General features: G+C 48.0%; 1 long non-coding RNA gene across 1 annotated transcript; it reads right to left on the bottom strand.

Moving 5' to 3' along the window:
* Positions 1-30,697: 30,697 nt before the first annotated feature.
* Positions 30,698-67,927, bottom strand: LOC119968664. The gene is made up of 3 exons (XR_005461170.1): positions 67,580-67,927; positions 48,991-49,100; positions 30,698-30,880 (listed from the first exon to the last, which is right to left on the bottom strand). It is a non-coding gene; the product is annotated as an uncharacterized LOC119968664 (long non-coding RNA).
* Between the last annotated feature and the right edge of the window lie 4,162 nt (positions 67,928-72,089).

The raw sequence follows: 72,089 nt of genomic DNA, 5'->3' as shown, positions 1-72,089 counted from the left end.
TAATAATAATATTTTTATTGTCACAAGTAGTCTTACATTAACACTGCATTGAAGTTACTGTGAAAAGCCCCTAGTCGCCACGTTCCGGCGCCAGTTCGGGTACACAGAGGGAGAATTCAGAATTCTCAACTGGTATGCATCTTGCTGTTCTTCAGTAAGTTTGAATAGTTGCTGCTTTAATAGTATTGCATCCTTTAGAAGTTGACATGCTTGTTCTACAGAAACGGTTGTACTAAACTTGACATCTATGATCTTCTGCAAAGCTATAATTGTTATATTAATTGTAAGCTGACTCAGCCGTTATCGTTTTCAAATGTTGTTTAAAACTTTTCTGCAATGCTGTTTATCAAACTTCTTACAGTGGAAGAAGCATACAGCTTTAGAGGTGGTGGCGTGATTAAAATCAACAATACGCAAGAATCCCGAATTGGAGGACACCAGATAACTTGGAGGGCTGCCGCGTTCAGGGAGGTTGCAGAGATAGAGATGGTTGAGGACATGGAGTGATCGGAAAATGAGGATGAGAATTTTAAAATTGAGGTCTTGTTTATAATGGGAGGCGGCATAAGTCAGTGAATACATGGCTGATTGGCGAATGAGATTTGATATGTAGCAGGAGCATTTTGAAACTAATATTTGGACGGTTACCTTTTTTGTAGGGTTGGCAAGTTCTTGGTGGCTGTACTGTGAGAAGTGTTGCACGTTTTACTTGAGTGTAATTCGCGTTTATTGGAGTGTATTAACACGCCTCCGTTTAAAGGCCGTGAGCTTAACACTGCTAGGCTCTGTATGTGTAAATTTCAGCTCGGGAGTCGCCAGGTGTCGTATAAACACCTCACAAATATTCCAAGGTCAGGTTCAAAGTAATAAAACTATACACCGATTAGTAAGTTCCAACGATCAATATTTATTATACAAATATAATAAATACGCATGCACACGCTAAAGACTAATACCTATTTCTACTATTAAACGACTAAATACTTATCTAAGTGGGAACCAGCAAGGTCAGGGGACAAGGCCTTTGGTCCTTTCTTAGCTGCACCTTCTGTTCGTTCTTAGAAGAGTACTGTATAAGTTCACGTAGCGAGCGTCGTTTTGGGACTTACTGAACGATGGCTGGTGCTCAACGGCTGGTGATGGAAGGCAGGATCTGGAGACTGGAGTCGAAGTCGAAACAGCAAGCTGGAGCAACAAAACAGACAGGACCATGTGTGGGGGTCTACCTTTATAGTGGTCCCCAATGTCCGTGCCTTTTCGGGGCGGGCTTTACCTTCCATGCATTGATTGGATCAATTCCCAATCGATGTTTCACTAATTCCCCAATCTGAGGGTCCCTTCTCGATGTGTGGGGCGGTCTCTAGGGTCTTTTGAGATGGATACTTCTGGTGCCGTTTTGTCTGGGCCTTCACTTAAAGTATCTATTCAAAACCAAATGTTGCTATTGTGTGTGCCCAGATCTGGATCGCCTCATTAATATGCAAAGCGTTTTGCTATTAACACCTTTGGTTGAGATCTTCCACCTGGCCAGAAACTAGTTTTGCTGCGTGCAAAATGCTAATCAGTCTTTGCAGACTGCTTGTCTTGGCTAAACTGCTTTCTCCCTGCAGTCTTAGCAGTTCTCCATTTTGTTAGCCCAGTGTCCATCTTAGGTGGCTACAGAAGCAATATGTGCTTACAAAAGGAATGAAGTCTTATGCATGTGTTTGCACATCTGTAATAATTATCAGGTAGAAATGACAGTCCCATTGCATGTTGGGTTATTAGGCAATCGGATGATTTTGCCAGATGTTAGGTTGGTGTATCATGCCACCACCTTGGTTAGCGGGCACAGTTGTAAATTCTTCTTGCTGATGTTTCTATAGGGAAAACTTTACATGCTATTCTACACGTTGATATAAATGTGGATTGAGAAAGTATCACCTAACATACTCACTCAATGCTGCAAGTGTTAACTCAGACATGAGAGCGATTTTACGCTCACGTCCGCCGTCAGTGGGAACGGCAACGCGGGCACAAAATCACGCGGCAATCGGGAAACAAAATTCTCACTGGTGAGATTTTCCCTGCCCCTCACCGGTCATGTAATGAGGTTCATGCCCACAAAGGCCGAGAACCTAATTTTAATGCTTTTTACAAACATTTTAATATCATTAACGGCCCTTCCCCTCCCACTACATGATTTCCCTCCCCCTCACTGAATATTCAAACCTCGCCAATGTGATGTCACATCGGCAAGGTTTACAACAGCTATATAAAAAGTGAACCAATCAAGGGGATTCCCCAAAGTATAGCTCCCATAGGAGAGTGGCATAGGTTGACACTGCCAGGTTGGGGCAGGGTACCCGTTCTGTTTTTTAAAATTGTCTTTGTGGAGGGAGGGGTAGCTCTGATGCTGATGTTGTGGCGATGGTGGGGCGGGGGCGGGGGCGGGGGCGGGGTGGTTGCTGAGCTGGAGAACCCCACTGCTTAATGGGGGTGGGTGTCCCCTATGTTCGAGCAGTTAGGATAGAGGTGCGTTTCTTTCTGTGCTCATCTGGTACCCTGTTTAAAAGGCACCCTGTTCTCTTTGGAGCCAGACTTGCCAACTCTATCAGGTTCTGCCCCTCCATAGTGACAGCGTAAAACACGCCCCTCTTTTTTTCTTCAGAGAGGCTCAAGATCTGGACTAAAGTCTTGGCTGTACAGCTGGAGAGCTAGCACCGGCTTTCAGTCAGAGCCTGGCACTCGGAGCAAAAATATGGGAAAATTCCGCATGGAAACTTGGGCTTTGTTTGAGAAATCTTCAGCTGCCTAGATACAATTAGGGTTAATGCGTGGTATGTGAATCATTGTATCCACCTTTCAGTATTGTGCAATGTGCTTTTCAACATGATAAAGATTTCAAATAAAGAACATTTATTTCTGCACATCCTTCAATCACACTGAGTGACGTTGAAGTTATAGAGTAATTGAAATAGAATAAACAACACAGTTTAGTGTAATCAATTCTATAGATATGTGTAACATGCTTGCATAGATTTGCTTTGAGCATTTCATTCAGGAAAGAGAATTAAATCTGAGAAAATGTCATCAATCACTTTAATAAGAAACATTCACTTTTGGCAAGTTATCCTCTGAGCTAGTGAACTTAGCTGTGCTGTTTTAAGCAGAGATGTGCATTATTCATTACCCGACTGAAGGACTTTAAGATCTTTGTTTCGATGAGAGATGTGCTGAACAAGTGTGGATTATTGTCATGTTAAAAGTCTTAACGTTAGGAGAAATGGAATTTCAACTTTGTGATAATAAAAATCACATTTTGAAATCTGCAGTGGAATGAATATGTACAATTCATACAAGCTTACCGCCTGAACAAGGATCTTCACCCCTCTCCTGCTCACCCTGGTCCCGCTTTGTCCTTCTGCCCCCTTCCCCCCCCCCCACCCTCCCCTCATCTATTACTCTACCTCCCTTTGCCATCCCAGTATTTCCCAGTTCTGTCCATCTGCTCCCCTTCCTTCATCGCTATGATCCCCTTCCACTGTCCCTGTGCTCCATACTTCTGTTTCCCTCCCACGTCCCTGTGCTGCCCCCCCCCCCCCCATCGTCATCCCTGTGAACTCCTTTCTCCATGCCTGTGTTTAATCCTCCTCCATCCCTGTGATTTTCCCCCTCCTCCTCTATTCCTGTGTCGCCCCTTCCCACCCAGCACTTCTCACTCTCCCACGGTGCCATCATGATCTGACATGCGTACTGAAAGAAGGACCTCAGACTGGGTGAATGTTGTTGCTGCCTCAGTAGCTAAATAACCTGGATGATTGTAACTGCCCACCGATAGGCAGGGAGAGAAGAGAAGGGGTTAGAAATTGCTCTCATGTTGCAGTGAAGGCGGACAGCAGTGAAGTGCAGTTTAAAGTGAGTGAAGGCCATGACAGGTTGTTAATGGTTCTACTATCTTTACCCCTCTGCAAGGAAAATCTACTCCCTTAAACATATTGTCAGCTTAGAACCTCAACTGAAAGAAAAGTCAAACCATTAAAGGAACTTAGTCCTTTATCAGCCATAGGCAGGGTCCTGAAATAAAAGGGCCTTTCCCCCAGGTGTTTCCAACCCAGCAAAGTCATCTTAGGATAGAATATATTTAAAGGCATTGTATAACTGTTATGCATCTGTGATGTATCGGTTTTACATCACGTGATGTGTAAGAACGTCAGCAGAGTGTTTGCTTAGGCTTTGGGCAGTTTTCCATCTTTGATAGTATTGAGTGAAACCTCTCATCGTGTTTTACAAGAATCCAGAGTGTGGGAACCTCCATACTTTTTCTTTTTATGTCAACAAAGAAATATACCAAGAGCAGAATAAACAATTGTTGAGTTTATCAATATCAGCTCTTAGAATTCTAATTTAGAATTCTAGTATATTTTTACAATATATGGATTTGCGAGGCTGTCAGTATGAGATGGCATGTTTTTAGCAGCTGAAGGAAGAGCAGTCAGAGAGGGAATGGGTGACCACCAGTCAGAAGAAGAGAGACAGCCAGGTAGTTAGAAAAGCCCTCAGAGTGCATCTCACTCGAGGACCGTTTTTCTGTGTTGGATAATGGTGGGAGTTATGGTTCCTCAGTGGAGCAGTGAGATCCAGGCTAACGGCACTGTGGGTGCCTCCGCTGAACAAGGGTTGGAGGAGTAAGAGTGCAAGAGCAATACTGGTAGGAGACTCGACAGTGAGGGCTACAGACAGGCGTTTCTGTGGTTGCAGATGTGACTCCAAGATGCCGTGTTGCCTCCCTGGTGGCAGGGTCAGTGATGTCACTGAACGGCTGCAAGACATTCTGAAGGGGGAGGGTGAATAGGTTTGCATTGGTACTGATGACATTTGGAGAAAGAGTGATGGGGTCCTGCAATAAGAATTTAGCGAGCTAGGCAGAGGATTGAAAATCAGGACCTCAAAGGTTGTAATCTCTGGATTACTCCCAGGGCCACATGCCAGTGAGTTTATAAATAGAAGGATATATCAGATCAATGCATAGCTGAAGAGATGGTGTAGGATGGAGGGCATTAGATTCCTGGATCACTGTGTCCATTTCTGGGGAAGGTGTGTGATGAATGTAGGAATTTCATATATATTCTATTACGTATATTTGCTGCAGTAAGAGGAAAAAGCCTGGGTATGTCTGCTGCCATAGTGTTTTTAAAAATCCTGGTTTGCAAAACAGCTAGGGCGCGATTCTCCCAAAACGGGAGAAATCGTAAGGCTGGCGTCAAACCCGTGCGGGTTTGACGCCAGCGCGCCCCTTCCCGACCGGGAACCGATTCTGGTCCCCGGTCGGGGCTAGCAGCCCGACGCCGCAAGCTCCGGCATCACGGGCTTAACGAATTTCGTTAAGCCCGCTTGCCGGAGTTAGCGCCGGCTGACGCGTCATATGACGTCAGCCGCGCATGCGCGGATTGGAAGACTTCAACCCGCGCATGCGCGTATGACGTCATCGCGTATTTGCGCGAAACCCGTGCATGCGCGGGCCGGGATGCCCCTCAGCCGCCCCGCGAATGGATACTGCGGGGCGGCGGAAGGAGAAATAGTGCGCGGGCATCGGGCCCGCTGCCCGCGATCGGTGCCCACCGATCACGGGCCCATGGCACCCTTGGCACGGCCGTGGTACTGCCGTGCCAATCGGTGCCATGGTTATAAAAAGCGAGTTGTTCCCGCCGTTTTTACGAACGGCCAGACCAGGTCTGTTTGCCGTTCGTAAAAACAGCGTAAAGGGCTGGGACTTCGGCCCATCGAACAGCTGTGAATCGCTGCCGGCCGTAAAAAAACGGCGGCAGCGATTCATGTCGGGAGTTGGGCGGGGGAGGGTGGAGAATAGCGGGAGGGCGGGAAAAATGTCGGGAAGGCCCTCCCGCTATTCTCCGACCCGTCGTGGGGGTCGGAGAATTTCGCCCCTAGTCTTTTTGTGAGCCGGAGATGCAATTAAAGCATCATAAAAGTTTGGGCAAATAGATTATTGTTTATATTAAGAGGTTTCCAAGCAAAGTAGTTAATTAGAGACATTGGGCGGAATTCCCCGACCCCCCGCAGGGTCAGGGAATCGCCCGGGGCCGGCGTAAATCCCGCCTCCGCCACCCGGGAATTGGCGGGATGGGAATCGTGCCCCACTGGTCGGCGGGCCCCCCGCGGCGATTCTCCGGCTCGCGATGGGCCGAAGTCCCGCCGCTGTCAGGCCTCTCCCGCCGATGTGGTTTAAGCCACCTCTTTGCTGGCGGGAGCAGGCGGCGTGAGCGGGTTTTGGGGGGGAGCCTGCCGATCGGATCCTGGGGGGTGCCCCCACGGTGACCTGGCCCGCGATCGGGGCCCACCGATCAGCGAGCGGGCCTGTGCCGTGGGGGCACTCTTTTTCTTCCCCCGCCGCCATGGCCTCCACCATGGCAGAGGCGGAAGAGACCACCTCCACCGCGCATGCACCGGTGGTGACGTCAGCGGCCGCTGATGCTCGGCGCATGCACGGACTCACGCCGACCGGCGAAAAGGCCTTCGACGCTGGGCAGCGTGGCGCCAAAGGCCGTTGGCACCAGTTGGCGGAGCGGGAGCCACTCCGGCGCAGGCCTAGCCCCTAAAGGTGCGGAGAATTCCGCACCTTTGGGGAGGCCCAACGCCGGAGTAGTTGGCACCACTCCGCTACGCCGGGACCCCCCGCCCCGCTGGGTAGGGCAGAATTTCGCCCATTGTGTTCAGTTAGTAAAATATTGTGGTTAATGGGAGGAGCCAGGGGCTTAAGCAGTCAGGTGTTAAGATTCAGACGCAAGCTGAGAGGCTTCTGAAGAAATACAGCCAGAGATTATGTAATGTTCTGACAGGGTTCAGATCTATCTTTTCAAACAGTCTCAAAAGTAATCTCTCTACAGTAAGTATTCCTGAATGCTAACTGTATTTAAAAGGGGATTGGGAGCTGAGATAATTTTGTTGCTTGATTGGAAACAAAGATAGCAGTTAAGGGTTATTATGTTAGCATTGTTTAAGGGGTAATTATAGGCTTGTGTTGTTAAATATATTTTAATACGGTTAGTAATGAAGTTTGTTTTAATAAACCATAATCTTTATTTTGCGTACAATCACTCCGTGGAGCGAGGTATGCTCTCCTCACAGTTGTACAAAATTACAATAAAATATTGAGGTTTCATTCCAGTATTCTAGCCACTGTTGGGGGTCTGTCCGGGATCGTAATAGATGGGACCTGGACAAAATAAAAGCAAATTTCTGCGGATGTTGGAATCTGAAACCAAAGAGAAAATGGAAAATCTCAACTAGTCTGTCAGCATCTGTAGGGAGAAAAAAGAGGTAATGCAAAGGGTTATCTGGACTTGAAACATTAGCTCTTTTCTCTCCCTGCAGATACTGCCAGGCCTGCTGAGATTTTCCAACATTTTCTCTTTGGAACCTGTACAAGTTGGACAGGTTAAATCCGGAGGTGAGTGGGAACATTTTGGGTTCTCAAACCAATGCCATAGTTTGGGTCTTTAACCCCCTGCCTGCATCTGAACTCACCTCGCCTTGGCAGTTAAAATTCGGTACGTTAACTCTGTTTCTCCCTCCACTTGCTGATTATTTACAGCTTTTTCTGCTTTTATTTTAAACTTTTCAAATGTTGTTTCTTAGGGTCTGATGAGCCACAGGACTTTGGACTAAATAGGTTTTTGTCAGGCAAAACGTTTACTTTTGGCTCCTAGTACATTCAAAGCTGCAAGAAAATCCTGAGTCTAAGAATCTCCAAAGATTGTGGCATCAATCACCCATGATCAGAGTCAAAAGTCACTTCCACAAGAATGCTAATGAGCATTTTCTCACTATCGTCTGAGTATCAAATAGCTGCTAAGGCACTAACAATATCTAATTAAATTTGCCTTTTGAATAAAGTCTCTGTAACCTGACTAATTTACAGATTAATCAGCCTGACCTGGTTCTCACAGACCATCCATCTCCTAATCTCCATTTTGAAACTGAAGGAGTCCAGCTTTCATTCAGATCGGAGCTATTTTAAACTAATGAAACCTTCTCAGTATCAAGCGCTTGCAAATCATTTTGCAGCTTTTGGGACAAAACAGATTTAAAAGAATTTTGAATTTCTGTTTCCTCTGAGCCATTGGATGTCTGCAATAGTGTAATGTAATTAAAATGGATTGCAGCCATTACAGGTGCCAAGAATGACAAACGCAATCAGCCATTGAAGAGTGATTGTATGCAAGAACACAGCCAATTACACTAATTAAAATGATGGCTTTATAGGCCTTTCCAAAGCAATACGAAACCACCAGAATTCAAAGATTTCATTCTGCAATTTAATTGTACAGTACCAGCCAGTTATGGAAGCCTCACAAAGAAATTTTAAAATGTTGAATAAACCCATGGGACAGAATGATGCTAAAGTTCACACTTATTTACCTGAATGTGTTTTCTATTATTCATTGTTCAATTCGTTCTCCAACGTAAACCACAAAAACAGAAACATAATACTGCAAAAATTAAAATTTGGTATTCAACATAAAAATCACGGTGGCCACAATATGCATATTTTTAATTATTGACTTTTCAAATGTACAAAGCCACAGTTTCCCTGCATAGTGATTTTTATAGCCAATGCCACCTGGTAACCTTCCAATTATTTTCTGGATGGCTTTTCATCGCTTGGAGCAGATAATTAGCTCTCCTAAATGTCGTCAACAATGTTGTTTCCGTGACAATTAATTTCTGAAATTTCCATCTATTCTACATATCTTTGCTAAAGGGGTGTTGAACACATTGAGATCTGTTTGTGTGTTTCTTTACAGTATGCTATTAATCAAAGTGGAGCGACACCAGCAGCAAGGGTTCAATTCCCGTACCAGCTGAGGTAATTCATGAAGCCCCCAAAGTTCTCAACATTGCCCTTTGCTTGAGGTGAACCGACCCTCAGGTTAAATCACCACCAGTCAGCTCTTAAAGGGGAGAGCAGCCTACGGTCCGCTAGGACTGTGGCAACATTTACATTTGCTATTAATCTGCATAAAAAGAAAAATGAGCCATGGGCACAAATGCCGATTATTGATCAAGAACAAGAACTTGCCTGAAAAAAAAATCAAAGTTTTTCTAAGAGGTATGAGGAAAATTGACATTGATGCAATGATGTAAGATTTTAAACAACTTATGTACCCAATATATATTCACAACAATGGAAAAATCTGAGCAACACAGATTTTTTTTTTACATGGTGGATTTGGAAAGGGGAACATGAGCACCTAAGACACATAATTAGTTTGATTGTAGAATAGAGGACTGCTCCCTTCCCTGAAATCTTTCATCTTTTGACCCTTCTTGATGCATTTTGTTCACATTTTAGAGCTAACGGGCATTGTTCTCCTCAGAGCAGCGAGGGTTAAGGGGTGATTGATTAGAGATGTTCGAAGTCATGAAGGTTTGAGTTAAAAAGGAGAAAGCCTTTACACTGGCAGGAGCTCCTGGACATTAAAAAAAATGGCAAATGAGCCAGGGTGAGTTGAGGAGAACCTTTACAAACAGCAAACTAATTATGATCTAGAATGCACTGCCTGAAAGGTGGATAAGCACATTCCAAAGTAACTTCATGCTGATACAACACACACAATCCCCAATCTCTGTGCTTATGCATTAATGTTTTCTCTTTCCATATGTGTGCAGTCTGACTATTTACTCAATTTCACAAATTCCTGAAAGTATGCAGGAGATGTCCATGGCATTCCATCAGCAAACCCTGACAGTGCTCGGCAAATAAAACCTGTCAGCATGAATGACTGGTGCTTGGAAAGTGCACAATTCTGTTAGCCACATCCTTCTGCTTTCTTCCCCTACCTGTTCATAAAACTTTCTTTTCAAGCAAATATCTAACTCATCATTAAAAGGTTTTATGGACTCAGATTCAATAAAGGCTTCAACTGTACATCCTGTGATTTCTGTTATCTCCATGCTTTAATATGCATGCATTCATGCTTCTAATGAAAATGTATTTGAAGTAACTGCAGTTGACATTGAATTTTTAAAAACTGCTTGCTAAATGAAATAAGAAGAATGAATTTTCATTTATGTCACAAGTTTCATGAACTCGGGTAGATCCTCCAAACGCTTGCTAGCTAATTAAATACTTCCAAAGTTTAGGCACTCTTGTGATAGAAGATGAGCAACCACTTTGCGCACAGTTAGATCCAACAATTAGCAATGAGATAATAACCAGGTAATTTATTTTTTGAATGATATTGATTGAGGGGAAAAATATTTGCCAAATGGATGCCAAGGAGAATCTGCTGCGGCAAGTTGAGGCATGGGGCAAGTTGAGGCCTTGGTTCATTGTTTACCCTGAAAGACAGTGGGCAGGACTCTCCACCACCTGCAGGCTGGTAGTAGAGCTCCCAATGCGGCAGATAATTCAGCATCGTGAAGAAAATGGGCTCGGCGCTGGCTGATCCGTTTCTGATGCTCCAGCTCCTTGCTGGAGTCGGGATCGAGGTACGCGCCCATGCGACCCATTTAAGACCTATTTGCAGCCACTTAGCAGGTCTGGCACCATATTCTCCAGGCCCATGTGATTCTTTGGGCCCTGAATCATGTGGGCGGGATTCACTACAAGTATTTCCCAGCGTAGCCCTGACATGGTGGATCTCATAGTGGACCAAGGGGGTAACCCCCTCAAGGGAGTTGCCCCGAACGTCCATCCAAGGGCCACCCTGCCCCCCCCACAATGCAAGACCTGCCCACCCCACCCCCACCAGAATGCCCAACCATCCCTCAGCGATTTCCTTAAGGAAACCCCCCCCCCCCCCAGATACCCCCAAAATTAAGAGACCCCCAGAGACCTTCTAAATAAAGAGATCCCCAACAGACACCAAAGAAAAGAGATACCTGTCAGGAAGCCCCACAGAAAAGAGACACTTGAAGTGCTCTAACCACAATGTCACCCTCTCCTCACTCTGAGGAGAATACCTTGGAGGAGAGCTTCGAGGATGCAACCTCGCGGTTATAGTCGCGGTACAGCTGTCATTCCCACCCTCCACCATTGCAGATGCACACACCTTGTTGGGAAATTTCAGTGGACAGGCTTCTGGGGCACAATTGAGTGAACACCACACAGATGATGATGCACATCAGGTGGAGGCAGGAACCCCCAGGAGAGACAGCAGTCAGAGGGCTGCTAGATCCCAGGATCCAGCTTGGTCCCAGCCAGGTGTTGAGCCTGTAAAAGAGAGATACTTTGAGCTGACTGAGATGTTAGGGTGCAGACGGAACATTCAGAGGGAGATATCCGTGTCACTCCAGCAGATCCATAGTCGCTTGGAGAGTCCCAGATGCTAGTGGTGCAGGAGATGGCGCTGGCAATGCATGGCACTGAGGGAACACTGCTAAGGTGGCGACCGCAGTGGAAAGCCTGGTGCACGATGTCAGCACCATAAGTGAAGGTGTCCAAGGCTTCACTCGTCAGTGATAGCCATGGCTGAGGGTCTCAGCAGAATGTCCAACTCGCTGGGGGATGTCACCAAGTACCAGGATGACTTTGGTGAGGTTCCACGGGATATGTCTTGCTCTCAGATGGGAATGGCCAAGGCACTGCAGAGCTTGTCCCAGTCGCAGGTGGGCATTGCCGAGGTGCTGCAGAGCATGTCGCAGTCTCTGAGGAGCGTCACCGATGGCATTGACATGATGGTGCAGGCATCGAGGAGCAGCCATGGCTGGCAGAGTCAGATAATGCAGGGGTAGCCGGGGCTCAAACCAGCTGCCCCTTTGTCTCAAGGTGAACACGAGGGCGCTATGGGCAGCGACCGGGGGGAGGGGGCACTGGGTGCCAACCAGAACCCATCCCATGGAGTGGCAATGGTGGCCACCAGCTCCCCCGATGAGGCTATGTCTTAAAGTCAGCACACGGGCAGGGCTGCCGACAACTGAGCCGGGGCCTTCCAGCCTCTGAGCCCCCAGAGGAAGCCCGCCAGTGGCATCAAAGGCCACAGGACGAGGTAAGCAGCTGGCTGCCTCCACCTCAAATGTGCATCCTGGGGACACACCGAGGGATCATTGAAGGCACGGGGGGAGGACTGCGAGTAGGTAGGGAGTGGGAAGGGGGAGGGGGAGTGGCACCATTGACAGATTGGGGGATTGTAAAACACATTAAACGCCTTTGTGCCCAACCATTATGATGCCTCTATCGCTTTCTTCCGCAATGTGGGCTGACCTCCGAACTCTTGGCTCATCTCTGCAGGCAACCCCCCCCCCCCCCCCCCCCCCTCCCGCTGGCACCCACCCTCTGGCTGTGGACATGTCCTCGGAGCTGTGTCCCATCACCTGGGTGTTCAGATGTTAGCTGCTGCGTGTGTGTTTCTCCGGCAGTGTTCAGGCATCAAGGTATGATTGGGTTTCTAGGCAAAGGCTCCCCCATGTTACATGCCCCGCCCACCCACGGGAATCCACTTGGCATGTGTGATGCTCACTTAACCACGATTGCCAAATCCCTATTAATAACAGCCTTCAGCTGCTCGGCCAGAGGTCTCGGCAGTCGGTGGGGGTTATGGGTGGTCATTGGGGGAGATGGGTAGGGACATGGATTAACCCAGAATGGGTGAAATGATCCAGGGGTTGGCATGGTGGTGCCACGAGCGGTTGCCCCTGGTTGCCCACCAGCGACCCCACCCGCCACCCTCCCATGCTGGCCCACCCCTGCGGAGGGTCCCCCACCCCCAGCCGAGGTAGCAGAGGGTCCCTCCCCACCGAACACTGGGGTGGCAGGCCAAGCATCCCCGGGCTCTTTGCCTGCGAACAAAGATGGCTACTCTCCTCCTCGGCTCCCCAGAGAAACCTTTCCGCCAGGTTCACCTTTTTCACAAGGAGTACTAATCGGCGCCAGTGTGAGCGCTTGCGGGGGAGGCTGCTGAATGACAGGAGGTCATTGGATATGGGGTAGCCCCCATTATTTGTACGGAAATTAGGCTAAAGTGGTGATAATTGGTTTCTCACCACGCTACGGCGGGATCACAATTTCGGTTGCATCGCAAACTGGCACCTGGAACATTTCTCATTTTTGGCCTCTCCCGCTATTCACTGGCCTTGTTTCACTTGAGCAAGAGCGAAACAAGGCTGGAAGATCGCGCCCATGGTTTCCCAAACAGAGAATCCCACCATTAACCTTGCATCCAGGTACAAATGCAAATTAACGATTCCAACTCTTTTAACATCTCAGAAATCATAAAGGTCCTCCTTGTTGATTCTCTTCGTTTCTATTTCTTTTGCTTTTCTTTGTCCCTTTGGTCCATGGATTGTTAATTGAGACATGCCCTTAAGTCAAGCAGAGGAAGTAAGGAACTCAAAGTGTCAAAATAGTGTTATAAAGTTGTGTATTTTGGGCAGAATCACCCAGATTTGAGCATGTCAGAGATCTCAAAACTCGTGACTGCCTTTATTTCATGAGTAGCCCATCATGTTGGCAAGTGACAGTTAAGTGGATGTATTCTGGGAAGTATTAAGTTGAAGAGATGGTACTAGAGTGCAATGATAGTAAACGACACTCAAAAGTGGAATTTGGTGAATCAAAGTCTCTAACAGAACTGCAGGATACAAATGTAGCTGAAACAAATTTATCATGGCCAATCCACCTAACCTGCTTATCTTTGGACTGTGGAAGGAAACCGGAGCACCCGGAGGAAACCTACGCGGACACGGGGAGAAAATGCAAACTCCACATAGACAGTCACCTGAGGCCGGAATTGAACCTGGGTCCCTGGTGCTGTGAGACGGCAATGCTTGCCACTGTGCCACCATGCCTGCTCCTTCCCTGGTCCTTCAGGAAGCAATTCTGCTATCTCAACCTCAGTGAGGAACAGTGTGTGGGGCTGTTTCACTAATGAGGTGATCACAGAAATTCCCCATTAGTTCTCGGCAGCCCTGCAGCCTCAGAGCAGAGCAAGAACCGCTTCTTCATGTTGGGCTTCTTCCAGGCGTGAGCAAACAACAGTTCCAACATCCCGCAGTTCACCACCCTGTTTTATCAGGAAGGTCACTGATGTTAGCAGAATATATTACATTTATTCATGTCTGAGTGAGCATGTGGTTGCGCTAGGATGGCAGGCTTCTTCATGGTGCAGGGTGCTATTGATTGTGTACACATCACTTTGTGAGTGCAGCAGATAAATTCTGAGATACGCCACAACATTCACTCCCTCAACGGTCAGCTGGTAATTGACCATCAGTGCATCATGCTGGTCAATGCCCAGTATCCTGACAACAGTCACGATGCCTCCATTTTGAACCAATCCACAGTACCATCGGAATTTAAGTCACCATATGAAACTAACAGGTGGCTACTGAGTGACAAAGGCTCAAAGATCCACAGGTGCATGACTCCAGTGCGCAACACAAGTATGTGTGGGCAGCTGTGAAGGAGGAAGAAAGCAAGCCAATCAAGAAATCCTCCTTCCGGCCAGGCTGTCCATGTTCATCCAACTGTGCTACCTGTAAACACAACTTTAGTTCTCCATTTAACAACAGTACCACACCTTACTTTCCCTGTACTGCCCATTATAGTGTCTGGACACTTTGCTGAAATAAAAGTCACCAGGAAACAAGCATTCTGTGGTAGCATGGCCCTTTTAGGGATGTGCACTCATGATCCATGTGACTGATTTGGGGCCTATCCTACGAGAATGCACAAACCCCAACCAGGTACCGGGGAGCGGAGTTCTTGTCAGAGTGAACCCAGGAGCCAGAGTGTTAACATGTGTATTAGAGACTCTGTGCTTCTACATTTGTTACCTTTGTTAGTTGCTTTGTTTTTCATTACTACTGTCTACCTGGTATGGTCTCAAAGTACCACATTGGCAATGAGTATATTGTGGGTAGATTGGAAGCCGCAGCCGTCAAATTCAAGGGGGAAGTAAAGCCTCCAGGATGAACACAGTCAGAAAACGTTGATGCTGCCAGAGAACAGTGAGTGAAAAATGCCAATGATTGGGAAGGTGGACCCATTTGGTCAGGGGGCTGAAGACTGGAGCCAGTATATTGAGCGGCTCTATTAAACAGAACGTTGTCCTACTAACAGTTTGTGGGCCAACAACCTACAACCTTATAAGAAATGTGATGTCCCCGGAGGCTCCTGACATAAAGTCATTTGACCAGTTGTTGAAGCTGGTCAGGGAGCATTTCAACCCCAGACCCTCGATCATACCACAGCGATACAAGTTCAGCTGTAAGGGACCGAGGAGAGACTATCTCCGATGTTGCCCATTCAGGCAAATGGATGAGCATTGTGAGTTTGGTGCAGCACTGTGTGACATGCTGCGTGACCGTTTAATAAATGGTACAAACATAGGAACAGCTTCTTATATGAACAATATAAGCAAAAGAAGCTTCTGGCTGAAATGAAGATTACCCTAGATTGGGCGATTGAGATCACCCAGGTAACTGAGTGCACTGAGAGGGGAGGGCCAGAGCTTCAAAGCATGCAAGGGGGTGAGGTGAAACAGTTCTGGGGTGGTATGGCTTTAAGTTTTTACTGCACCGCTTTAGAATGTACAGCAGCTGTCTGGACTGACGAGATAATAAGTAACTGCAGATGAACCAGCAGAATGGCAATGATAGGAGGATAAATATTGTCATCCTGGGCTGCGTGTTTCAAGGAGCTACTGCACTGCCCCAGAATGATGCCTCAGAATTTCTAGTAATTAGAGGTCTGATTGCTAGAGTACTGGTACTTGCAGCCATAATAGCAAAAGTCTGGGCTTGTGTGGCACCACCTCTGATTGCAGGACTTCAGTCTGAGCTTTCACTGCAGCATCAAATATTGGGTGGCTCCTCCTTACAGAAAAACAGATCTGTATGAACCCGCCAGGTTGCAAATAGCCAAAAACCTACATTGGTGTACTGCAATGTAAGCAAGGCATTCACCATTGGATGCTGCATCATGGCTGGACCCACATAAGGTAATTCAATTGTTCCCCAAACTTCCTCTGGAACAAATGAACTCCAAGCTCTATGCAAAGCCCTTTACCAAGTTGCTGGTCTGCTCCATACCCTTTGACAGTGACTGCAGACTTGCTGGCAAGTCTGCTGATGCACCAAGCATTTCTGTGTGCATGCCTGTCAACCCTTTTTAGTACGCTGTCCTATTAAGGTCGCTACCTGAGTTCTTGGCAGCAGAACTCATGTGCGACCTTACTTTCCATTGAGCTAGCACCTGTGCTTCCCTTTCCACGTCCCACACTTGCAGTCTGGTTGCGCCTGGAATCTCATTCCATGCAGATCCTTCCTCTGTGCCATCCTATAATATGGCCACTGTGTCAGAATTTAAGGTATGCCTGCATAAGTGATGATGTTTCTACATTTTCAATCTATTCCTCTCTTTCACCCCTTTCTCGTTCACCACTGCCCGCTCCATTTGCTCTTGTTGGGAGTGTGAAATGAGAACGGCACAAGGAGTGGGTGGCAGAAGTAAGAGCGTGCAAGCTTAAATCATCTGCAGCTTGTTAATCAGAAGAGGTTGTGGGATGAGGGGAAACTGAGAAGCTTTCTGAAAGAACAAGACAAACATACTGTCACCTTTGACACTTTCAGCCCTGCTGCTGCCCACAGCTACTCCAATGCTGGCAAGCGCAGTCTCCTTATTCAGGATGAGGAGATGTGACCAGGCCTATCCGCTGCTGTTTAGAAGCTGCTGCCTATGGTTGTGCCCCACGTTGTTCTACAAGAGAGAAGGAAGCGTGTCAGTGAGTGTGGCGCAATCACTTTAGGTTATATATCTGTCCTGGTTGAACAGTTGGCAACGTGCACATGCTGTAGGTGTGAGACTTGCAGCAATGATACACTTGTGAAGGTGCAATGAAGCTGTGAATGTGATAGAGATTGTTGGAAGCTGAGTAATGGGGATGCATTGAGAAGCTAATGGCACAGTTGGAGGAACGTGACATTGGAAGATTTATTCACTTAACACTTCGATGAGGTAATTGACACTACATCTAGATCCTTGAGTTAATGATTGCCGTCTGCTCCCAGTACCATTGCAGTGTCTCTGGAGAGCCTCCTGGTCTCCTACCTTTCTACACCTGTCATCTCCTATCGCAAGACCTCCTGCTGCACTTGAGAACCTTGGAGCTTGCTCCCTGTGATGTGCCACATTGTGTCTTTCTCGGTTTCAAATTTGCTTCTAGAATTACATCAGGGCCTGCTCTAATCAAAATACCCCCCCCCCCCCACCACCGTTCCCTTTACTAGGCACAGACTGCCTTTTAAGTAGTGCAAGCGAGAGAGCTTGTACTTATAATTCTCTTACAATTTTGATTCCCCAGCTCAGAGGTGCAGCCACTCTACAATGCGCTTTGCACTAGTGAGCTGGTAGCATATCGTTTGTGTGCTGCCTGAATTGGAAACGAGAGAGGTGGGCTAATCAGGCATTGCCATATGTGTGCCTGGTTTGGGGCCTTAATGAATTTCTCAGCCACTGCTTATAAATTACACATCTTAAAATTAGGCAGTGGATGAAAAGCGAAATGGTGATCAGTGGGATTTATTCTACCAATATGCACTGCAATCTGTATTGTTTTATAAAGATTTCATTATGGAAGATAGTGAAAAAAAAGCTTATTGACTCAATTAGATGAGGTTTGGACAGAGTGTTCTGAAACATATCAAATTAATTTTGTTGATGGAGCACTCTATTCTCCCTCAAAGAAGATTTTTTAAGCACAATCATAGCAGCGTCTAATGAATAATAAAATTGAGCTATAGGGTATAGTTAGTCCTTTAGTTGATGTAACTGAGATGTGAGTCCAACTCAGCGAGGTTTTCTCTAGCTGATGGCAATTACAGAATTAAAAGTAGTTGGAAACTTGAATATAAAAAACAAACTTGCATTTATAATATCACCTTTCATGGCTTCAGGACTTCATAGCAAATTAAGTAGATTTGACATGCAGTCATTATTGTAATGAGAGAAATACAGCAGCCAAATTGCACATAAACAGGAATGTGATAAAAGGACAAATGATCTGTTCTTTTGATGCAAATCGAGGGGTAAATGTCAGAAAGGAATAGAAACCAAGTGAGGGAGGGAGAGTAGTGAACTGCCTGAAAGAAAGATGGAACAAAAAATAAGAAGTCATGGAATACTGACTGTATAATGTAGGGTATCATTGCATACAAGTGGACACGAACTCCATCCATATCACTTTTGTTATTGAGCGGCAGTGTATTGTGGTGGCTCGCAACGTATATTGGGGACTTCTAGGAGTAAACAAAAGGGGCTTATTGATGAAAGGCAAAGGCAGATAGATAGTAGGCACTGAAGACTCTACACAGGTCTTTACTCTCCAGTTCTCTGGTCCACCCTGCCTGGGCTCTGTTCCTAGGGTCCCACGCAAACTCCTCATTGGCCTCTTTTTGTGCACTCCTGTGCAATTGGCCCCAAGCTGGTCACATGGTCAATGGAGCTCACCCCCTTATAGGGGCCACGCTACCTCATTACTCTGCTCCTTAAGTCCCTTAATAAACTTCCCCATAACTATGTACAAAAGTCACTATTATTAACAGGGACAACTGAAGAAAGAGAGTCCATCAGAAAGTCAATCGGTCCGGAGCTCTCCAGAGCCTCCCAGGCCTCCAAAGCCCAGCCAAGGGGTTGGCTCTCTTTTGAGCGATTGGGTGGTCCACAATTGATGCCACCTCAGGCAGAACACTTCCACAATGGGCAAACTTGCCCCACCACCCTTGACAGACACAGTTGGTTGAACAGAAGAGGGAACCCCTTGCTCCCCTTTGCTGGAACAAGTTACAGAAGTATTCACAGTGCTCGTGGAACAGGGAGTCATCACCCATCAACTCCTCCGCTGATCGACATGCTTCTTAGTGGACTTCCCATTAACATCAACCACAATAAGACACCGATCCCAAGCAGGCCACAACCTGTCCTTCTAACCATGGCGAACCTGTTGCACAATTACGGACCAAAATCTGGTCTCTCAATCAGAACAACCTGTCCTCTCTGCTCTGACCGCTGACTCTTCTGGCAATCCTGCCGTGCCTCCTCCCTCTCCTATATTTGGAAATATAAGGTCCCATCGAGCTCTCAACTGACGGCCCATGAACAACTCAGCCGGTGTGACCACTGTGGTTGAATGAGGGGTTGAGTTGTGCAACAGCAAAAAGTTAGCCAACCTCTGGTGACGTGGTTTCTCTGACTGCTTTATCTTGGTGTTAGAATAGCCAGCACAGCCAGACCATTTGGCGCTGGGTGCTAGGGGGCTATTCTTATGTGTCAGATGTTATTTGCTCTCACAAAATGCCAGAAATCATCACTGGTGAAGGGATGCCATTGTCGAAAGTGATTGCATTGGGAAGCCAGTGAATTGCAAACACAGGCCGTAAAGCATAGACTGCGGCTGTAGAGGTAGTGGTCCACACTTCCTGGACTGAATGTCGGCTGCGATTGAAAACTTTTATTTAGTCTCTAATGTGGTGGCTTGAGACGTCCACTCGAGGCTTGTGGTAGTAAATAAAGGCATTTATTGATGAAAAACAAAGGCAGTTAGATAACAGGCATAGAACATTATACAATATGTCTTTACTCTTCAGCTCCCTGGTCCACACTGCCCTAATCCTCCTCCCAGGGCCTGGTGAAAACTCCCCATTGGCCGGGGTTCGCATGCTTTCTCGTAATTGGCATTGAGCCGGTCACATGGTCAGCGGAGCTCTCGCCCTTAAAGGGGCAACTCTACTACATTCATTGAATGGAATAGGAGGAGGCAGGGATGGAATTTTGTACTGTACGGGAGATCCTAAGAGGAAGAACCATTGAAATAGTTGTTCTGGTCATATCATGACAGGAGGTAAGGACTATGTTCAGCTGATAGTGCTTCTTCCAAGTCGATTTTCATCACGTGTGCACTTACATGGTGAATGTTGACAAGTCTTTTGAACATGGGCTCTTGCAACTGAGCCCAACCCTGGGTGGAATTCTCCAATAATGGGGCTATGTCTCCACTTCAGCGTCAAAACGCTGGCGAATCACTCTGGACTTTCCTGAAGATTCTCCTACCTGAAGGGGCCCCGGATTAGTCCTCGCAGCTCCGGCTGCCGATACGGGCCTGCACGTCCGGTCAGGGGTCTACGCATGCGCACGGTGGAGGCCTGCGTCGGCCGCCCTGCGCGACATGGCAGACCCAAACCGCGGACTGATACCACAAAGATAGGTCCCTGATCGATAGTCTGCCCATCTGTGAGGCCCTTCCTGGTGAAGGATCCCCCGCCCCACACCAGGGTGGCCGCGGACTGACTCTGCAGCCGCCATTGGCCGTTCCTGACAGGCAAACCGTGGTTAGAACCACGCTGTTCGGAACTCGGCCAGGTTAAGTCGGAGGGGCCTCTGTCAATGGCCCCCGACCCGTGCCACGTAGACCTCAAACCCAAAATCCAGTAGACCTCAAACCCGAAATCCGGTCCGACAACGCTCTCGCAATTCTGAGAATTGCAGGAGCGGCATTGGACTGGATTTTGGGTTTGAAGCCCATTCACCGCCCCCGCGCCAATGACGATTTCGGCGTGGAGGCTCGGAGAATCCCGCCCCCTATCTTCTCACATAACCCATGCAGAACAGTTAGGAGTTGGGGCACTGATATTCTTATCCTGAACTGCTAAAAGCAGTTTTCATATTCCCATGTTGAGATTAACAGCTTTGATGGGTTGAGACACATTCCCCATGAACGGTGGTCTCACAGTGTGATTTCTACTTCTAAGAGGAGTGGGGGCAAACATGGTGCAGCATAAAAAAGGGAAGATGTAAAAAAAAGACATGGAGACTTTTTATGAGCCCAGCAATCTTCTGACAATTACCTGCAAAGTAGGGAAGGAAGATGCTAAGATGCTATGCTTTGTTCTATATTCTGCTGGGGGCTACCACTGTGCCTTTCCTGGTAGTCCGAAGAATCAGTGGTAATGAAGCTGGGAGACAGGGAGATTTTCTGCTTTCCCAAAAACAGCTATTTTCTCTAACCAGTTAAATAACATGGAATTTGTAGGGGACATGGCAGTCTGCAAACTGCTGCTTTTCTCTTTTTTTTTGGCAAGTCATTGTGACATTGGGCGGGATTCTCCGTAGCCCTTCGTAACGCGGGTTGCCTGCGAAAAAAATCGGTGTTAATCACTCCGGCGTCGGGGCCTTCTTTAAGGCCGCTATTCTCCGTTCCCGGAGGGGCTAGCAGCTGACTGACGCGATACGCGTCAGTTTCTCCAGCTGCGGAAGTGGTGAGACCCGGCGTATTTTGGAGGAGGAGGAGGAGGAGAGAGACAGACCCGGCAGTTTGGGTGGGTGGGGTGGGTGGGGTGGGTGGGGTGGGTGGGGGGTGGGTGGGGTGGGTGGGGGGTGGGTGGGGTGGGTGGGGGGTGGGGGGGGTGTGTGTGTGTGTGTTCCGGCAGTTTGGGGGGGGGGGGGTGTGTGTTCCGGCAGTTTGGGGGGGGGGTGTGTGTTCCGGCAGTTTGGGGGTGGGGGGGTGTGTGTTCCGGCAGTTTGGGGGGGGGTGTGTGTGTTCCGGCAGTTTGGGGGGGGGGGGGTGTGTGTTCCGGCAGTTTGGGGGGGGGGTGTGTGTTCCGGCAGCTTGGGGGGGGGTGTGTGTTCCGGCAGTTTGGGGGGGGGGGGGTGGTTAGGGTAGGGGGCAGCGGCGTACAGAGGGGGGGGGGGGGCGACGGTGCGTTGGCCCCGGGCATCCGTCGCCCCCCCCTCTCTGCCTGCCGCTGCCCCCAAACCCCCCCGATGCCGCAACCCACCCCCCCCGATGGCCGCAACCCACCGATGGCCGCAACCCACCCCCCCGATGGCCGCAACCCCCCGATGGCCGCAACCCCCCGATGGCCGCAACCCACCCCTCCGATGGCCGCAACCCACCCCCCCGATGGCCGCAACCCCCCGATGGCCGCAACCCACCCCCCCGATGCCGCAACCCACCCCCCCGATGGCCGCAACCCACCCCCCCCATGCCGCAACCCACCCCCCCGATGGCCGCAACCCACTCCCCCGATGGCCGCAACCCACCCCCCGATGGCCGCAACCCCCCGATGGCCGCAACCCACCCCCCCGATGGCCGCAACCCCCCGATGGCCGCAACCCCCCGATGGCCGCAACCCCCCGATTGCCGCAACCCCCCCGATGGCCGCAACCCACCCCCCCGATGGCCGCAACCCCCGATGGCCGCAACCCACCCCCCCGATGGCCGCAACCCCCCGATGGCCGCAACCCCCCCGATGGCCGCAACCCACCCCCCCCCCAATGGCCGCAACCCACCCCCCCCCAATGGCCGCAACCCACCCCCCCCCATGCCGCAACCCACCCCCCCATGCCGCAACCCACCCCCCCATGCCGCAACCCACCCCCCCCCCATGCCGCAACCCACCCCCCCCCCCATGCCGCAACCCCCCCCGACACTGAACGGCGTCAACCATCATCAATGGTTGACGCCGTTTTAAATCAACTGTGATTTTCGCCGACGTGACCCGTGGCCACGTCGGCGGGACTTCGGCCCATCCGGGCCGGAGATTTAAGGTCAGTGCAAATAAAATGAAATCCCGCCGGCGCCAGCTGTTTTCACAGGCTGCCGGCGGGATTTGCACAACGCCGGTTTTTTACCGGCGGGAGAATTCGAAAACCTGCGGGAGCGGAAATAACGCCGCTTCCCGCCAATTCTCCGACCCTGCGTGGGGTCGGAGAATCCCGCCCATTATGTGTAATATCTGGCACATTAAGAGTTAATGTAATATTGTATTCTACCACTAGATGGAGCTGAGGAGCAGACCTATAAAGAGGAATGCCTCTCACGCTTCTGAGTGTGGAGAAGGCTAGAGAGAATAGGGGCAGAGCAGAGAACAATTTAAGATAGTGTGCATTAGACAAGTATTAGTAAAGTGTAGATTATAGGTTTAGTTATAATATTGCTTGCTTTAGGAGTGGTGAACGAACTGCATAATAAGTAGTGTAATAAATATTCGCTTTGATTATTTGACTTATCATTTTGTGGTCTTTGTGTACACGACAAGCCCATCCTGAGTATAAGCAACATAAAGAACATCACAGTCATTGGCCAGGTTTCTCCCTCCTGGAGCCAAATACTCCGGCGCAACAGTCCTATAAGTGTGGAATTTTCGAGTCGCCGAGCAGAAACTTATAGCCAAGTTCCGCACACATGAGTGCGGCCTCAACCGGGACCTGGGATTCATGTCGCATTCCATTCATCCCCCACCATCAGGCCTGGGCTTCCGAAATCCTACCAACCGTCCTGGCTTGAGACAATTCACACCTCTTTAACCTGGGGTTACCCCTATCTCTGGATCTGTAAAGACTGAATTACCTGCTAATGCTCGCATTCTAAGCATTGTCTGGCATCTTTGAATTTGTCTATATATATGTTTCTGGAACATACCTCTTCATTCACCTGAGGAAAGAGCAGTGCTCTGAAAGCGAGTGTTTGAAACAAACATGTTGGACTTTAGCCTGGTGTTGTAAGACTTCTTACTGTGCTCACCCCAGTCCAACGCCGGCACCTCCACATCAATGTTCCCACTAGCGTACACAGCCCTGCAGCAGCCTGGATAGTAGAAGGCCTTATTCCATGGTAAATACTGTGCATTTATTAACTGCACAAAAAAAACATTAAAGGGATTTTTCATACAAATTTATTTTAAAGGGAACATTGGCCTTCTTTGTTTCTGTATCCCCTTAGCCCCCTTTTCCTCTGATAGCTGTCTAACCTATGCTTAAATGGTGAGATACTCTGATGCAGGTGTGCCTGCTGCCTGAACAGTTCAACAGTATCAAATTGCAATTGGTTTGTTCCCAATGGTTTCAGGATAAAAAGTAACGAGCAATTTTCCTTCCAGGTAAGTATGATCACTAGATTGGAGAGAGCAAGAGAGTGAGACTTGCAAACAGGATGGGCGTGGACATCTAATGACATCTGTCATTCGTTAGAAATAGAAAGATCCAAATATGGACCAACTCATGGCACAGAAGGAGTTCGTAGAAGGAGTTCACAGGAGGAGTTCAGTCAACCTATCATGTTGGTGCCAGCTGAGAAAGAGTTATCCTGTCTAATCTCACCTTCCTGCTCTTGGTTTGTAGCCTTGTAGGTTATGGCATCTCATGTGCACATCCATTTGTTTTTTTTAATATAATTAGGAATTTTGCCTCTCCTACCCTTTCAGGCAGTGCGTTTCAGACAACCCACCACAACCCCACCCTCTGAGTGGAAAAAGTCCACCTCAACCACCAATTACTTTAAATCTATGCTCTTTGGTCATTGGCCCCTCTCTTAACAGAAATAAGTCCTTCCTATCCATTCTATCAGCCTCTCATAACATAATACACATTAATTCAATCTTCCCTCAGCTTTCTCTGTGCCAAAGAAAACAAGCCCATCCTATCCAAGTTTTCCTTATAGCTAAATTCTTCATTGATACCCTCCTAGATCTTCTCTGTACCCAATTGAGTGCAATCACATCCTTCCTGTATTGCGATGACCAGAACTGTATGCAATACTATAGCTGTGGTCTAACTAGTCTGTTATTCAGTTCCAGTGCTAGCTACCTGGTCTTATATACTCCATGATTCGGCCAATAAAGGAGAGTATCCACACACCTTCTTGACCACCTTATCTACCTGTCTGCCCATTCCTGAGGAATCTGTGAGCATATATTCCAATGTTCCTTTGTCCCTGGACACTTCTCAGAATCCTGCCATTTATTGTACATTGCCTTGGCTTATTTGTCCTCAATATTGCATGGCCTCACACCTCTTCCGATTGTATTTCATTTGTAATTTTTCTGTCCACGTAACCCGTACATTGCTATTTTTCTGCAATTTACAGTTTTTTTCTTCTTTCAACCATACGTCCACTTTCCTTAACATCTGCAAACTTCTTAATCATGTCCCCTGCATTTCAATCCAAACTTTGATATATACCATGAACAGCAGGGGCATAATGCTGAACCCTGCAGAAAACCACTGCTGTCTGCTTTCCAGTCACAAGGGATTGAAACGTAAGGACTGAAAGAGAGTGTGAATTAAAAGGGGTGAATTCCATTTCAAATATGGTACAAAAAGAGGAGTAGAAAGAGGGAAAGAAAGTCATAGGAAATGATGTGGAAGACCAAGACATCTTTCTAATAAAATGCATATTCTTTAACAGTAACAGATAATTATGCACCATTGAATATTTACTTTTTTACCAAAGAGATTTTAACTCCAGAGCCTAATTTTATTGTTCGCTGCAAGTCGGCAATGGGAAGCCTCAGCTAGAAAGTTATCATCACTTTTAAAAAAAAAAAATGTTTTTATTGGGTTTTATACATAATATACTTACAAATGTACACAAAGAAAAACAAAAAACAGAGGAAGTAAAAAGTTTGATATCACATAGCAGAGAAAGTTATCATCACTGGGGACTGGAGGGAAGGAATGCCGAACTAATATTAGCAGGTGGGGGTGGTGTCCAGATCTGATTTTGGCAAGGCCAAAGCTTTCCTGTTGAGATCTGAAGGAAATGCACCTACTCATGAGAAAAACAGAAAGAAAGTGCTAATTTTTCTTGGTTCCTTGAAGGCCAGATCCTGCTTGCTTCCAGGTTTGAAAGACGGAGCACATTCAAGGTGTCACTCCTATGGTGACGACTAAGTCGCATCGAGAACATTGGCATCCTGATATTGATGTGCCCGTGAATTCAAAAACACAGCAGTTAAAATTATAGCAGGCAGCAGCGTTGTGGAAATAGCATGTGGCACAGTGGTTAGCACTGCTGTCTCACAGCACCAGGGCTCTGAGTTTGATTCCGTCCTTGGAATACTGTCTGTGTGGAGCTTGCGTGTTATCCCTGTGTCTGCATCAGTTTCCTCCGCGTGCTCTGGTTTCCTGCCACAGTCCAAAGATGTGCAGGTTAGGTGGATTGGCCATGCTAAATTGCCCCTTAGTGTGCAAAGATGTGCAGGTTAGGTAGGGTTACAGGTTTACGGGGATAGGGTGGGGGTGGGGGCCTCGATAGGGTGCTCTTTTGGAAGGTTGGTGCAGACTCGATGGGCCGAATGGCCTCCTTCTGCACTGTTGGAATTTTATGGCTTTTAACCACCCACCCCAGTTAAATTGGTCTTCAATTGTTTCGCGATTCGTTATTATCTGCAGTGAGTTATCCAAAACAAAATTTTCCGAAAGTGAAGCTTCTAAAATTTCAAAGATCTTAATCTTCCCATGATCCTGAGAATTGAAAGAAAGGAAAAAAATTAATTTGTACCCTTTATGATCCTCTTCCTCTGCTGTCCAAAAGTATATATGTGTCATCACTGTTATCTCATAGGGAGTACATGCAGTCAATTTTGACACAGTAAAGTCACGGGAACTAGACAATTCACCAGATAATCTGTTTTAATTATTATGGCTGAGAAAAAATGTTGGTTAGTGTGGTAGTATGACTCGGGGTATTATGGTATCTTCAGAGGTGAGCTGCCATTGGTGCAGAGGACTCGCTACCCATTGGCCCGAGTAAGTCATGTGCCTCTCAGCCGATTGGCTGAGAGGTAGGTAGCTCCACCTACAGCGCGGGATATAAGAACCCGTGTTCCTGGCAGTCGGCCATTCTTCTGTACGTCTGCTGCCGGGCACACATCTTTTGTATTAAAGCCTTTTGTTTGGATCACATCTTCGCCTCGTGTCCAATTGATGGTGCATCAATTAGGAATGTGAGAGAACTCTTTGATGTGCTGGGTAAGCTGGGTCTGCGAGGACTGCGTTTACTGCAGTGGTGAGAGAGACAGGCTTCCAACATTTGAAGAAGTGCAACTCGATTTTATTGAACACGTAACTATAATACATGCTTTAACTGTGGATTGACACTATGCTGAGTTGACTAGAGACCTGAGGCTAACCTGACCAGACTATCTGACTACCACATGGTGTTTGTTCTTGTTGTTGCTCACGAGCTCTGACTGTCTCAGAGGCTGGATCCCAGAGAGCGGGACAACTAGTGCCCTCTGGCTTTATAGTGGTCGTGTCCTGTCTGGTGATTGGCTGCTGTGTTCCGTGTGTTCACTGGTCATCCTGTGTGTCAATCACTGCCTGTCTGCACTCCATCATATACATGGATGTATATTATGACACTCTCCTTTTGAACAATGCCATGGAATTCTTCATATCCACCTGAGAGTGCAGATAGGGCCTCAAGTTAACGCACCATCCAATTGTGGCACCTCCAACAGCATAGCATTCCTTCAGTACTGTATTGAAATGTCAGCTTAGATTATGAGCCAAGTCTCCAGAGTGAGATTTGAGCCAATGATCTTCCGACTCGGGGGGCAAAAATGTGACCATTAACCTTACTTCCCAGAAGACTGCCAGGATTGAGACACAAACGTCCATCTGCTTGATTGATGGGGAAAACAAATAAAAACTGAATTTTGCCTGTGACTTCACCCAAGGCAGCAGCTGGCGCTGCTTAATTCTTCTCAACACGTAAGCATCAGTTTTAAGAAGGTAGGCAGACATTGTAGAATTACAGATGGTTTTAGCAATCAAAATGGAGTTGATTGAAAATGATTCAATCTGGGTTAAAATTTTATTTGTTCATTCCCAGCAAAGTGCGGCAGCATTTGTTGTGTTTGGACTTTTATACCTCACGAAGAATCCACCAAACACCTCGACTTGTCCAAACAGAAACATTTATAGGGTCTTGTGTGGTAAGATAGCAATCTGTTACAAGCACGTTATCATGGAGTCTGCTTGTTACTCCTCAGGAATCTGCACCTAGCACTGAACATTCACTTGGATGTCTTATAACTCTCTCAATCTTCTTCTGACGATGGGCGGATGTGTCTCCCCTTAGGTGGGAGTCACTGGTCACATGATCTTGGTCTTGTGATCGCCTGGTGTATCTTCACCGCCACCTGCTGGTTGGAGTGTGCACACCATCCATCCATCCATGATATAGCCCATATGCATATCACCACAGCGTTTATCAGAATTTATACTTGACATTAATTTCAGTCGAAAAACTATGGGTGCGTTTCAACTCTAAACATTCTGGGCACGATTACACTGCCGCATCCTGCACAATCAGTATGTGACGCGGCAGGTAGAGGCCTGAAAGAGGCCTCCCTTGGGGCCTCCCGACTGCCGGTATGCCTCGCGAGAGTATAAAATAATAAGGATGGCACGCGGCACAGTGGTTAGCAATGCTGCCTACGGCACTGAGGACCAGCGTTCGTACCCCGGCCACTCGGTCACTGTCCATGTGGAGTTTGCACATGCTCCTCGTGTCTGCGTGGGTCTCAGCCCCACAACCCAGAAGTGTGCATGGTAGGTGAATTGGTCAAGCTAAATTGCCCCTTAATTTGAAAAAAAAATTGGGGTTCTCTAAATTAAAAAAATAATAATAATGACAATCTTTATTATTGTCACAAGTAGGCTTACATTAACACTGCAATTAAGCTACTGTGAAATTACCTTAGTGGCCACACTCCGGCACCTGTTTGGGTACAGTGAGGGAGCAAATAATTTCGAAGTGTGGGCTCACCCGGAGAGAAACTACCCAGGACTCAAAAAAGTAACTAAAGGCGGGATCTACCAGCCACGTTGTGCCTGACAAGTAGCACGGCATGGCCGGAGGAAATCAGGAGATCCCATATCCGGGATCTACCCAGCTTGCCACGCCTTGTGAGATCAATCACGATCTTGTGAGATGTCGCAATGTGAATGCCACTCAATGTGGGCAGGATCACTGGAAAATCTACATATTAGAGTGAGACAGCAAGTCTCACTCTAACATGCATTTCCGAGATCTACCCAAGGCGTGGGGTCTAATCCCCTTGCCTTGGAAACCTTGGGCGAATGCCGTTCAGTGCTGGTCTCCACAAACAGGGACCAGATGGAACAGCACTCATTGGGGTCTCCCAGGGGATCAGAGTCCCCAAGATGCATGTCCTGCTGGTGCCACCTGGACACTGCCAGCCTGGCATCTTGGCCAGGTGCCACTTGGGTGTCAGGCTGGCACTGCTTAGCTGGCATTTGTTGTGCGGTAGGGATCGGACCAGGGTGCCCTGCGAGGGTGTGTAGGTGTGTGGGGGGGATGCGGGGGGCCCCAAGGATCCCCTTATAATGATTTGGGGTTTGGGAGTTCAGGAATTGTGTTGGAGGCTCGAGAGATCAGGATGCCATTTAAAACAGCGTCCTGATCTCTTCCTGCATTGAGGAGTCCCGACAGGTGGAGCACAATGCAGGGAATGGGGTTAAGTGCGGCCATGGCCACTCGTTCCCCACTGAGGTTCCGGATATATCTGGATGGGTATTAGGTGGCGGAGTGTTTTTCGGCCGGGAAACACCCAGCTAATCGAGCGCACGACGGGACTCCGTCCCCATTCGGGTAGATCACACCCTAAGTGTAGTTAGATAGCAGTGAGGAATCCGCCCACAGAGATGAGGAGAAACTCCCAGCCAAACCCACCTGAAATGACACTTTGAAACGTTACTGTGAGATCGTGCTCTCTATGTTCGGTATTGGCCGTGTTTAGCATGGTATTTTTCGGAAACTGCAGCGCCGAGAATCATCCCGCTATTCAATGGCACTTTACCATATTTTCTGGCCTCCGGGGGTTTCTCAATGCCGAGGCCACACTGAGTGTCTTTTCCTTCTGGTGAGCTGAAGCTTGCCAGGAGTAAAAGGCTATTCGCAGGTCGGGGCACCGTTTTGGGAGGCTACCCTGATTTTCACCCCTCTTCCCCCCCAAATACCCATCCATTTTCAGCCCCCCCCTCCATTTTCAACCCCCTCCTCCCCTCGATCATTGGGGAGGCCTCCGGAAAACCCCCTCACCCCTCCCTGCACCTGGCAAGGCAACCACCCGGTCTCGAACCGGGGGAGTGCCAGACTTTCACCCTGGTAGTGCCCTTGCCAGCCTGGCAGTGCTAGGATGATGCTGCCAGGTTGCCTGACTACCAGGGTGCCAGGTTGGCAGTGCCAAGGTGCCCAGGTGTCAGAGGGATTGCCAGGATGCCACCATGCTCTGTCCCCAACAACCCAGGGGTTTCTAATGACCTGGGACACATTTGTGTGGACTAGTACTAAACGGCCCACTGGCAAGGTCTACCAGCGCGGCCATTAGGTCCTGGGCACTGGGAGAATCCGACGAAAGCATATTTAAATGAGCCGAATGACTCATTTAAAAATACTGATCTGCATCATGCCCCGTGAGGGTTTTGAGTGCCACGAACCTTGCAAGAAGCTTTTCACGAGATTCAACGGGCTCGTCCTGACACTAAGTTGGGCTCGACGAGGTCGCTGAATCGCGCCCTTATATAACCTCAAGTGTTTGGTGCACAGTATTTTGCAAATTTTTCAGACTGAAATAAGATAATGACGTTAATGACATATTTTCAACATTTCTTCATAATTTAAACCACAATTATGAAATTTCACGTAAACCTTGAGTTGACGTGCAGTCCACTCTTTCCAACGTCAGGCTGCTTAAAGGCTGCTTAAATTAAACGATCAATCACTTTGAATTTTGCTCAAGCATACAAAAAAGATGAATGCTGCTTCTTGGAACTACTGGGTAATTTGACCTCTTCCTGCGTAAATAATTGATTGAATTAACAGGAATAAACTGTGGAGTGACATCTGGTTTTGCAGCACGTCATTAAAGGAACAAAAATAAAAGAATTGTCTTTTTTGTAAAACTCTGATTTATTTTGATGATTTTACACAGTGAATGTGTCCATTTTTTTTTTACAGTTCGTCACTTTCGCAAAGTATCTTCAGTATTTCCTGTTGGGTAAATGTCAAAAACAGCTTCTGTTCTTGCTATAGTCTTCCAATCTGCAGCAAGCTTGTTGAAGAGTAATATCTCCCTGGGTGCAAATGACAAGAAGTTGAGAATTAATTGTCTGGTCCCAGGACTAAGGGAAGCAGATTAATCATTTTTGGAGTGTCTCATTTTATTAGCAAAAGTCATCATTTTGCTTAATGGCGGCTGTGAAAATACATTAGGAGAAGCTAATTCTGAGGAAAGCTAGAAATGTAGTTTCCTGCCTGAACCGTTCCACAGGTTCTAATTGTCTGGAATAAATAGACTGGGAGCAAATGAAATACATTTTGTCATGTTAGCAATTGAAATTAATCACAGTTTTTTGTGGAGTACTTTTGAAGAGATATTCTTAAGTTCTGCAAGATAACGCGCTGTGCTAATGTATATCCATGGAGAGAAAAATAGTATGAAATTAGCAGAAATACACAGTGAAGTAGTAGGACTATTGCATTGTAAACTTCAGCCGACTGCCAATAGAGTGCACTTTTCTTTATCAAGCAACCTTTCAGATGCCTTTAAATAATGAACTGTCCAATCTTTTTCAGGATGATGGATATGATGGGTGGACGAGACGCAAAAAGAATAACAATATTTCACAGAAATATGAATCACTGTCAGTTACAAAGGACATCTTAAAAACAGCTGGCAACATTGTAAAGACAATTACCAAGGCAGCAACACAAAACAATTTGAACTATTCAAGCAAGGTTGCCAGATGTGCACTGGTAAGTATGGCAGCTGTTGGGCTAACCGAACCGAATGTGCAACATGATAATCCCTTGATCTGCTGAAGAAGAGGTCTCCATTGAAGGCCAATGTTTATGAACTGGTATTTTGGTAACATCTTTAACTAAATTATTAACATGACAGAAATTAGAGCCAGATTCAGCCAGCGTTTAAAAAATTACTATTTAAGCAGGAAAATGAGATAGACTCAGTTGCCTGAAGACTAAACATACTTATAAAGAGAATATCAAATATTTAAGCCAAACTTTCAGTTTGAAAGACTTATGCAGGCTTGTTAAGCCTTTATCCACTTGAAGCACCTAGTGTTGCAGGCTTGTTAATCTAACATCTGAGCCAAGGAGCTCAGCGATACTCCAGGGTATTGTTGCTGGTTCACCAGGGTAGCTGACTTATCAGTGGATGCTGGAGACATAGGTACGACTTGAGGGGGTTGGGGGACACAGTAGCACAGTTGTATGCACACTTGCTTCACAGCTCCAGTGGGATAAACAGCTGGCTTGTAATGCAGAACAAGGCAGCAGCGCGGGTTCAATTCCTGTACCGGTCTCCCCGAAGAGGTGCCGGAATGTGGCGACAAGGGGCTTTTCACAGTAACTTCATTGAAGCCTACTTGTGACAATAAGCGATTATTATTATTATTATTATTATGTTGCGGATAGTGGGCTGCCATTTGTTCTTAAATTGCCATGTCCAGCAGTGGTTGCCCGGCTGTTTGTGGCTACCTGTCAGGATGAAGAGGGCGTGATGTTCAATTCTGATCATCCACCGGGCATCCTCCTTCACCTCTGAGAGCACCTGTTCCCTCTCACATTCCTGCTAACCTTGAGCCTCCCAGCAACTGGCCATCATCGATGATAAACCAGCTATCCCTCCAGTCTCAATATTCAAGAATGACTCGGGAAGAGGCAGTCATAAAACAGTACAGCACAGAACAGGCCCTTCGGCCCTCGATGTTGTGCCGAGCAATGATCACCCTACTCAAGCCCACATATACCTATACCAGTAACCCAACAACCCCCATTAACCTTATTTTTTTAGGACACTAAGGGCAATTTAGCCTGGCCAATCCACCTAACCCGCACATCTTTGGACTGTGGGAGGAAACCGGAGCACCCGGAGGAAACCCACGCACACACGGGGAGGATGTGCAGACTCCACACAGTGACCCAGCCAGGAATCAAACCTGGGACCCTGGAGCTGTGAAGCATTTATGCTAACCACCATGCTACCGTGCTGCCCTATTGGCAGGGTCTGAGGCTTGTGGCCATGGGGTCACAGAGAGTCGTCCACTTTCACCGGAACATGATGCACAGGGTCATTACTGATGAATTGAAGGGGGAATCACCCAGATCAGAGGCCATGGATGAAAATGAGGGGCCATAGGGCAGTGTCCATGACCATGCAAGCTAGCAATTGTGAGCAACAGCTCCTCAATACTGCGCTGGGCGGTGGGAATGGTGGGGGTTAGTCAGCTTTCATACACCGGATGACCATGGGATTTGTGAGGACTTAAGGGTCAAGAGATTGATGACCTTGCTGACTGTTTCTCTCTCTCCTTCGCCACTCCAATTTCAGATTGGAGCCAGTTCAGCTATCAAAATTCCTGTTGATTGCTGCCGAGGCAGATAGGCAGTGGCGAGGGTGCCAGGGCAAGCCGAGGCTCAACCCAGCACCGTAGCAGCCTGCACCCAAACATCAGGGGACTGATGCTGGGGATCAAGTGCTGGCCGCCTATGAGGCTGAGAATGGGTTGGAGAGCAGTGCTATTGTTGGCCATGTGTCCACAGGATGCACTAATCTTTTAACGAGCTGTTGGACAACATGTGCAGCAGAAACCTTCACTTCACAGTGAGAACGTGTGGCATCTGTGCCAGGTTCTTGCAGACCTGGCACCAAGAGGAGGGAAGTACACCCACTCCTGGTTACCATGAAACTCATCGCTGCCTTGAATCTTTGTGCCTCTGGATCTTTCCAGGGCTTGACCCATGTGGTATATCACAGACATCAGTGCACATGTGCATCCTGGTCCGGGCATCAGACTACATTACATTTCACCTGGACCAGGCCCACCAGGATGCCCGGGCAGCAGAATTCTCTGCCATCAATGGAATGCCCCATGTATAGGGGGCAATCAATGGCACCCATGTCACCCTTACAGCACCATCTCAACAGGGAATGCCCGTCATAAACATGCACATCTATCCTGGGAGCGTGCACGACACCTACATCCTGGCATTCTTGAAGGCACCCAGCATCTTTGATGGAAATCCTCGACTGAGGGGTTAGCTAGTGGGGACAAGAGTTAGCCTCTATGGTCTTGGCTAGTGATGCCAATGCAGAGGTCCCAGACTAATACGTAAACCTGATACAATGAGGCTCACTCTGCCACCAGGAATGTCATTAAGCGCTGCATAGTGTCACAAAGCACACTGATGTTATCTACAAAGGTGCCCCAACTTGCAACAAAGGTTTGTGGGGGTATGTAGTTTTGTCTTATTTTGGTGTGAGGAGACAAGTGGGGCCTCACAGAGAATAAATAACCCAGTCATTGGGTAACAATTATTAAAGACTATTTATTAAACCAAAAAAAAAGACAAATACACACAAACAGGGCTACTCTGATGTAGGAACGGTTTCAAGACCTGTGTATTGAATCAGCTTCCACGTGGGGTTATTCCCTGTGGCTCAGCTCAGTACAGAGAGGGACAAACATGGACAAGATGGCTATTTAATCAAGTTCGTTACATGTACACGGAGAACAGACTGGATATCTGCCAAGACCTGTTCTGCTGAACATAGACCAGAACACAGTACTTATACAATGTTCAAAAATCAATAGCACATCCCAGTTGGACACGATCCAATCCCTGAAGTTGCTACTTTTAAACTTATCCAATAGAATTTCAAGTAGTGTTTAAACTTCACCCAATAGAATCACAAGCAGCGCATGATTGATCCTCATCCTGACAGCTGTGTACAATCCCAGCAGCCTGTGCTGACTGTTTGTGAGAAACAGAACAACAGACCCACCACCCTGAATTGTTACACAAAGACAAGGGATGGGATTCTCCCGGACTTTGCGTGATGGCCGGCGCCGGCTCCAAGAGCAGCGTGAACCACTTCGGCGTCGGGCCACCCGGGAGTTGTGGAATCCTCCGCACTTCCGGAGGCGAGGCCGGTGGCGGAGGGGTTGGCGGCGTGCCAACTGAAGGGCTGCCATGGGCCAGCGCGAGTTGGCGCATGTGCAGAACCGCCAGCGTGTACTGGCGGATGCGCAGGGGGTTTCTTCTCTGCGCCGGCAATGGCGGAACCTTACAGAGGCCGATGCGGAGGGAACGAGTGCTCCCATGGCACAGGTCCACCCGCAGATTGGTAGGGCACGATCGCGGGCCAGGCCACTGTGGGGGCGCTCCCGGGGCCGGATCCCCGTGCGCACCCCCTCCCCCCGAGGACCTTGATAGACGGCCGACAAGCCAGGTCCCGCCGCTATGGACCATGTCCATTTCACGCCAGCGGGACTGACCGAAAACGGCCACTCGGCCCATTGGGGCCTGCAGAATTTCCGGGGAGGGCCACTGCCAACAGCCCTCGACTGGTGCGGCATGATCCCCACCCCCATCCGAAAACCGGCGCCGGAGAATTCATGGGGGTGTCTAGTTTTGTTTTGTTTTGGTGTGAGAAAACAAGTGAAACCCCAATGAGAATAAATAAAGCAGCTGTTGGGTTACAATTATTAAAGTGAATTTATTAAAGTAAAGAAAAGACAAATACACAAAAACAGGACTACTCTACCTTCACACAATTAAGATGCATGAATTACTCATCACACACAGTTTATACAGAATGTACCCCTTGTTACACAATGTATCTACAATCCCTGAACTCTGTAAAATTTCCCCTATTCCCCAAACCACATCCAGATTAAATAAGCAGCTATAGTTACCATAGCATAAGAACATAAGAACATAAGAACTAGGAGCAGGAGTAGGCCATCTGGCCCCTCGAGCCTGCTCCGCCATTCAATTAGATCATGGCTGATCTTTTGTGGACTCAGCTCCACTTTCCGGCCCGAACACCATAACCCTTAATCCCTTCACTCTTCAAAAAACTATCTATCTTTACCTTAAAAACATGTAATGAAGGAGCCTCAACTGCTTCACTGGGCAAGGAATTCCATAGATTCACAACCCTTTGGGTGAAGAAGTTCCTCCTAAACTCAGTCCTAAATCTACTTCCCCTTATTTTGAGGCTATGTCCCCTAGTTCTGCTGTCACCCGCCAGTGGAAACAACCTGCCCGCATCTATCCTATCTATTCCCTTCATAATTTTAAATGTTTCTACTGTATAAGATCCCCCCTCATCCTTCTAAATTCCAACGAGTACAGTCCCAGTCTACTCAACCTCTCCTCATAATCCAATCCCTTCAGCTCTGGGATTAACCTAGTGAATCTCCTCTGCACACCCTCCAGCGCCAGTACGTCCTTTCTCAAGTAAGAAGACCAAAACTGAACACAATACTCCAGGTGTGGCCGCACTAACACCTTATACAATTGCAACATAACCTCCCTAGTCTTAAACTCCATCCCTCTAGCAATGAAGGACAAAATTCCATTTGCCTTCTTAATCACCTGTTGCACTTGTAAACCAACCTTCTGTGACTCATGCACTAGCACACCCAAGTCTCTCTGAACAGCGGCATGCTTTAATATTTTATTGTTTAAATAATAATCCCGTTTGCTGTTATTCCTACCAAAATGGATAACCTCACATTTGTCAACATTGTATTCCATCTGCCAGACCCGAGCCCATTCACTTAACCTATCCAAATCCCTCTGCAGACTTCCAGTATCCTCTGCACTTTTCGCTTTACCACTCATCTTAGTGTCATCTGCAAACTTGGACACATTGCCCTTGGTCCCCAACTCCAAATCATCTATGTAAATTGTGAACAATTGTGGGCCCAACACGGATCCCTGAGGGACACCACTAGCTACTGATTGCCAACCAGAGAAACACCCATTTATCCCAACTCTTTGCTTTCTATTAATTAACCAATCCTCTATCCATGCTACTACTTTACCCTTAATGCCATGCATCTTTATCTTATGCAGCAACCTTTTGTGTGGCACCTTGTCAAAGGCTTTCTGGAAATCCAGATATACCACATCCATCGGCTCCCCGTTATCTACTGCACTGGTAATGTCCTCAAAAAATTCCACTAAATTAGTTAGGCATGACCTGCCTTTTACGAACCCATGCTGCATCTGCCCACTGGGACAATTTCTATCCAGATGCCTCGCTATTTCTTCCTTGATGATAGATTCCAGCATCTTCCCTATTACCCAAGTTAAGCTCACTGGCCTATAATTTCCTGCTTTCTGCCTACCTCCTTTTTTAAACAGTGGCGTCACGTTTGCTAATTTCCAATCCACCGGGACTACCCCAGAGTCTAGTGAATTTCGGTAAATTATCACTAGTGCATCTGCAATTTCCCTAGCCATCTCTTTTAGCACTCTGGGATGCATTCCATCAGGGCCAGGAGACTTGTCTACCTTTAGCCCCATTAGCTTGCCCATCACTCCCTCCTTAGTGATAACAATCCTCTCAAGGTCCTCACCTGTCATAGCCTCATTTCTATCAGTCGCTGGCATGTTATTTGTGTCTTCCACTGTGAAGACCGACCCAAAAAACCTGTTCAGTTCCTCAGCCATTTCCTCATTTCCCATTATTAAAACTCCCTTCTCATCCTCTAAAGGACCAATATTTACCTTAGCCACTCTTTTTTGTCTTATATATTTGTAAAAACTTTTACTGTCTGTTTTTATATTCTGAGCAAGTTTACTCTCATACTCTATCTTACTCTTCTTTATAGCTTTTTTAGTAGCTTTCTGTTGCCCCCTAAAGATTTCCCAGTCCTCTAATCTCCCAGCAATCTTTGCCACTTTATATGCTTTTTACTTCAATTTGATACTCTCCCTTATTTCCTTAGATATCCACGGTCGATTTTCCCTCTTTCTTCCGTCCTTCCTTTTTGTTGGTATAAACCTTTGCTGAGCACTGTGAAAAATCGCTTGGAAGGTTCTCCACTGTTCCTCAACTGTTCCACCATAAAGTCTTAGCTCCCAGTCTACCTTAGCTAGTTCTTCTCTCATCCCCTTGTAATCTCCTTTGTTTAAACACAAAACACTAGTATTTGATTTTACTTTCTCACCCTCCATCTGTATTTTAAATTCCACCATATTGTGATCGCTCCTTCCGAGAGGATCCCTAACTATGAGATCATGAATCAATCCTGTCTCATTACACAGGACAAGATCTAGGACCGCTTGTTCCCTCGTAGATTCCATTACATACTGTTCTAGGAAACTATCGCGGATACATTCTATAAACTCCTCCTCACGGTTGCCTTGACCGACCTGGTTAAACCAATCGACATGTAGATTAAAATCCCCCATGATAACTGCTGTACCATTTCTACATGCATCAGTTATTTCTTTGTTTATTGCCTGCCCCACCATCTCGTTACTATTTGGTGGCCGATAGACTACTCCTATCAGTGACTTTTTCGCCTTACTATTCCTGATTTCCACCCAAATGGATTCAACCTTATCCTCCATAGCACCGATGTCATCCCTTACTATTGCCCGGATGTCATCCTTAAATAACAGAGCAACACCACCTCCCTTACCATCCACTCTGTCCTTCCGAATAGTTTGATACCCTCGGATATTTAACTCCCAGTCGTGACCATCCTTTAACCATGTTTCAGTAATGGCCACTAAATCATAGTCATTTAAGATGATTTGTGCCACCAACTCATTTACTTTATTCCGAATACTACGAGCATTCAGGTAAAGTACACTTATGTTGGTTTTTTTACCTCTGTTTTGAATCTTAACATCTCCAGTTTTATTCCTTTTGTTATTACTGGGCCTATTCACTGTGCTCCCCTCAGTCACTGTACCTTGTACTGTCGCCCTTATGGATTTCTGACTATGTCTTCTCTGCCTTGCACTTTTCCCCTTACTTCCTTTTGTTTCTGTCCCTGTTTTACTACCTTCCAACTTCCTGCATTGGTTCCCATCCCCCTGCCACATTAGTTTAAACCCTCCCCAACAGCTCTAGAAAACACCCCCCCAGGACATCGGTTCCAGTCCTGCCCAAGTGCAGACCGTCCGGTTTGTACTGGTCCCACCTCCCCCAGAACCGGTCCCAATGCCCCAGGAATTTGAATCCCTCCCTCTTGCACCATCTCGCGAGCCACGCATTCATCCTATCTATCCTGACATTCCTACTCTGACTAGCTCGTGCCACTGGTAGCAATCCTGAGATTACTACCTTTGAGGTCCTACTTTTTAGTTTAACTCCTAACTCCCTGAATTCCGCTTGTAGGACCTCATCCCGTTTTTTACCTATATCGTTGGTGCCTATGTGCACCACGACAGCTGGCTGTTCACCCTCCCCCCCCAGAATGTCCTGCAGCCGCTCCGAGACATCCTTGACCCTTGCACCAGGGAGGCAACATACCATCCTGGAGTCTCGATTGCGTCCGCAGAACCGCCTGTCTATTCCCCTTACAATCGAGTCCCCTATCACTATAGCCCTGCCATTTTTCTTCCTGCCCTGCTGTGCAGCAGAGCCAGCCACGGTGCCATGAACCTGGCTGCTGCTGCCTTCCCCTGGTGAGCCATCTCCCTCAACAGTATCCAAAGCGGTATATCTGTTTTGCAGGGAGATGACCGCAGGGGACACCTGCACTGCCTTCCTACTCTTGCTCTTTCTTTTCGTCACCCATTTTCTATCTCCCTCAGTAACCTTCACCTGCGGTGTGACCAACTCGCTAAACGTGCTATCCACGACCTCCTCAGCATCGCGGATGCTCCAAAGTGAGTCCATCCGCAGCTCCAGAGCCGTCAAGCGGTCTAACAAGAGCTGCAACTGAACACACTTCTTGCACGTGAAGGAGCCAGGGACAGTGGACGTGTCCCTGAGCTCCCACATCGCACACGAGGAGCATGACACGGGTCTGGGATCTCCTGCCATGTCTTAAACCCTTGGTAAACTTAAACAACTAGAATTTCAAAATAAAAATAAATAAATTAGACAATGAAAAGAAAAAGAGAGACTACTTACCAGTCACCTACCAGGGTTAAAAAGCACCTCCTCACACTCTGCACCGAATTACCTCACTGCACCAAATTACCAAGTTTCAATCTCACACTCTGTATGAGTCTCACTCCGGATGAGTCTCCTGGAAAAGTGCTCGCTTACTGTGTGCGCTGTCTGTCTGTCTTTTATACAGACCACAGCTAGCCGATGACTCAAAAAATACCTTAACTTCAAAGAGAAGAATACAATGTGCCCCTAAACAGGCCTCAGGTGATTGACAGATAACTGCCTCTCAGCAATTAGGGTGGGGGCAGCTTCAACCAATCAGACACTAAGCTCCACACTGCACTTTTAACTGAAAAACAGCAGAATTAGATTTTCCACTTACCTTTGCTGATTTACCTCACTGCACCAAATTACCAAGTTTCAATCTCACACTCTGTATGAGTCTCACTCCGGATGAGTCTCCTGGAAAAGTGCTAGCATACAGGAATGACACTCAAATCCGGGAACCGTCTCTTTCCTAGCCCAGCAAAGATATTTTAAAATGACTGTTATGAAGGTTTTCTGCACTGTCTTGGCTCTAAGACTTAGAAGTTTGTTTGCTGTAAACTTGGCCGTCAGTCTTGGTGGCTGGAAACTGGTGTGTCTGTTTTCTGGGACTGCTAGAGGATAACTGCCTCTCTTGCTTATCAGGTTCTGATCAATTATACCTTTGTTGTTCTTTGATTATGCCATTTGTGTATTCTGCTGTTTGCTCTAATCACCCTCCTTGACTATACGTTAACATATGTATACCGTACGGAACTTTGCAATTATCTATAAGCTGTTTCTCGTCCATAAGCCACTCACACTTGATTATTATCTAAACTGCCTTTCTAAACTCATTACAGGGAGAGATGCATACCAAGGAGGCCCTTTGAATACTGTCTATTGCTGTCTCCAGGCAGATTCATGAAATAGGCCTTTTAAATATGAAGCTCTGCAATCTGGACTGTTCTGGTGGAGCTCTTCAATACAGCTCCAGAGGGTTTCGCCAGATCGTGGCCGCATGCTGTGTCCTCCGTAACCTGCCTGGCAGTGGGGTGAAATGAGGAGGAGGAGGAGGAACATGCAACCTCATTGGAGGAGGACAGTGTCAGGGATGAGCCCAAGTAGTACCTGGAGGTCGCAGCCAGGGCCTAACTGAGTCAGCGAGGACCAGTGAGACCATCATAGCCTCCAGCAGAGGAGGCTTTTTGTCCGGCAGCTCTAAACCCACCAAACACTGTCTTACTCGATTCCTTGTTCCTCCTTCCCATAAACCTTTGTTCCCTACTTCCCATAATCCTGGCTTCATCGCCATCCTCCAAAACATGCCACTCCTTCCCTTCAACCTTTTCCCCCATCCCAAGACTACGGCTCCCACCCTCCAAAGGTCAGGTTTACATCACACCAGACTGATGGGCCTGGGCTGGCGGTGTCAGCACGTCATTTCTCAAGGCAGGAGGGTGATGACGAGTCACTGTGGCAAAAGCTGTGGAGTTCCTCATAATCTGAAACAGTCTGAATCGCATCTTTCTGATGACAGACCACTGACCTCCTGGCTCATTCCTGAGTGTGCAATGAGGGCACTTTCTTCTGGGCCACAATAAATGGGCAGTGGGTGGCATGGGGGCGGGGGGAGCATAGGCAGGTGGAGAGGGAGCGAGGTTTGGGCTTCTAGACTGGTGATGCTGTCATACCAGGATGTCTCTGACCTGTGCTTTCATTCCTCTCACTTCTGAGGGAGGCTGGAGGGCCTGTGGGAAGTTTGGAGGTTTGAAGGTTGACCCCCCCCTTCCTCCCCACCTGTGGGAAAGCAATGAGAATGAGAAGCATGTCCGTGATGATGTGCCAAGTTCTTTCATTGTAATTATTTACATTAAGTGTTCTCTTCCCCCTAACTAAAGCTGTGTGACTGCATCCATGTCAACTTTGTGGTCCTCCATCTTCTTAATCTCCCTCTCCATTCAGTTGTGCTCCCAGAATGCACATCTGAGGTGGATGCAGACGGGGGATTCCGGTGATGACGACGTGCTGAGTAGTCGCACGTTAGGTGGCTCTCCTTCCGTGGACCCGAAAAACAGCCACTTTTCAACATAATTCGCTAAAAAGACGCAGCAATCCATTCCCCAACCATAGGACAGAAGAAGGAAGAAAGTGAGGGATTAGAATCAAAAATGCCCGAAGGAAACCAAGCTAGAGGTAGAACAGACACCAGGAGCAAAAGGGGCCAGGGGCGACCACACTCAGACGAGCCGGCCGGTGCACGAGGCGGCGGAGTGGAGGTTCCAGGGGGAACTGGAAGGCATCCTTCGCCAACGTGCTGAGGGTGCACCAAGAGGAGATAAGAGCGGAGGTAAAAGCGGACATTGAGGCTGTGGTGAAGGCAGAGTTGGCCGAGACCCTGGCTCAAATACAGCTCGCCCAGAGCAGAGCAGAGAAGAGACTGAAAGCCCAAGAGGCAAACATCAAAGAGTTGGAAAAGGCCGTAACTGACAAGAGCAATCGGATCACGGCACTGGAAAAGGAGGTGGCGAGGTTGGTCATGACGCAGGGGAACGCGAAGGGCAAAGTGGAAGATCAAGAGAACTGCGCGAGAAGGAAAAAAGTACGGATTGTGGGCCTACCGGAGGGGATCGAAGGCATGGAACCCCACGGTGTACGTGACCGAGATGCTGGGCAACTTAGTGGGGAGGGAAACTTTTCCCAACCCACCAGAAATGGACAGAGCACACCGGTCGCTGCCCCGAACCCCAAAGCCGGGGAGCAACTGACGGCAGTAATAACCAACTGCACCGATACCAGGGCCGGGAAAGAATCCTGCTCTGGGCCAGTCAGGCCAAGAACTGCACTGGTAAGGACATAGAATAAGGATACACCAAGGCATTGGGGCGGACCTGGCCAGGAAACGGGCTGAGTTTAACAGGGCAAAAGTAGCCTTGTACAAGAACGATGTACGCTTTGGTATGCTGTACCCAGCGAAGCTCTGGGTCACACATTAAGGCAAACAACATTTCTTCACAGACCAGCCAAGGCAAGAAAGTTTGTCGAGGAATGCGGGCTAGATTACCGACAGCAGGGGAAGGAATAAGGGGCTCCCGGCAAGGAGCAACAGCACACCAATGGGGTTGGGGGTGGGGGGGGGGGGGGGGGGGGGGGTGGGGGGGGGGGGGAGGCAGCACCTCGCCTTCCCCCCACCCCAATAACACACCCTGAACGACAAAAAGAAAACCATTACCCGAGGGACCGCTTCAGGTGGGAAGCCGTGGCCGAGTGCGAAAGACCAAGCGTAGCAGAGAAGGGGAAGCCAAGTGGCAAGCGAGAGGAGTGCAGGGTAATCCGGGGAAGGAACGGGCAGTAAACATAGAGAGTGGGCGAGGGAGTAGTGATACAGTAACTCCCAGGAGGGGGGTCACCGCACTAGCAGGAAAACTAGCACCAGGAGTATGCGCCAGGCCGGGGGGGGGGGGATGGGAACCACACAACAAGGACGGGGGAGCAAACGGGGATAGGAGCGGGGGAAAGGGGGACAAACGAGGGGAAAACGGGAAAGGGGATAAGGGGGGGAAGGGGGGATCGGAGGGGGCACAGGGAGGGGAAGAAAAAGAGGACCAGAGCGAGAGCAGTAATAAGACTACAAAGGGCGACAAAAAGGGGTCCGGAGCAAGGAAGCACTGCAAGCAACCACCCAGTACGGTCCCTGGGCGAAGGGAGACCCCGGAGTTCAAGGGCCTGCCCACGTGGCGGCCGGACCGCTGGTGGCCATGTTGGGTGCCCCCTGGACAAAGGGAAACCCCGGAGCGCAGGGGGCCGATCGCATGGGGAGAGCAGTGACAGCAGCCATCTTGAATGGCCCCCTAACAAAGGGAAACCCCAAAGTGCAGGGTCGCATCCAACAGGTAAGGATGGTTAATACCACAGGAGCGAGGGGACAGAAGCCCTCCACCAGGATAGTCACCTGGAACGTAAGGGGACTCAACGGCCCAGTGAAAAGATCCGGAGTCTTCACCACCTAAGAAACATGAAAGCCAACATGTCTTCCTCCAAGAAATGCTCCTGAGAGAGCAGGACCGACTGCGGGTAAGAAAGGGCTGGGTGGGACAGACCTACCATTCCTGCCACGGGGCAAGAGCCAAGAGGGTGGCAATAATGATCAGCAAGAGGACAATGTTTAAGGCAACGAAGACGGTTACAGACCCAGGGAGATGATTCATCATGGTTAGCGGGGCCCTGGACGTTAACGTGTACGCTCCCAACTGGGACGACACAAAATTCATTAAAAAGTCTGTGACGGAAATCGCCGACATAGCAACGCTCCGTCTAATCATGGGGGGGGGGGGGGGGGGGGGGGCTGGGGTGGGGGGGGGGGGGTGTTTAACTGTGTACAGGACCCAAGGACAGGAAGGTCAAACCCCAAAACAGAGAAGACCTCAAACATGGCAAAGGAGCTCGGTCATTTTATGGAACAGATGGGGGCAGTGGACCCCTGGGGGTTCACCAACCCAGGGGAGAAAGAGTTCTCCTTCTTTTCCCCAGTGCACAACATATATACCAGGATTGATTTCTTTGTGGTGGGGAAAACAGTGCTTCCTGGGCTGATCAAAACGGAATACTCCGCAATTGTAATCTCCGACCACGCTCCATATTTCATGGATGTGAGGTTGCAGACAGGCAAGGCCCAACGCCCCACATGGAGGTTGGACACTGCCCTATTAGCTGACAAGGCTTTCAGTGAAGGGGTGTCACAGGCCATAGTGGAGTATACGGAGAACAAGCAAAACTGGGAGGTCTCACCCTCCACGTTCTGGGAGGCACTAAAGGCCGTGATTAGAGGGGAAATTACCGCCTTCAAAGCGTGAAGAGACAGGGAGGACAGGACGGCTAGGCAGCAGCTGGTCGACTCCATACTGGAGGTAGACCGTAAATACTCCGAGGCCCCGAACGTAGAACTCCTGGCGGAGAGGAAAAAGCTACAAAATGGACTTTAGCCTGCTCTCTACGAGGCAGTGCACCAACTCTGCCAGGCATGGGGGACCCTATACGAATGTGGAGACAAAGCCAGCCGCCTGCTGGCAGACCAGCTGAGAAAGCAGGCAGCCAGTCGAGAGATCGCACAAATCAGGGACAACAAAGGCACATTAGAAACAGACCCAGAAAAAGTCAACCAAACCTTTGAGGCCTTTTACCGACGGCTACACTCCTCGGAACCACAGCAGGGGAACCGGGGCTGAAATGGTTCCTTGATGGACTGGACATGCCAGTTGTGGGGGAGGGCACAAAACGGGACTTGGAAGAACCACTAGAACTGGGAGAGATCATGGAGAGTATTAGCTCCATGCAGGTGGGGAAGGCACTGGGACCAGACGGGTTCCCAGTGGACATCTACAAAAGTTTGCGACAGCATTGGCCCCGCACCTGCGGGAGATGTTCACAGATTCGCTGGCTAGGGGCACACTGCTACCTACACTAGCGCAGGCCTCAATTTTGCTAATACCTAAGAAAGACAAAGACCCAACAGAATGTGGGTCATACAGACCCATCTCACTACTAAACGTGCCACCAAAAGGCTATAAGACAGCGTACCAGAGGTGGTTGCAGAGGATCAAACAGGCTTTGTCAAGAGTAGACAGCTAACATCGAACATCAGGCGCCTGCTGAACGTGATAATGACCCCATCCAGGGAGAGAACACCAGAGGTGATCATCTCCCTGGATGCAGAAATGGCCTTCGACAGCGTCTAATGGCAGTACCTCATAGAGGTAATGGAGCGGACTAGGGTTCACCTCCTGGGTGAAGCTCGTATACAATGCTCCCATGGCATCAGATGAAGCATACAGGGGTGTAGTGTTAATGAGGTCAGCCCATAAGAGGGTCGTTTAGGAGTCTGGTAACAGCGGGGAAGAAGCTGTAGTTGAGTCTGTTTGTGCGTATTCACAAACTTCTGTATTTCCCGCCGATGGAAGAAGTTGGAAGAGTGAGTAACTGGGTGGGAGGGGACTTTGATTATGCTGCCCGTTTTCCACAGGCAGCGGGAGGTGTAGATGGAGTCAATGGATGGGAGGCAGGTTAGTGTGATGGACTGGGCTGTGTTCACGACTCTCTGAAGTTTCTTACAGTCCTGGGCCAAGCAGTTGCCAAACCAGGCTGTGATGCAGCCAGATAGGGTGCTTTCTATGATGTATCTGTAAGAGTTGGTAAGAGTTAATGTGGACATGCCGAATTTCCTTAGTTTCCTGAGGAAGTATAGGCGCTGTTGTGCTTTCTTGGTGGTTGCGTCAATGTAGGTGGACCAGGACAGATTTTTGGAGATGTGCACCCCTAGGAATTTGAAACTGCTAACCATCTCCACCTCGGCCTCATTGATGCTGACAGGGCTGTGTACAGTACTTTGCTTCCTGAAGTCAATGACCAGCTCTTTAGTTTTGCTGGCATTGAGGGAGAGATTGTTGTCGCTGCACCACTCCACTAGGTTTTCTATCTCCTCCTATATTCTGACTCGTCGTTATTCGAGATCTGGCCCGCTATGATCGTATCGTCAGCAAACTTGCAGATGGAGTTGGAACCAAATTTTGCCACGCAGTCATGTATGTACAGGGAGTAGAGGAAGGGGCTGAGTACGCAGCCTTGCGAGGCACCAGTGTTAAGGACTATTGCGGAGGAGGTGTTGTTGTTTATTCTTACTGATTGTGGTCTGTGGGTCAGAAAGTCGAGTATCCAGCTGCAGAGTGAGGAGCCAAGTCCTAGGTTTTGGAGCTTAGATATGAGCTTGGCTGGGATTATGGTGTTGAAGGTGGAGTTGTAGTCAATAAATAGGAGTCTGATGTAGGAGTCCTTGTTGTCGAAATGTTCTAGGGATGAGTGTAGGGCCAGGGAAATGGTGTCTGCTGTGGACCGTTGCAGCGTTCTGGGAGTATGGATGTGATGCGCTTCATGACCAACCTCTCGAAGCACTTCATTACGACTGAAGTCAGGGCCACTGGACGGTAGTCATTGAGGCACGTTGCCTGGTTCTTCTTTGGCACTGGTATGATGGTGGTCCTCTTGAAGCAGGTGGGGACCTCGGAGTGGAGTAGGGAGGTTAAAGATGTCCGTGAACACCTCTGCCAGCTGGTCCGTGCAGGCTCTGAGTACACGAGCAGGGTTCCCATCCGGGCCCGTTGCCTTCCGAGGGTTCACTTTCAGGAAGGCCGATCTGACTTCGGAAGCTGTTATGGTGGGTATGGGTGAGTTATGGGCTGCTGGGGTACTCAGCAGCGATCATTGGTTTCCTGCTCGAACCAAGCATAGAAAGCATTGAATTCATCGGGGACAAGTGCACTGCTGCCGGAGATACTGCTCGGCTTCGCTTTGTAGCCCATTATGTTGTTTAGGCCTTGCTACAACCGCCGTGAGTCTATCTGTGACTCTAGCTTTGTTTGATATTCTCTCTTGGCATCTCAGATGGCTTTGTGGAGGTCGTACCTGGATTTCTTGTATAGGTCAGGGTGCTCTGACTTGAACGCCTCAGACCTGTACTTCAGTAGGGAGTCAATCTCGCGATTCAGCCATGGTTCCCGGTTGGGGAACGTACCTATTGCTTTCTTTGGCACGCAGTCGTCCACACATTTACTGATGAAGTCTGTGACGGTGGTGGCATACTCATTTCAGTTGGTCACTAAGTTCTTAAATATGGACCAGTCCACTGTCTCTAAGCAGTCATGTAGGAGCTCTTCTGTTTCCTCAGACCAGCACTGCACGACTTTCTTAGCTGGATTCTCCCGCTTGAGTTTCTGCTTGTATGCCGGGAGAAGGAGCACCATCTTATGATCTGATTTCCTAAAGTGCGGTCAGGGGATGGAATGGTAGGCGCCCTTGATTTTTGAGTAGCAGGTGTCAAGCGTGTTGTCGCCCCTGGTGGGACAATAGATGTGCTGGTTGAATTTTGGCAGTACACTCTTGAGGTTGGCCTTGTTGAAGTCTCCGGCCACGATGAACAAGGCCTCCGGGTGTTCTGTTTCATAGTTGTTTATAACTGTGTACAGTTCATCCAGTGCCTTCTTCACTTCTGCCTGGGGTGGGATGTAGACTGCTGTGATAATGGCTGAAGTGAACTCACGTGGAAGATAGTATGGGCGGCACTTCACGGTCAGTTATTCCAGGTCCGGGGAGCAGTAGATCGCCAGGGTCGCCACACCAAGCACCAGGAGGAGTTGATGAGGAGGCAAACCCCTCCACCCTTCGCTTTGCCTGATGACGGGGTGAGATCCGCCCGGTGAATTCTACCACTGGGCGGCAACAGCAGAATGAGTAAGGGGATCAAGGAGCCAGAAGTCGAGTGGGTGCGCGCAGAGGAGGCCTCTGCAGGGGGACCTCGCCAAGGCGGCACTCCCATCCCCACCCAAAAAACACTCCAACAGCCCAGTGGTGGTAGCCACCCTCCAGACCTGGAACCAACTACAGCAGTAATTTAACTTGACCAAAATGACTGACAAAGCCCCCATCTGCAACAACCATAGGTTTGTACCAGCGCGCACCAACACCACCTTTAAAAAGTGGAAACAGGACGGGGGGACACTGACAGTTTGGGCTCTATACACCTACGGCAAGGTCACAACACTGGACGAACTGACGGAGAGATTTCAGTTAGCTGGGGACAATGAACTAAGGTACCTGCAGCTTAAAGTCTTCCTATGGAAGGAGACAAGGACATACCCATGCCCACCACAACAGCCACTACTAGAGAAGGTACTTGACGCAATCATTCTAAGTAAAGGAAACTGTTGCGACATGTACAATCTTCTGGTAGAGAGGGCAGACACTGTACTGAACGCAATGAGGAAGAAATAGGAGGAAGACTTGGGGCTCGAAATAGGGTGAGGACTCTGGAGTGAAGCACTGGATAGGGTCAACTCCACCTCCACGTGCGCAAGACTCAACCTAATGCAACTAAAGGTGGGACATAGAGCCCACTTAAGAAGAACCCGAATGAATAGGTTCTTCCTGGAGGTGGAGGACAGATGTGAACGGTGCCAAAGTGGCCCGGCCAATCAAGCCCACATGTTCTAGTCTTGCCCCAGACCTGATGGGTACTGGACAGCCTTCTCGAGTCAATGCCCAAAGTGGTAGGGATGAGGGTGGAGCCGTGTCCGAAAGTGGCAGTCTTCGGGGTATCAGACCAGCCAGATCTATTCATGCAGACATCTCTGACTTTGTCGATATATATGTTTCTGGAACATACCTCTCCATTCACCTGAGGAAGGAGCAGTGCTCCGAAAGCTGGTGTTTGAAACAAACCTGTTGGAATTTAACCTGGTGTTGTAAGACTTCTTACTGTGCTCACCCCAGTCCAACGCCGGCATGTCCACATCAAGAATAAAGTGGCAGACATGCCAACTTGATTACATCTGGAGAAATTGAGAAATGATGCAGACAGTGATTTGTTAATAATTATATTTGCCGCTATACCATCTTAATATTAATCATATTTTGGTAAAACATTGACTAATTTTTAAAGTTAGAGTCAGTGTAATAATTATAATGCACACTGCTAAAGCTTTACTAGTGGCCAATTTTTTACGATATTTCTTCCCGGTGACTGGAAGAACTTCCCAAAATTCTTTCCCTCAGAAGCAACTCCTTAATAAACTGTTCTCTCCATACATTTGTTTAAATTTTAAATTAAATATATTTCTGAATGCTTCACAAGAAATTGTAATCTGGCTAATGAGAAATATAGGTTGATGATCATTTACAAAATGATTAATTCAATGGGGAGCCTTGCCCAGCAGGAACACATGTTGTTGGTGTGCTGTCTATAATTTACCCTCAATCAAAATTAATGATTGGAAAATTGTTGGGCGCACGCCTGCACTTTACTGATAATAACTCCCATGTTGGTGTGGTTTCCCGCTGCAAGTGCACTTTCCAAATATAGTCCCCCTAAAGCAGAATATGTATTATTAAATGGATTTCCCATGGCAAAGCTCCCAGGCAGCAAGCCAGGATTGTAATCAGAAAGTATGTAGGAAAAACATTTGGCATCCTAGTACGTATTGTGGTACACTTATCAATGAGATATTACTTATTTTGGAAGACTTCTTGTGACCTATTATTGTCTTTTGCAACCTGCACAAATCATTCGATATTCAACTCACCCAACAGGCTGGTAAATGGAGAATCAGCAGCTATTATACAAATGAGCAGCATTTAAATGGATTTAGAAGATATGGAGAAGAGTAAGCCAGGGATTTGTGCTACAACATACCGAGATCAATAGAGACAACTAAGCAATCACTGCAGAACCAACTATTGCCGATGATCATACATTTAATATGGGAAAGGAGGGATATCCTGTATTTCCTCAAAATGATTGCCTCACAAAGTATGAGAGAAGATTACAGAGTCAAGGCCCATAGGTGTGCTTGAACGTGGTGAGGCCAAGCCAGTTCTAGCAATAGTGAATGAGCCTTTTTAAAAATCATCTCATCAACCAATACAAATATCTACAGGGCCCACTTGTATCTCATAAAACATTGCATCTGGCCATTTGACATGGAAGTTACAGGTCGAAGGGTAGATATTGCAGATGATGCATTAGCGTAAAGGGAAAGCACCATGGCAAAGTTCATTAAAATTATTCACAACTCGGGGTCACTGTTTAAAAATAATGAGGTGAAATCTTTTCTCTCAGAGCATCGTGGGTCTTTCTTCCTGACTCTCTTCCTGAACTCTCTTCCTGAAAAGGAGCTGGAAGCAAAGCCTTTGAATATTTTTAAAGTAGAGCTGGATAGATTCTTGGTAAGCAAGGCAGCGATAGGTTATCGAGGGTAGGCAGGATATGGATTTGTGGTTACTATTAGATCAGCCATTGTCTTATTAAATGGCAGACCTGGATTGAGGGGCTGAATGGTCCACTCCTGTTCCGTCTTCATATATTTGTACATGAAACAAAATAAGGCAATAAATCAACTAATGTAATTAAGCTTTGTACCTTGATTGTGCTGAATAATTTAGCAACACATCAAAGGATTGATGTTAATTAAGGAGTACCATGTTCCTTCAGGGATTTTTAAGGCTATTTGATTGTACACCTGTGAACAGGAAGGTTACACTCTTCTTTAAAAGGACAATGTTGTTAAGACCTTTTCTCCAATACATTTGCCTTGTAATTATGGCAGAGAAACTGTAAAGTGAAACCTGCATCAAGAAGCAGAAAAATTCAGACAATTACTATGCAACCATATAAAAATCTTTATTGTCACAAGTAGGCTTACATTAACACTGCAATTAAGTTACTGTGAAAAGCCCCTAGTCGCCACACTCTGGCGCCTGTTCGGGTACACAGAGGGAGAATTTAGAATGTCCAAATTATCTAACGGCACGTCTTTCGGGACATGTCAGAGGAAACTGGAGCATGTAGCCATCTGGGATGGCCACTTTCAGTATACAAAATGGACACTCGCAGAGCTTAAAAGGGAAATATGGACAATACTAAGCAACAAGCAGGCACAGAGCCTGAATGTATATTTGGAAGGCAGTTAGCAGACGGAATCGAAACTCTGGGTCGATTTACATATTGATGGCTCATCTCCGGGAAACAAAGGACGAGTGCTCAGGTAGCCGATACTGTTCCAGACAGTCCGGCGCCACTGCACCAACCAAAAGACACAAACAAAGCAAGGCCAATGGCCACCTAGGACACGCCCAGCCATCAAGGCACCAGCCCCTTTATTGGTTTAGATCGATGACGATGATCAAGAAGCTGTCCAATTAATTAGGACCAAGTTTAAGGCCCGCCTAAAAGCGCGCAAAGCCCCTCCAAGTATAAGAAGGAACCCCCGCCAAAGATTCAGCCTCTTGGATTTGGCTCTCAAACGGAGAGACCCATCCACCAGCATCACCAGAAGCAGTAAGTTCAAGGTCAACGCTCGCTACCAGACGGACGGCCTCAGCTGTTCTCCTGTTACCTCTTCGAACCCAACAGCCTCAGATCCGAACAACGGCCATTGTTCCTCTGACCCGAAGTTAAGTACAGGCGTTAGTGATAGATATAGTTTAGCCTGTAGTGTTATTGTGCATGAGTAGATCTTACTGTGTGTAAATAAAGTAGCATTGACTTTGAACCAATTAACTGGTGTATTGGCTCTTTGATCGGTATTCGGGTTGAACCTTGTGGAGGTATCGAGAGATACTTGGCGACTCTGAAAGTATACTCATAATTAGGATTAAGAAAGGCGACCTTATTAACCGCCATATTTATAGCAAGTAAACAGAGTAATATTACTGGTGACATCTGACGGGACTCGACCTAGAAGTGGCTTTGTCACTCCGAGAGAACCCAAATTTGAATGAGAAACCCAATTGGAAAAAGAAGAACCACAAGCGTAAGGCCAATATTGATCAAACCACCAAGATTAGGAAGTGTGTTATTTGCATGCGTACTAACAAGGGATATAAGGTAACCTCGATAGATTTTGTTGCGTAAAACTATCGGGAGTTTTGTAGACCGGAAAATAGCGTGAGCCATATCCGTGTTTACATCACCACTTTATTCCCCCCTGTTCCAAATTCGGTAGAAACCCATTGGTAGCAGGAGAAATGGCAATGAAGGTAATGGAATGCCTTATGAACCCCCAGGAATTTGAGGTCGCAGCGACCAGTAGAGCAGGGCAGTGTCCCGTATGGGAAGAGGAAATTCGAAAATATCTCAAAGGGAAAGGATGGCCCCTTTGGAGCAAATTTTGTGCAAACGACGAAACAGGTCCCGGAAGTATAGGGCATAGTTGGTGGGAGAACCTGACCGAGATTCATAAGAAAATCTTAGGAAAAGCTCGTAAGCTGATGGCAATCGTGTCCCGTTGGCACAATTGCGAGGCACAGAGGAGGTCGTGAGGACGCTCCGCTGAGAGATTGAAGAGAGAGAGAGAGGAATAGTGAGGGAGACGTTAGCGAGTACGAAGAAGTTAACAGGCAACTTAGCAGTTAGCGGCGAAGGGCAAGGAGATGGCTGATGCCAAAACTTGGCAACAGTCCATTCAGGGAAAATCAGATTACAGTAAAGCAGAGGAAGAGCAGGCAGATGCCAACATGCATCCAGTTAGGACACATCAGAACCCCGCATGGGTAAATGAGGGAAGAAATAGCCCACAGCAGCCTAAATCCCACGAATGTTACAATTGCGGACAGTTAGGACATTACGCCCGAGAGTGCAATGCCCCCAGAAACAGCAGCGAAACCAGCAGGCAAAAACCCTGAATAAGAATAGAGCTAAACCCATTCATAGTGTTAGCGCCCGTTCTGAGAATGCAGACATGAACGGCATCGATTGACGGTGTTCGGACTCCCCAACTTGGGCCTGCGACACCCTTTGGGACAAGTCCAGAAGACCGGTAGTAGCAGGCACAGTCCGGGGACACCCCGTAGAATTTCTTTGGGACACAGGAGGGTCCCGCACCATGCTAAATTCCTCCACAATGTTCCAATGAGACACATGGGCCACCACAGATACCATTACCCTCAGCGGTTTCACAGGACACTTGCAGCCCCGGTAGTGATTCAGATAGGAAACATTAAAACCAAACACCCCGTCCTTCTCGTAGATCTACCCCAGACAGCCGAACACATTTTGGGGATAGACTTTATGAGCTGCCACAATATTTTGTTCGACCCCGTAAACAAATGGCAAAGGCAGCACGAGCCCCCGCTACGCGCACAGTTGGAGACTACGCACACAGAATTAGCGCATTAGGAGACTTCTGGTTCAACCCTCGAGCCATTAGTCAGGACAAAGACGTCAGAGATGTTTTGCAGCGGAACAAAGCTTCTTTTGCCCAGCACAAGCACAACTGCGGCAAGATAGCAGGTTTAGTCAATATTACAGGACCTGACCCCAAACCCCAAAAACAGTACGGTTTTCCCCAACAAGCAGAGGGAGAAATCGCAAAGGTTATCCAGAGTTTGCTTGACCAAGGTGTACTCCGTTCAGTAGCCTCAATGAAAAATGCCCCAATTTGGCCCGTCAGGAAACCCGATGGCTCATGGCAACTGACTATTGATTATAGGGAACTAAACAAAGTAACCCCAGTTGGAGCCCCCACCATAGCCATGAGTCCAGAGACAATGTTAAAACAGGGACTCCAGTCAAAATCTTTTTTGGTTTTGGACATCAGCAACGGCTTTTGGCCTATTCCATTGGATAAAGTGTGCCAATATAAATTTGCTTTCACCTTCCAGGGACAGCAATACACGTGAACGTGCCTACCACAAGGCTACCACAACTCCCCCTCCATTTTCCACCGAGAACTGCCGAATGGATTAGACAAATTTTTCTGACCCAATTGCCTTGTCCAGTATGTAGACGACTTGCTTCTACAAACAGACACTAAGAAAGAGCACATTTTGCTTCTCGACCAATTATTAGGACTCCTTCACGAAATTGGATGTACGGTAAACCCTAAAAAGGCCCAGATTCTACAAGAAAACATAATTTATTTAGGCACAGTGATCACACATGGCAAACGCGAGATCGAGCAGAAATGCATCGACTCTATTGTCAAATTACTCCTGCCCCATAATGTCACATCCCTCCGGTCATTTCGAGGACTGGTTGGCTACTGCAGGAACCACATAGACGGTTTTGCCAAAAAGGCTGCCCCTCTTTCCGAACTCCTCAAAAAGCACACCCGATGGGAATGGCTTCCACAGCACACGGATGCATGGATGCATTAAAACGAGCCCTCAGCACAGCTCCCGCATTACAGGTCCCAGATCCCCTTTCCCCATATGCAATTAAGGTTGCAACCACCGACCGAACCTTTCAGCCGTGCTCCTCCAATAAAGACCATTTAGGCCCCGTATCATAAGCCTCACAAGTTCTCGACCCAGTTGAGCAAGGATTTTCTGCCTGCGAAAGGCACCTGCTCGCAGTTTTTTGGGCTGTTCAATACTTCGCCTACATAACAGGGCTCAACCCCGTCACCATTTTAACAGAGCACATCCCAACCCAACTCCTACTAGATGGTAGACTAAAGGACGGCACATCCAAATTCGCGCCACACATTGGACCCTGTGCCACCGTGCCACCCCAACTTAGAAACTTTTCCATTAAATCTCACCCAACACTTTTCATTGCCTTAGGAGATGACCCACAGAATTGTTGATAGATCTTCTGGGACCTGGCCTATGCACTCTGATATGTACTATGATCACTTTACATCCATTTCGTAATGTACTCAATTTTTGATGAATATTGTAAATTACTGATGTAATACATTTATTACGAATTTCCATAACACCTGTTGCATTCATTTAATGAATGATTATCCACCCTATTTATACGGGAAAATGCAGTTGGGGGGGCTGAAGGGGGAGGGTGTGGAGGGAGGGTTGGGAGTCGCATGGAGAGTTTGGGGGTGAATGCTCCCGCGGGGGCGGAATGTTCTCGGGGGGGCTTAGGTGTCTACTCACTCGTGCTGCCCGGTGAAGGTCATTGACCTTTTTCCTGCACTTCAGGCCAGTCCTCTTGGTCACACTCCTGGCGCTTACAGCAGCCAGCTCACCCCAGGCAGCACTGGCTGCCCTGTGGCTGACCCTCCCGGACACTTAGGGAAACAGGACATCCTTCCTTGCCTCCACAGCGTCGAGGAGCCCCCATATCTGCATCTCTGAGTCTTGGGGAAGATCTCCTGGGTGCCATTGTTGCGAGCTGCCTGGGGTTGGCTGAGCAAGTGCTGCTTAATTGCTACTCGATCGTGTTAAGCAGGCGCTGGCGGGCTCAGTGCCAGCGAATCAGCTGATGAGCCTTCATTTGCGAAGAGAATCCCGTAAGGCCTCATTAAGTGGACCAATTAACGTTGAATAGCGTTGCTGGCCTCACTGGACCCTGCGCTGGGAAGCTCGTTGCAGTTCACGTTTGCTACAACACTAAGTGTCTTTGAAGAGCGGTGGGGAACTCGCTGGCAGAGCCGACGGTAAACACCCTGAAAAACCTGCCATAAATGAATTTTGAAATGTTTTGGGTGAAACGCGGCCACCGTCTTTTATTGGGAACTTTAATTAGACCGTCTGCTTCTGCATCTTGCTTGCAAATGGCTATTCTTATGACATTTGAAACAGCTATATTCTTTGTACCTACATCTGTCCTTGGAGTGTTGTCCCCCACAATGGTAACAAACCTCTAAGCTTTGTGACTGCCTGTCACTTTTCTTCTTTTCAGGCTCCACTGCTCTCTCGCTTTTGGAGTTTCGAGCGACTGCCACTACCTGGCATAACTGGTTCATTGACATCTGCACGCTTTGCAATTTGAAAGGCTTTGTTCAGCTCTCAGTCGCTTGAGCCAGCTCAACCGCCTTGTCCAAGGATAGCTTGGTTTCTGCTTGCAACTTGTTCTGAATATTAAAGTTGGTGATCCCACAGGCCAACCAGTCACGTAGCATATCGCTGAGAGGACGACTGAATTCACAATGTTCAGACATTCGTTGAAGTCTGGCTACGAAAGCAGATAGCATGGGCTGGATTCTCCATTTCAGGGGCTAAATGATGGCGCCAGTAGAGCATGTGTGGTATTTTACGATCGAACAATCGGCGTGAAACCCTCACCCATTCCGGCACTGGTAAGAGGCTAGCACCAGCGCCGACTGAAACTCCCACCTCCCCCACCAAAAACAGCCGGAGAATGGCCGGGTCCAGAGCCGTGCATGTGCACCTGCACGGCTGACGACCTGTAGCGGTCGCACCATACAATATGGCGCTGGCTGTGCGCGAACCAAACCTGCCATCGTAGACCCCAAAGCCCAGTCTCTGGCCAGCCCCCACCAGTTCCACCAGCCCTAGCAGAAGCCCCCCCACGGCCAGTGGCATGGATCCCGGCCGAGTGTCGCGGAGCTGGACACAGTTCACAGCCGACAGGCCGGGGTCCCGACCGCTTGGACCACACGTGTCCCACGCCGTTGGGAACTTGGCCCATTGGGGGCAGAGCATCACAGGTGGGCTTGCCGATGACGCGGCAATGCTGTTAAAACGGCGCACGTCACAATGATGGCAGTTTGGAGGCGGCGGAGCTTGGAGGACAGGTGTCAAACCGGCGCCGGCCCCAATTTTGCCGCGGAAATCCATTCTCCACCCAATCTCCAAACTCGATTTTGCAGTCGGGCTACGAAGAACCCCGCCCCATTTCAACTGGCCCTCTGATGGCTGATGAAATCTGTATCTCTGCTTCATGATTGAGGGTTGGGAGTGAGAATGGTTCCTCACTAACTGCACAAATTGATCAAAAGACTTGAGGTCTGCAGCCTCCAGAGATGTTAAACCTTGCAGGAGTTATATGTTTGTGGGCCGCAAACAGTAAATAATATTACTTTCTGTTTCTGCCAAGATTTCACTGGCAGTGAAAAAGTATTGAAGCCTTTCGACAGAGTGACCCCAACTTTCGACTTTCCGATCAAACGGACCAATTCATCTGAACAGTAGCATTGTTATTCGGCTGCAGATGATCTTTTACCTTTTAGCATTCCAAGAGGCTCTTCCAACCCCCCCCCCCCCCCCCCCCCCCCCCCCCCCCTGACTGGCTTGTTTTACTCTCATCGCCAATGTTGTGTTGCGAGGCAATTCATGAGGAAATGTTGAAACACAACAGATGCTTACTAAACTAAGGCAAACTATATACGCTGGACAACACAATTGATACACTTGTATCGCCCATTTAAAGGAGTTACGCTACCACAGAAAACCTTCTCCATGTTCTTAGTTTATAAATATGCTATAAAAATTCAGATGGACTTAATCAATCCGTTTTTTTGGCAAATTAGCAGTGCCTTTATAAGCATTTAATTGTTGTTGGCAGCAGACCAGAATCTCAAAGACTAATAACGTTACAGGATTTCTGATCTGTCTTATGGTAGGTGTAATAGATCTGCTTTTCTGTGAGAATGGACCTTGCAAGGAAGTTGGCAAATTAATAGGAGAGTTACAACAATAATATACTCATTATATAATGCAAACTCTTCAATTTTATATACTTGACTGTTTAGTTTATTTTGAGTGGTGAAAATGTTGCTTATCATTCATATATGTAGATTTTTTTTATAAAGGAAGTATAAATTTAATTATTTTTACAGTAATTCATTATTTAGGTTTTCTTCTGGAAGCCCTATATCCTGTGGGTCTTTCTTTTGCAATGCTAACGCTGTTTTGCTCCAGATAGCTAGTATTTATTTTGGGAGTTAAAGTTAGCGAGTCCTTGGGAGTGTGTCAGCATTTTTGATTTAAAATAATTGGTCGCAGCTGGAAAATATTAGTACAAGTAGCTTTGCCTGGGAATGTGCCAGCCACGTAGATAGCAATGCCATTTGTTAATCCAATCGTCAATTTAGACCTCCCAATATTTTGGGCCAATTTTCTCCATGCACTTCCTGCTCCGGTGAGAGAGGAGGGGGCTCTGCGTGAAATTGCTTGGACTGGATTCGCCACCACCACCCCACAGCGCCCTCATTTGGCGTGAACCAGATTAGCATGTTTAAATACCCATTTAAATATGCTTGGCTGGTTTGATACCGGATTCTCCCAGCTCCCGGCATACTCCCACCCCACCCCACCCCCACCCCCGCCGGTGCTGCGTGAATCCGGCAGGAATCACGACTGGTCTCCACAACCAGAGACCAGGGGCGGGATTCTCCGGCCTCTAAGCTGCAGGAGGCAGTGCACCGTTCGCTGGCAGACGGATTCTCTGCTCCCGTTGCTGTCAATGGGATTCCCACATTACCGGGTGCCAGGGGCAGTGCCAGCTGGGGCAGGGTATGAAAGAGGCAGGCATGAAAGGAGGGGCATGGAGAGGAGCATGAAGGGAGGGTGAATATTAAGGGGGGGGGGTGAATGGGGTGGGGCTTGAAGGGCAGGGCATGAAGGGGGGCATTTCGCAACCCCATAGTGGGGTGTAACTCACCTGGGGTGGGGGTGGGGGGCTGCTGTACTGGTGATTAATGCTGGCAAGAAAGCCCACATCCCATAAAAATTAATTTTTACAAAACATCAGTAAGTCGGGTGAAAAGAAAGAGGACGAGGAAGCCGGTATTAAACTTGAGCTAGCAAGAACTCCAATTCCCCGTTGTCTTGTGCTCCTTGAATGATGTCTCAGCTTAGTAGATGAGAAGGGACTATGTGAATACATAGTTTTGGAAAGGCAGGGATGCAGGTGGTTGTAAGGGTTGAGGGGGTTTGATGGGGGTGAGGGGAAGAGTGTTGTGGTTGGGGGCGGAGAATGTTGGAGGGTGGGTGAGAGGGTATGGGGGGTATTGGGGACAGGATTTTGGGGGGGGGGGGAGGCATGGGAGGGTGGAGGAGGATATTGGGGTGGGGATTATGAACAGGATTATATCGTCTTTTGCAGAGTTCCTGGAGCATTTATTCAAACAAATAAAATGTGTTTCCTGTAAACGTATAAGGAATAATTTTCATCTCATTGCAAGGCTGTTTTTGCTGAAAAGCTGACCGAAAATAAACCAGTTACTCATACACCCCACCCTCATACTGCTATCTTTATGTGTGCTTTGATTTGCTGGTGCTGTAGCCCGAATCCCTGTCTCGAACGGGTGGGAGTCTAATGAAAGCATGTAAATAGGAGTCAAATGATGCGATTTAGACCGACAGTATTTTCAGCATTCATTGCTGAACTATTGCCAATTCTTGCCCCTGGCAATCAACCATGGACGAGTCGAGTTGTAAAGCAAGCATTTTGACAATACTTAAAGGGACCCTCAGATGCTCTCAAGCAAACCTGTGTGCAGTTCTTGGAGGACTTCTTCTGCGGTCGCTTGGGGCTTTTCACAGTACAATGTAAAGGACTTGAAAGTGTTTACAGCTGGTTGTTGCAACCTGTGAAGTAGACTCGCTGGCAGCTTACCTCTGTGCTACAAAAAGAAGTGACTCCACTTTAAGCTGTTGCTGCTGGTCCTTGATAAGCAACTGCACCAGCGCTGGTCACATTGGCTAACTGTTTATGGGAAAAGCATTCATCAGTGCACATTAATGAGGAGTGGAGGTCAGGATAATGGCCTTCATCTCGTCTACTTTCCATCCATTTAACATTTGAACTTCAAAATCTCTCCCAAAATGTGTGCAATTTTATATAATGCTGAGAAAGGTACACAAATTCAATAAAATGGGGTTGGCTTCCACAGTGTGAAGTTTGAGGTTTGTTGTTGTGAGCTCAGCAGTTGAATATGGAACAGGATCTGAAAAGCTCAAGATCCAACATTTGTATATTATTCCCTTGACCGTTGAGACTTACAGACCTTAAGCAAACATCTTGATTTTATTTCAACAGCATTCAACAAAATTTTAACAGCACCAACATTGTGGTAACTGTAAATGTGGAGACCAAAACCGAGAACAAATCGAGACTAAAATCCTTTAATCCCAGGAGCTGGTCAATTATAGATATAATTATAGAACAAAACCCCACATGGTACATGCAATACAGGGTGGGTTCTCCATTGTGCGACGCCGGTATTGGGATTCCCGATTAGGCAGAGAATGGTCTGTCGAGGGAAAAACGGGTCTGGTGCCCGGTGTCAAACCATTTGTGATGCACCGATCCCCCACCAACGGCTTTAGTGCGCTAACCTGTCCCAGCGGGAGGATGAAAATCACCGGTTTGCATCCATGTTCATTTGATTAACAGGCTGGAAGCCCGAGTCTCCACCTCCCCTGTTATGTACCGACCCCCAGAGTGGGAAATCCACCAGACGGGCTTTGGTGTAAGTTTGCCCAAGTGTAGTCCTGATACAGAGCTAAGTGCTTTCAGTTTCTCTTTTACGCAGCAGAAATCGGTTAGCTGATTTTGAAGGGGTGAGGGGCTGTCAATCATAGCAAGAATATTTACAAACATTGTGGTCAGCATCAAAACAGGATTTTGAGATGCATTAAAGCGTGAAGGGAAAGATAGATAAACAGACCACCAAGCACCTGTCTCTGAAGTAATAAAACTGTCAATCATTGACTAATGCAATGTACTGCTGTGTGAAATTGAACGGGAGATTTTCATTTCAAAGGCTGTCAAGGGATTTGAAGTGTGCTTTCTTTTTGAGGAAGCCTCTGACACTTGTAACAGCTGCTGCTGTAAACACTTTGGTCTGAGGCAGCAGATGTTAGGGATTGGTAAGTCAAAATGGTGATTTTTCACTTTACTGCCTGGATTGCTCTTCAGCTTTCAGGCAGGGGTGACTGATGGGGGTGACAGAAGGAGGGATCTGATGGAGGTCTCTGTTTTGGATCTCTGATAGTGGCTTTATGATTGGGGGGGTCACCCTTATGCATACATGTTGTAAGGTGGTGCCCCATTATTCCTGTGCTGGTGGTGGGGGGTGGGGGGGAGAATACCCCTACTTGTCAACATCATAGGGGGTGGGTTCGCGTTGAAGAGGAGAGGGGGGGCCTGCCACTGGCCTTGGTATCAGACCACCTGCTCAAAATGGCGACCTGATACTGGGATTCTGTCAGAATCCAGAAAGCTCTCTCAGAGAATGCTGCCGCCAGAAAATGGTCAAAGATTTCCGGCCTACATGTGAGTAGATTCCGAGAAAGGGTGCCATAGAGGTCATTGATGACAAATAAACTTATTAAATGCGGCTCAGTTGGCCTTAGTTTCTTGGCCGAGACTGCATGGACAGGATCATTTGCACAGTTGAGGCAGCCATTGTTGTTTGCATGGAGTGTTACAATGATGCACACCCCAGCAAGTAGCTGACTCGCTCGCTATGCCAGCCTGCCCTGCAGACATAATACTGTGGGCAAACTAAATTTTTGGAGTGCGGGAATCCCGCCTTCACCGAGTAGGATGATAATAATAATCTTTATTAGTGCCACAAGTAGGCTTACATTAACACTACAATGAAGTTACTATGAAAATCCTCTAGTCGTCACAGTCCGGTGCCTGTTCAGGTGCACTGAGGGAGAATTCAGAATGTCCAATTCACCTAACAAGCACGTCTTTCGGGACTTGTGGGAAGAAACCGGAGCACCCGGAGGAAACCCACGCAGACATGGGGAGAATGTGAAGACTCTTCACAGACAGTGACGCAAGCCGGGAATCAAACCCAGGTCCCTAGTGCTGTGAAGCAACAGTGCTACCCACTGTGCTAATGTGCAGCCCAAGATCCCTCCCTCAGGAACTGCTGGCCGATTCAGGTGGCTGGCTGCTCCAGCAGTGCCAAGATCTTACTAGTGGGTGCTGATGGGACAGCAACCATAGGTTGGTGAGTTCAGAGACAAGGCAGGTAGGAAGGAGGGAGGGTCCTATCTTGGGGGGGGGGGGGGGGGGGGGGGGGTTGTCCCCCATGATGTGCAAAGGCCCCCCCCCTTTCCGTCCCACCTTATTAAAAACTATTGAACAAAAATGCCCTCTGAAGTGTTGGCTAGTGTAGACTTGAGAGATGAACAGACACTTCCAACACTGATGAAGGTTCAACTCAATTTTATTAAGTACTTCTAACTAACACACGATGACTGTGGGTCTAAATGATGCTAACTTAAGCTAGAGACCTAAGCCTTGTCCGAACCAGTTGATTCTCTCAGCACGTGGTGTGAGTCTGTGCTGGGCTGGATGAGTTCTTGTTACTCTCAGAGGCAGCACCCAGAATGAGCGGGAACCGTGGTGCCCTCTGCCTTTATAGTGTGTGTATTCTAACTGGTGATTGGCTGCGGTGTTTGTACATGTAGATTGGTCCCTGTGTGTGCCCATCAGTGTGTGTCTGCACCATTACTGGTGTATATTATGACATCCCCCCTTTTATAAAAAAAATGTTGATATGGGCATGTGATAATAAATAGTGTGGGTGTGTGGAGAATGTACCTAGCTACGTGTGAGGTGTGAAGACATATGTACAAAGCTATATACAGGGAACAAGACTATTTACAGAGGAAGGTGCCTGGTGCAGATGACTACCATGAACTGAAACAACCAACGAATCTATTTACAAATCACTGGATAACGAATGCAACACTAAAGGATATAGGAAAAAAACATTTCAGAAAGTCCACATGTGTACAGAGTTCATAAGTTCAGTCTCTGAGGAGGGCGACAAACTCTGGTTGACCACCTCAAGGGTGGGGCAATGGCTGGCGCCTCAGGAGCCGGGAGGGATGCAGCACTGTCAGGGGCAGACAGAGCGACCGGAAGCACCACACAGTCCACGGCGGGATCAGTAGAAGAGCTGGTCGGAGGTTCCCGTGACGTCCCTGGAACCAGGCGAAGAGCACGCCTGTTGCGGCGCCGAATGGATCCATCCGGTAAGCGGACCAGGAAGGAGCGGGGGGCCACCTGCCTTAGAATGACAGAAGGCGCAGACCAGCCACCATCTGGGAGGTGGATGCGAACATTGTCGCGTGGATGGATGTCGGGAAGCTGCTGACCTTCCAGTAGACGGCTTCTCTGGCCCTGCGGCGGCATTTCTCGATTCCTAAATGGCCTTAATGGAGTTGCTCCAACACTAGCTGGCACATACTTTGTGGGACGACGATGCGATCCAATTTCAGGAGCACCCTGTCGACAACCGGCAGGTCATCGCGGACGTTGTAAAATTGCGGGCATTGGCCCTTGAGCCACCCATCTGACATTAGGCGCATCACCCGCTGCAGAAGTGGATCAGCCGCTGTCTCGCGGTGAATTTGCATCAGTCGTGCATCCGTAGCTGGCAAATGGGAGGCTGCAAACTGAACGTGGGCGTCTATTTGGCAAATGAAGCCGTCATGATCACATGGTGTTGTGATCGACCTTGAGAGGGCATCGGCAATGGCAAGGTCCTTGCCAGGGGTATAGATCAGTTGAAAATCGTACCTGTGCAGCTTGAGTAGGATATGCTGGAGGCAAGGTGTTATGTCATTCAAGTCCTTTTTGATAATATTTACAAGGGGGCGGTTTCAACCGTGAACAGCAGAAGTCCATAGACGTAGTCGTGGAACTTCACGACTCCAGTGAGAAGGCCGAGACACTCTTTCTCAATTTGCGCATAGCGCTGCTCTGTGGGAGTCATCGCCCGCGACACATACGCAACGGGGGCCCATGACGAGGCCTCGTCTCGTTGCAGGAGCACGGCACCAATCCCCGACTGACTGGCATCAGTAGAGATTTTGGTCTCTTTGGTTGGGTCAAAAAAGGCCAACACAGGGGCCGTGGAAAGCTTAGCCTTCAGCTCCTGCCATTCACGCTCGTGAGCAGGGAGCCATCGGAAATCTGTGGTTTTGCGAATCAGGTCTCTGAGGGCCGTGGTGTGTGAGGCGAGATTCGGGATGAACTTCCCGAGGAAATTCACCATACCCAGGAACCGGAGGACGCTTTCTTGTCCTCGGGCGTCTTCATGGACGTGATTGCTGCAATCTTGTCCTCGTCCGGACGCACCCCCTGGTGGGAGATATGATCTCCCAGAAACTTGATACTCGACTGGCCGAAGGAGCATTTGGCCCCATTGAGGCGGAGGCCGTGTTCGTGGATGCACCTGAAAACACGCTGAAGGTGGGCACACGCTGAAGGTGGGCAATGTGTTCCTGTGGGGTGGTTCACCAGATAATAATGTTGTCGACATATACCCGGACGCCATCGATCCCCTCCATCATCTGCTCCATGATCCGGTGGAAATCTTCGGACGCAGAGATGATGCCGAATGGCATCCGGTTGTAGCAGAACCTGCCAAAGGGTGTGTTGAACGTACACAGCTTCCTGCTTGACTCATCCAGTTGGATCTGCCAGAAACCCTTCGAGGAATCCAGTTTTGAGAATAGTTTGGCGTGGGCCATCTTGGACATGAGCTCCTCATGTTTCGGAATCGGGTAGTGCTCCCGCATGATATTCTGATTCAGATCTTTAGGATCAATACAGATCCGCAGCTCGCCGGACGGCTTCTTGACGCAGACCATGGAGCTCACTCAGCCTGTGGGTTCCGTGATGCTAGAAATGACTCCTTGGTCCTGGAGGTACTGGAGCTGTTGCTTGAGGTGGTCCTTGAGGGGCGCTGGGACTCTGCGAGGTGCGTGAACGGCAGGCGTGGCATTGGGCTTGAGTAAGATTTTGTACGTGTGCGGGAGTGTGCCCATGCCTTGGAAAAAGTCATGGTATTGCTGGACGATGAAATCTGTGTCAGAGGATGCAGACACACCGCTTGAAGAGGGAGAGTGTACTCTCTGCACTAAGTGGAGCAGCTTGCGTGCCTGCGCACCAAGCAAGAAGGCTTTTGAGACAGCACCAATCTTGAACGGGAGAATGATTGTGTGAGCACGATGTGTCACCTCAAGGCGGCAGGAGCTGCTGGTGGCGATGGCATTGCCATTGTAATCCAGCAATTTACACACAGATGGCAGGACAGCAGGCTGTACGCAGAGCTTGCAAAAATCAGACAACGCAATAAGATTGGCAGAAGCGCCAGTGTCCAGGCGGAACCTGACAGGGGACCGGTTGACCATAAGGGTGGCACACCACTCATCATCCTGGCTGACGCTGTGGACATGGATGGGTTCAGTGCCACGCTTGGGGGACATCATGTTCGTAGTAACGACGCCGATTTGGAACGGGACCTGTGGGTCATTGCAGGCATAGTCAGAATCAAGGTGTAGAGTAGGTTCATTGATGGCAGGCTGGATAGCCCTGACGTCTCTGTGGGGCTGGGTGGACCTCCTATAAACAGCAGGCAGGGAAGATCTGCACATTGCAGCGTAGTGGCCTCGTTTGCCACACTGCAGGCAGCGTCGGGACTTCACGGGACATTGCCGCTTTAAGTGGGCGGAGCCGCAGTTGCCGCACTCCGGAGCGTCGGGACGTTCGTCGCGCACCGTGCATGCGTGGGGCGATCCAGCATAGCGTGCAACTGCGTGAAGCGGTTGGTGACGTCGGCACGCTCGCTGCGTGTAAGCGCGGGACTCCGTGAAAAGCGCGTGAAATGGCCGCCATCGTTCAGATCCAGAGCCTGAAAAGATTTCATCATTTGGACCCGTTCTGCCTCGGTAGGGGCTTGCCGGCCGTTTCAGCAGCCTGGATGCAGGAGTAACGCGTGGAGGCATGTTCATGAAGTACACAGATCTCAATGGCCATAGAGAGAATGAGCTGCTTTACTTTTAGTAGCTGCTGGCGCAGGGGCTCAGATTGAACACCAAAAACACTCTGGTCACGGAGCATGGAGTCGGAGGTGGACCCGTAGTTGCAGGACTGCGCAAAGACGCGGAGGTGGGTAATAAAGGACTGGAAAGGCTCGCCCTTACCCTGAATTCGCTGCTGAAACATGTATCTCTCGAAGCTCTCGTTGACCTCGGCCGCGCAGTGGCTGTCGAACTTCAGAATTATGGTGTTGAACTTCGATTTGTCCTCCCCCTCATTGAAGGTGAGCGAGTTGTAAATGTGCAGAGCGTGGTCACCGGCTGTGAAGAGGAAGAGAGCAATCTTCTGTGCGTCCGAGGCAGATTCCAGGTCCCTGGCTTCGAGGTACAGCTGGAAGCGCTGCTTGAAAAGTTTCCAGTTCGAGTCCAGATTCCCTGCAATGCGGAGGCGTTGGTGGGTGAACGGAGTCCATTCTGTAAGGACTGGTGGAAGGCAGATCACTGAAAGGTAGGTCTCAGAAGTGCGAGCATCCCTCAACTTCTGGTATCATGAAGTGTTGGCTAGTGTAGACTTGAGAGATGAACAGACACTTCCAACACTGATGAAGGTTCAACTCAATTTTATTAACTACTTCTAACTAACTAACACACGATGACTGTGGGTCTAAATGATGCTAACTTAAACTAGAGACCTAAGCCTTATCCGAACCAGTTGATTCTCTCAGCACGTGTTGTAAGTCTGTGCTGGGCTGGATGAGTTCTTGTTACTCTCAGAGGCAGCACCCAGAATGAACGGGAACCATGGTGCCCTCTGCCTTTATAGTATGTGTATTCTAACTGGTGATTAACTGCAATGCGGAGAGGCGGTGGTGGGCGATTGGTCCCTGTGTGTGTCCATCAGTGTGTGTCTGCACCATGATATACTGGTGTATGACACCCTCTTGAACTGTATTATGGCATGGGCGGCATATCATTCAGGTCCGACTGGCTAATTAACGAGCTTAACTGACTCCTGAATCTTTATTTAAATATGGCGGGTGGGCTGCCAATTTCAGCACCCGCCCACCTATTCTGAGCTTGGGAAGATGGTGGGCTGGGTACCAGCCCTATTTTATATACCTCCCTGCCTAAAACATGGCCAGCGTGTGCATATAAAATCAACCCCTTTATGCTTTTCCTATAATCATAGTCTCAGTTTAAAGAATGCACACTGTCAGAGAGTTTTTGAAAATATGGATGCTCGTTGCTCACCCTGAACTACAGAGCACTAACTTCTGATGAACGGTTTCCTTGTTGCCCTTTTGGATAGTGGCATAACAGCAAAAAACAATGCACAATTGTTTGGAAAAAAAAGTAAACTTTTTTTTGAAGTTCACTTATTTTGCGAAAAAGATTGCTCTGCAAATATTCACGATGTGCGGCTGTACAAAAACTGGCCAGTCTGGGTCACACCACTGAATCTTCTAATGTGTCATGAAAAGGGATGGTGGTGGTGGTGGTTGGGGGGGGGCATTTAAAGGAATCATCTGATACTCTGTCAATTACCTGTCGGGGTTTCAGATGCAGCTACTTTGTACATATTTGGTGGGATTCATCCAATCTGTCATGTGCTGCTGAAATTATTACTGTATGCACTTGAACTGCTATTAGTTTGATCACATGATCACTCTTCTCAAGGACACATGCCACAAGAACGGTAAGAGCTGCTGAAATAAGAACTGAAAAATATCAGTGCTCGAAAGAGCCTCCCCCCCCCCCCCCTCCCCCCACCACCCATACACAGACCCATAGCAAAATTGCCTCTACTCACCAGTAAATTATCTTGTAGTTCCAGTGAAAGACTTTTGAACATCAATCTTCAGTTCAAGCCTGAAAGCCTCCCTGGATTGTGGTAGTATATTTCTTTGAGTGAATGCACCGGCGTAATCTGATGGGATAATTTAGCATTCTCTCAGCGAAGCTCGTGTTCAATTCGCGTTGGTGGCAGAAACTAATCGTTCCCTTTTTGAAATTGTACTCTTATTGCACGCATCTTCACCCGGTGTCAGCACTGAGATCAGCATGTCTGAAGTAAAGGGAGCCAATCTATCACATGTCTCAGCCTTCAGTTCTCGTGGTTGATGAGGAAGTGTTTTTGCAGGATTTAAGATGCTGCGCATTCCAGGCCTTGATGGATTGTACACATAAGGGTCACACTTAGATACTGCAGGTGTGGTGAACCTTTGTTGAGCAGATGGCAGCAACAAAGGTCCCATTAAAGATGAACAATTAGTATGATGGTTATTGTGGTCACAATGTTATACTTACAAAAGACACTTACAAAACCTTGGTGAAGCACTGAAACAAGGAACTATTGTGAGCTGACCAGACACATTTAAATAAACCACTTTCTTATCATGCTAATGAGGTAGTAATAAGCGATTCTAATTTTAGACTCAACAGCCTTCAGATATCCAACCTTCCATTTATTAACCTCCAGCTTGACATTCCTGATTCCTGCCTTTCTAAAGGAACATCCATCCCATCAAATTTCTGGCATTCAGACTTTCTGATTGCAATGACTTGTGTATCTTGAGGAAGATATTAATACAAATGTTTTAAACGGATTTCAAATGTAAGCCAATAAATCTAAATATCTATAATTTCTACAATAGTAAATTGAAATTAAAATTTTGGTGTAAAACAAAATGCTTTGAGTGTTCAGATATCACAGCCACCATCACACATTTGAAGGAAACATGAAAATCTCCATTGTTGCACGGTTGCCTCACGGCGCCAAGGTCCCAGGTTCGATCCCGGCTCTGGGTCACTGTCTGTGTGGAGTTTGCACATTCTCCCTGTGTTTGCGTGGGTTCCACGCCCACAACCCAAAAGATGTGCAGGGTAGGCGGATTGGCCATGCTGAATTGCCCCTTAATTGGAAAAAATGAATTGGATACTCTAAATTTATAATAAAAAAGGAAATCTCCATTGTTTGCTAAAGATTACTCCAAAATGCTCCAATATTCACTTGTTCGTTATATTCTCAATTGATTCTATGTCTCTCTACTAGAGATTAGGATTCCGTGAGTTCCATGTGTAAATTATTTTTCTTCTCTCTACAGATCTTCATCTTTTTCAACTTTTTTACAGGGACTGTCTCAGACCTGTCATTTGTAAAACATACAGGATTGTCTTTACAAAGCATTGGACATTTGAACAGATGGCAACCTTATACTGAATGTCAGTCTATGAGCTCTCTTACAGCAGGCTTCCTGATTAATATTTAATGTGAATGTACAGCTGTTGGAAAAGGCTGGCCCCAGCCTGTTGTTCAACAAACAAAGGATGTGTCTAGACCAGAAAGCGGAGAAGTGTCATAAAAATGGATTTTAGCATGTTTGCAAACAGTTTGCTGATCATAATGAATGGGTTTATCGATCAAATATGATTGATGGTTCATTGTGGATTAGTATATTTCACTGAAAGCTTCCCAATCAGCACAGGAACAAAGTTTGTGTTGGGAGAAATAATGGAGAATGAAGAGGTATATTTTCATAAACCCACTAAATACTTAAGGTGATGTTGATCTATATTACACTCAAGTTGGTCTATTCAATGGTATCATTTTATGACAGTAATTGGAGGTACTTACATCAGCATGAAGAGTGCCTTTATTGTGAGATTTCCTCATACTCTAGTACTATAATGCGTTATCTGTAGCGAGGAGCAGTTAAATGAAGATGCTGTTGTTGCCAAGGCTAAAGCACTTCTGAGAATGGTTAAAATTGATCTATAAATCAACTTAGTGAATATTTTGGAGAGGTACCATGGCAACCGGCATTCCAAGCATCGCTCTGCCTCTCAAAACCTGGAATGAGCATCCTCAGTATGATAAGGAGGACAGTCTTTAATTATTCAACATTTTAGAATTTAGAATCATAGAGGCCATTTGGTCTCTCATGTTTGTCGCAGCTCTGCAAGAGCAATTCACTTAGGGCCACTTCACCTGCCTTTTCCCCATAGTCCTAAAAATTCTTCCTCTTCAGATAATGATCCAATTCTCTGTAGAATTGAATCTGCCTCAACCATTCTAAGGCAGTGAAGTTCCAATCCTAAACACTCACTGAGGAAAATAGTTTTTCTAATTTCACCGTTGCTATATTTGCCAATCACTTTAATCGGTGTCCTCTGATTCCTGATCTTTCCAGCAAGGGGATCAGTTTTCTCTCTTCTGTCCAGATCCTTAATGATTTTGAACACCCCATCAAATCTCCTCTCAGACATCTCCTCTTTAAGGAGAACAGCCTCAGTTATTCTAATCTATCCATGTAACTGAAGTCCCTCACCTTTGCAGCCATGCTCCCAAATCTTTTCTGCGGCTTCTCCAATGCCTTCACATCCATCCTAAAGTGCGGTGTTCAAGAATAGGACACAATTCTCCAGTTGAGGCGAACCAAATATTTTTCATCAAAGTTCATCATAACTTCCCTGTTTATTGCGAATATTAAAAAATAAAACAAAATTCTACACATGTTATACAGGTGCAAGTACAAACTGTTAAATGACCTCATAGAAAACTAACAAGAAGCAGCACGGTGGCACGCTGGCTAGCACTGCTGCCTCACGGCGCTGAGGGCCAGGATTTGATCCCGGCCCCGAGTCACTGTCCGTGTGGAATTTGCATATTCTCCCCGTGTCTGCGTGGGCCTCACCCTCACAACCCATAAGAATGTGCAGGGTAGGTAGTTTGCCATGGTAAAATTGACCTTAATTGGAAAAAAGAATCAGGTACTCTAAATGTATAAAAAAGACTAACAAGGACTCCAGGCCTATATATCAAGAGAAATGATAAGACTTCCCAAAGTCAGGCAGTCCAAGTTATGCATACTGAAAATGACTGATTGTTCTGGATGGTGTCCAGCTTATGTTATATAAATAAACTACACATTAATATGTTTATATAAAAAGGTCCTACATCGTGATCGCGGAGTACGCCGCGCAGCTGGGGGCCCATTGACAGAGGCCAGCCCAGCGATCCTCCGCTCCCGACCAGCCGAGTTCCCTACGGCGTGAAACTAACCTGGTATTGCCGGTCGGGATGCTGGCGTGGCTGCTGTGGACTCAGTCCGCGGCCGTCCTGAAGTAGGGGCGGAGGGATTGGACACTGGGGGAGGGGGCCTTATAGGCGGACGGGTTAAGATCCGCAGGGTCAGATCCTCGGGCGTGCGGCCGATTGTGGGGGGGGGGTCTAATTTTTCAGTTTGCCGCCGCGGTCTGATTCCGCCATGGCGCTCGGCGTGCGCATACGTGGACTCAAAACCGGAAGTGAGGGGGCCCACACTTGCAGCTAAAGCTGCGTGAATTACTCCGGATCTCTGCTAGCCTCCTGCAGGGCATGGAATTAGCTGTACATTTTTGCAGGATTCTCTAGAGTAAAACAACAGCATTTTTACGCCGGCGTGGGGACATAGTGTGCTGGTTTAGCACAGTGGGCTAAATAGCTGGCTTGTAATGCAGAACAATGCCAGCAGTGCGGGTTCAATTTCCATACCGGCCTCCCCGAACAGGCGCCAGAATGTGGCGACTAGGGGCTTTTCACAGTAACTTCATTGAAGCCTAATTGTGACAATAAGCGATTATTATTATTATTATTATTATAGTCCCATTTTGGGAGAATCCAGCCTATGGTCTGTCATCAAGCAAAAAAAGGAAGTTGGAGTAAATCTGAAACTATAATTATTGGACTTTTGTTCTGGGATTGGCACCTCGACCGTGGGATTGTTTCCGGGTCTCAGACCTGAACAGTTTTGGCGTGACATTCTCATCGCCATTTTAGAAGAGACGGGCTGCAGCAGAGGAACGGGCTGCAGCAGAGGGAGCGGCTGCAGCAGAGGGAGCGGCTGCAGCAGAGGGACGGGCTGCAGCAGAGGGACGGGCTGCAGCAGAGGGACGGGCTGCAGCAGAGGGGCTGCAGGAGAGGGAGCGGCTGCAGCAGAGGGAGTGGCTGCAGCAGAGGAACGGGCTGCAGCAGAGGGACGGGCTGCAGCAGAGGGACAGGCTGCAGCAGAGGGACGGGCTGCAGCAGAGGGACAGGTTGCAGCAGAGGGAGCAGCTGCAGCAGAGGGACGGGCTGCAGCAGAGGGACGGGCTGCAGCAGAGGGATGGGCTGCAGCAGAGGGGCTGCAGGAGAGGGAGCGGCTGCAGCAGAGGGACGGGCTGCAGCAGAGGGAGCGGCTGCAGCAGAGGGACGGGCTGCAGCAGAGGGACGGGCTGCAGCAGAGGAATGGGCTGCAGCACAGGGAGGGGCTGCAGCAGAGGGAGCGGCTGCAGCAGAGGGA

The sequence above is a fragment of the Scyliorhinus canicula genome, chromosome 7 (genome assembly GCF_902713615.1).
Source record: "Scyliorhinus canicula chromosome 7, sScyCan1.1, whole genome shotgun sequence".
NCBI lineage: Eukaryota > Metazoa > Chordata > Chondrichthyes > Carcharhiniformes > Scyliorhinidae > Scyliorhinus > Scyliorhinus canicula.
Note: the sequence above shows the minus strand (reverse complement) of the source record. Positions and strands in the feature narration are given on the sequence as shown.